The sequence below is a fragment of the Oryx dammah genome, unplaced genomic scaffold (assembly GCF_014754425.2).
Source record: "Oryx dammah isolate SB20612 unplaced genomic scaffold, SCBI_Odam_1.1 HiC_scaffold_5, whole genome shotgun sequence".
Lineage (NCBI taxonomy): Eukaryota > Metazoa > Chordata > Mammalia > Artiodactyla > Bovidae > Oryx > Oryx dammah.
The window spans coordinates 92,510,643-92,581,779 of NW_024070189.1; the positions used below are offsets into that span (position 1 = coordinate 92,510,643).

A 71,137-nucleotide genomic window follows, 5' to 3' on the forward strand; every position below is an offset into this window, starting at 1 on the left:
TACTGGGATTTGAGTATGTCTTCATATGCTTATTGGTTGTAAGGATCGAAACCCACTCCAGTATTCTTGCCTGGGAAATCCCATGGACAGATGAGCCTCTCCGGCTACAGTCCATGGGGTCGCAAAGAGTTGGGCACAACTTGACAACTAGACAACAACAGCAACGTCTCTTCTGTAAATGCCCATTGTGGTTTTTGCTTCTGTTTTGTTGTTAGGTCAGCTGTCCTTTTCTGACTGAGCTGTAGCTGTACTAGGAAAAACTGGATGTATCGCATTTACCCTTCTGTTTATTGCCGAAACCCCCAGGGGTGTGTGTGTGTGTGTGTGTGTGTGTGTGTGTGTCTGCGCACGCGTGCGGGGGTGGGGTGGGGCGTGGTCCAGGTCTATCCTTTTTCCCTGCAAATCTCATCCACAGAGGGTGCTGTCACTGTGTTTTTGCTGGGACAGCAAGGAGAACCGGCATTCATCGTCGGTTTAATTTGCGCTTTACTCAGATCAAGGGAGCCTGAGCATCCTTTTGTCTGTCACAGCTCTCCCATGTGGACCACTGTGCATCTTTTCATCCCTCTCTGCCCTCAGGATCTGATTCTTTCTTGTCACATTTCCTACTTCACATTTCTGTGTGACAACCCTTCACAGCTCGTTATTCGGTTCCTTGCCCCCTGTTTCTCCTCTCCTCTCCTCTCCTGTTCTTCCCTCTAGGTCACCCCATCTTCAGACACCGCATCCACCAAGCTCCTAGTCTGCTCCCCCTCCTCTTCCCTCTGTTCTCTCCAACGCCTCCTTTTCTTCAACCTCCCACACCGTCCCTTCTCTTTCCCTGTTTGTTCCTTCCCATGCCATTTCAGCTGTTCTTACTGTTTTCCCTTCTCATCTTTTCAGTCCCTCTTTCTGGCATCTTTAACACCTGCTGCTGCTGCTGCTAAGTCGCTTCAGTCGTGTCCAACTCTGTGCGACCCCACAGACGGCAGCCCACCAGGCTCTCCCATCCCCGGGATTCTCCAGGCAAGAACACTGGAGTGGGTCGCCATTTCCTTCTCCAATGCATGAAGGTGAAAAGAGAAAGTGAAGTCACTCAGTCATGTCTGACTCTTAGCGACCCCATGGACTGCAGCCTACCAGGCTCCTCCATCCATGGGATTTTCCAGGCAAGAGTACTTAATTTTTTTTTTAACTTTATTGATGTATAGTTGATTTACAAAGTTGTGTTAATTTCTGTTGTATAGTAAGGTAATTCAGATATGTATATTCTTTTTCATATTCTTTTCCATCATGGTTTATCACAGGACATTAAATATAGTTCCCTGTGCTATACAGTAAGACCTTACTGTTGATCCATCCTCTATATAGTAGTTTACATCTACCAATCCCAAACTCCCAATATGTCCCTCGCCTGCTATGGTTTTTCCTGTGGTCATGTATGGATGTGAGAGTTGGACTGTGAAGAAAGCTGGGCGCCGAAGAATTGATGCTTTTGAACTGTGGTGCTAGAGAAGACTCTTGAGAGTCCCTTGGACTGCAAGGAGATCCAACCAGTCCATTCTAAAGGAGATCAGTCCTGGGTGTTCTTTGGAAGGAATGATGCTAAAGCTGAAACTCCAGTACTTTGGCCACCTCATGCGAAGAGTTGACTCAATGGAAAAGACCCTGATGCTGGGAGGGATTAGGGGCAGGAGGAGAAGGGGACGACAGAGGATGAGATGGCTGGATGGCATCACTGACTTGATGGACATGAGTCTGAGTGAACTCCGGGAGTTGGTGATGAACAGGGAGGCCTGGCATGCTGCGATTCATGGGGTCGCAGAGTCGGACATGACTGAGCGACTGAACTGAGCTGCCCCCTTGAGTCTATTTGTTTCATGAATATAAGTTCATTTGTGTCATATTTTAGATTCTACATATAAATGACTCAGACAGTAAAGAATCTGCCTGCAATGCAGGAGACCCATGCTGATCCCTGGGTCAGAAAGATGCCCTGGAGAAGGGAATGGCTACCCATCCCAGTATTCTTGCCTGGAGAATCCCAAGAACAGGGGAGCCTGGCAGGCTACAGTCCATGGGGCTGCAAAGAGTCAGACATGACTGAGTGACTAACACTTTCACTTTTGTACTTTAGGTCTATCTAGATAACCTCTAGGTCTATCCATGTTGCCACAAATGGCATTATCTCATTCTTTTTTATGGGTGATATTCCATTGTGTGTATATGCTTATTTCTATCCATTTATCTCTGGATGGACACTTAGGTTGCTTCCATGTCTTGGCTATTGTAAACAGTGCTGCTATAAACAGGAGCGCATGGATCTTTTGAATTAGTTTTGCCTGGATATATGCCCGGGATTGGGGTTGCTGAATCACATGAATCTCTTTTCTCTGCCTTCCTCTCCCTCTGTCCTTGTCTCTCAGTGGACACAGAGCAGGAACCTTTCTCCTCTTTGCCATCTCTCCCTACTCCCATCCTCTCCGCTGAGAAGCACAGAAGGCAAGATTGGTATCTCTATCCTTTCTCTTCTCCAACCCCGTCCCATCTCTGATGTTTCTGGAAGGCAGCCCTTTCCGGTCCTGCGTGGAACCTTGTGGCTATGGTTTCTAGAGCACCGGGGTGGGGGTACCCTTCTGCACAGCTTGTAAGGAGATCTGAATTCTCCCAGGTGGACCCTTGGGAGTGGCCACCACTATTTCACTGTCTTCAGGGGGGTCCTGGGGACCTTGAAGATGGCCTTGAGAGGTAACTGCAGGACAGGCGTGAGTCTCCCCTCTGCCCATCTGCTTGGACCTGTGTGGCCTTGGGCAAAGGACTCTGCCTGTCTGAGCTCAGTACCTGCTCATCTGTACTCAGGGTCTGTGAATAGCTAATGCAGGGCTGCCCTGCTGTGGGAGGAGATGGCTCGGCTCAGGCGCTGGCTGGGAGTTGGGGACTCACTCAAGGGGGTCAACACGCACTGCCTGCTCTCTGGGTCCCCAAGGGGTGAGCATGTGTCTTGGGATGGCTTTGAGGGTCCTGTTGGTGGGGCACCCAACTCCTGAATGCCTTGGAGCCTCTGGGGATGGATTCGGAGCTGTAAGTGGGACACAAGCTCTCAGGCAGAGAAGCTGGTTCCAGTCAAGGTTTATTGGACCCCTTTCGGCCCGGGGGTCTTCACAGTTCAGGCTGCAGCCTGCAGGTGGCACTGGCAGGCTGCAGTGTCCTTGTAGCCCTCTGCTGCCCCGACTCCCTTTCCCCAGCCCTGTTGGTTGCTCGGAGAAGGTGGGAGGGTGGGTTGAAGGAAGGGGCTGGAGACTGATCATCAGCCCCACCTGGGGCCCTCGCTTGTCTCCACAAAGTCTGCCCGAGATCCCGCAGTCCAGCCGCCCCACAAATCAGAGCTGCCCCTGGCGCTGGGGCAGCCCCCTCGCAGCCAGTCCTCTGGCCGGCGACGTGGCTGGTGTGTGCCCGTTGGCCATGCGACCGGCTGCCCGGCTCCGAGGGCCGTCGGTGGGGGCTGCTCCGGGCCGCTGTGCCACCCCATTCTTCATCTGAGGACACTCCTCGGCTGCCTCCCCATCGCTGGAGTCTAACTCCTCCACGTCACTGCGAACATCCTTCTCCATCTGGGGAAGAGGAGGAGGCAGGGGACTGGCTTGGCTGGGGCCCCAGGGAGGCATGCCGCTAGCCAACACTACCCCGGCCCTATCTGGTCTTTCTTTCCTTTTTAAATTTATTTGCTAATTTTTTTTTTTTTTGGCCTCGACCACCACACAGGGGATCTTAGTTCCCCCGACCAGGGACTGAACCTGAGCCCCCTGCATGGACAGCATGCAGTCTTAACCACCAGACCCCCTACCTGGCCTTTCTTTATGAAACTGTGGATCATGCGAAGGATGAGGAAAGACCAGAACACGTGCAGTAGCTGCAGAATCACCAGAAGTGTGTTGAAGAAGTAGTAGCCGAAGAAGGTGCCCAAGTTGGCACTGGACTCGAAGTAAGTGGTATAGAGGATCCTGTGGTGGGTGGGCAGGAGGGATAGGCAGGGCTTTACTGGCTGCTGTAGCCCCCAGTCCTGGGAATCTCTAACTTGCATGACCTTCCTTGCTCTAGAACCTCCCCATTACTCTCCTCCCACCAAAGAGTAATGCCTGTGCTCTTCAGTTGGGCAGTTTAGTAATCCCCTCACCTGATTATATGAAATTCATAGAATGCACAAGCTGGCCAACTGGCTAGCCATAACCGTGAACCCCTAGGGGGAGCTTAGTGTCCCCGTAGCTCTCCTGGGTGGTCCTTTCACACCTTCTCAGGTCCCCGTCATTTCCCACCCAGATCAGCTGTAGGGTCATCAGTGACCTGCCTTGATCAGAGAGCAGGCACCTGGCTGGCCCTCCCACCTCCTCTTTCCCCTTGAACCTTCAGGGACCCGCACTCCCAGGTCCCCACTTCATGGCTGCTCCCTCTCCATCTCCTCTGCAGGCTCCCCTGACCCGCGACCCCAGAACTGGGCCTCTCTGTCAACAGCTGGTCTCCGGTGACCCCATCCAGTCTTGTGGATGAAAATACCAAACATTTACCCCTCTGCCCAGGACCCCAGGCTAGTGTCCACGGGTGTTGCCAGCCCCTTAAACCCAGCACAGTCACAGCTAAGCTCCTGTTCCTCAAGCAGCAACTCTGACCCCATTCCCATCTAATAACCCTTGAGTCATCTCCTTGAGGCCACACACTTCTCTCACCTGCCCTGGTCCTGCCCCATCGCTGGCTACCTGGACCAGCGCCATCATGTGGGCCCTGGCCCCCAGCGTCATCCCCAGCCTCCTACCAGCTATTCCCCCTGCAGCCACCAGAGGGAGCCTGTGAGAACTCACATGGGGTCCCTCCAGTCCTCTACTCAGGGCTTCCACGTGACTTGGGATAAAGGCCCACTTCTCCCCAAAGCCCTGCATACTCTGTCTCGTCGTTCTCCACCTTCACTTCCTCCCTCTCTCCTTCTGCTTCTGCCACAGGGGTCTTCTATCTGTTCTTCTAACATGCTGGACACGGTCCTGCCTCTAGAATGCTGTCAGTGAGGCCTTCTCCAACCACCTCAATGCCAACTCAACACACAGTTCCTATGCCCTTCCTGACTTTTCTTCTCTTTAGCACAATCACTGCCACACATATTCTGAAGCCCACTTGTTTGCCTATTATACTTCTCCATCCACCAGTGTCAGCTCCACAGGACCTTCCCGCTGTCCCCTCTGCTGGCAGGAAAGAGGAGGGAGGTGGGAGGCTCAGCAAATTCCCAGGCAAAGACTTGACCACACAGGGACCCGATGCGGTCTCCCAGTCCATGTTCCAGGCACCCAGGGCTGATGATGACTAAGCCCAGTGCTCTGCCTACCTCTGGGCCTTTGCTTAGGCTGTGCCCTGTGTTGGAAACCCCTTTCCCTGCCTCCTCCTAGAAGCCTCCCAGCCAGCAGCCCCAGTTCCCTGGATTGGGGAACCCAAGAACCGACGGTGAGGCAGACCCATATCTCAGCCACCTCTCCCCTGACCCTCCACCCCCCGACCCCCCACAGCAGAAGGGCTGACTCACTGGGTGGGGAAGAGCACGAGGCGAGTGTAGAAGAAAACCAGCGAGAAGATGATGAACAGAGTGTCGCACAGGCGCCGCCAGTGTGTGTAGTTGAACAATTTACTGGCCTGGGGAGAGCAGCAGAGAGAAATAGACGTGGGAAGGGCAGGGTCAAGAAATGGCAGGGCCTCCTCCCAGGGAAAAAGGGCCATGGGGCTGAGCCAGGTGAGTTGGGGCAGGGTCTTATCTCTAGGAACTGCCTAGACAGGTAAAGTGTGATCTGCAGGGGTGACAGGGGTGGGGGTGTCACCTCTCTGAAGACTGACAGGGAGTGGGGCCTCAGCTCCCTGAAGACAGACATGGGGTGGGGCCTCAGCTCCCTGCAGACAGGGGGTGCCAGGGAGTGCGGCCTCAACCCCAGGGCCACCTGGGAGGGTGGGGTGGGGGTGGGGGGGTGGAAGCCGGAAGGAGTCAGGCTGAGCCCAGCCCACCTCCAGCAGGTAATCGGAGGAGTCGTGCAGCAGCAGCACCAGAGAGCCGATGCGCAGCAGGTTCAAGCTGTAGGAGAAGCTGATCAGGATGATGGTCACGAAGTGATGAATCACCTGCTCCGTGAAGTCCTGTGTGAGAGGGAGGGTCACAGCCGGGATGAAGCTGGGTGGCTGGAGCAGGCCCTCCCGGGGGGTTGCTTGGAGGATGGATACCATGCCACCTCCCTGAGGTGCCAAGGTTCTTGGGGTGTGGGATAAGGCCACCCCTCCCCACCTGGAACTGGGTCATCATCATCCCAGGGCATCACTTCCTCAGCCAGAGTCTTGGCCTGGCCTCACCTTGCGCTTGGTGTCAAAGGGCAGTGTCATCAGCAGAGAGATGTAGAAACTCAGCTCCAAGAGGTACCAGTGGTACAGGCCTGGCTTCATGGGCTGTGGCAGGGGTGCAAGGTTAGCTGTGGGGAGTGGAGGCGCCCAGAGGGCATGGGGTATGGGGCAAGGCCCTCCCCATTTGCTCAAACCCACCACACATGAATCCCAATGAGTGAGGAAGGCATGAGCTCCCTGTCCGCAGAGGTAACCAAGGGTAGTGGTTTTGTGGTTTCCTGCTTCGAGTGTCCTGACTCCTGGCCCCTCTCCATTCCACAAGGGAGCCAAAAAATAGAGTGGGACTCAGAGGGCAATGATGGTAGCACGTCCAGCTTTGGCTCTCTTGCCTGTGACCACAGGAACTCTGACCATGCTGATCTTCCCACCAGCCTCCAAACACCCGCCTGGCACTCACCTGATGTGGGTAATTTTCCCAGCATGTGACCGGCGTCCACAGCCACGACTCCTGCAGGGACGGGGGGAGTCTGAGGGTGTCCAAAGGCTAGCACCCAGAACTCCCACCCCAGGCCTTGGTCCTCCTCCCGGCTTCCCTGGCTCTCAGCTGCTCTCACTCAGGCTGGCTGTTTGCTGCCAGCTACAGCTCTGCTCTCACTGTAGGGTGTGGGGATGAGTGTGTGTGTGCTAAGGCACTTCAGCTGCGTCCAACCCTTTGTGACCCTATGGACCGTAATACTGGACTGGGTTGCCATGCCTTCCTCCAGGGGATCTTTCCGACCCAGGGATTGAACCCGCATCTCTTCTGTCTCCTGCATTGGCAAGTAGGTTCTTTACCACTGGCGCCACCTGGAAGGCCCTCTCACTGTACACCAGAGGCTTATTATTCAGAATCCCCAGCCCTGACACACAGTAGGTCCTCAACAGGCCACCCATCAAGTGAACATTCACCATAACCTTGCCATGTTCCTTCCGCCCTCTCTGTGCCTTTGCACGTTTCCCCCTCTGCCCGAGCCCCACACACCCCTCCCCAATCCAATCTGGGCCCAGCACATAGTAGGCGCTTGTGGGATACACGGCAGGTAAGCCATCAGGTACACTCACGTGATAAAGAACCATGGTTCCACTGATGAAGGAGCACAGATAGAAGGCAAACCTCCAGCTGCAGGTGGGGAAGGAGCCCATGAAGCAGCTGCCAAAGGAGCAGACCCCCCTCACAGCACCCCCAGACACCCCCTCAGCAGCCCCACCCTGGGCTTACCTGGCCTCACAAAACTTCTTGGTCAGGCAGGGCCGGTCCTGGTTCCGTCGTCTCCGGAACCAGCACTGAGTCTGCCGCAGCGTGAGGCCGCACTGCAAGGCCAGGAGGTTCATCTGGGGCTGGAGAGCGGGTGATGGGGGCCAGGGTCACAGAAGTGGCCTCCCGCCACTGTCCCAGGACAGCCAGGACCCAGCTCTGCACACCCGCTCCCCACGCCGTGGTCCTAAACCTCACCTGTGGGGGTGCTCTACCTATGTTATAGGGGACTAGGGGGTTTCATAGGGTGACGTGTGTACTCAGTTGCTTCAGTCACGTCCGACTCTTTTGGGATTCTCTAGGCAGGAATACTGGAGTGGGCTGCCATTTCTTCCTCCAGAGGAATCTTCCCAAACCCAGGGATTGAACCCAAGTCTCCTGCATTGGCAGGTGGATTTGTTACTGCTGAGCCATGGGGAAGTCCATAGGGTGGAGCACCCCAAAACAGTCCCAGCCCTGGGACTTCCCTGGTGGTCTAACAGTTAAAAAATCTGAACACCAATACAGGGAACACAGGTTCAATCCCTGGTCCAGGAAGATTCCACGTGCCTCAGGGCCACCAGACCCAGGTGCCAAAAGCCCGAGCGCCCTAAAGCCCATGCTCCATGCAAAAAGAGAAACCAAAACAATGAGAGGCCTGCACGCTGCAGCTAGAGAGCAGCCCTCCCGCCACTCACCACAAGTAGAGAAAGCCTGTGCATAGCAACAAAAGAACCACTGCAGCCAAAAAGAAGAATAAAAACCAAAACCCAGTCCTGCTCACAGGTTGATAGGCCTTGGGATTCAAGGGGTTGGGGGTGGGGGTTTTCTTGCACCCACTTCAGAGCTACCCCCGGGGCACCCAAGCAGGCCGATGGGGATGGAGGAGAGGGTTGGGGATCTCACCTCCGTGGGTTTCCGCCCTTTCATTAGGAAGTGCTTCTCCAGCGTGGCATTGGGCTTCGCTGGCCTCCTGATCTGGTTCCGCACGCCCAGCCACCTGCTCAGGGGCAGGCCGACGAATCTGGGTACAGGGGAGACAAAGCCTGTCAGTCCAGGTTGGGGAACAGGGGTCATTGGGGCCAGGCCACAGTTTGGGAGCCTGCAGGGGGTAGCCTGGCTGTTGCAACAGGCACAACCTAAGAAAGACAGCTGGTGGGCTTCCTTGGTGGTCCAGTGGTTAGGATGCCACCTTCCAATGGTGGGGCACAGGTTCAATCTCTGGTACAGGTACTAAGGTCTTACATGCCTCAGAGTACAGCCAAAAATTGAAAAAAAAAAGAAAAGGGAGTTGGATTGGTCTTCAGGATGTGAGATGATCAACTTTGGTGGTACTCAGGCACCTCTGGATGTGAGAGTTGGACTATAAAGAAGGCTGAGCACTGAAGAATTGATGCTTTGGAATTGTGGTGCTGGAGGACTCTTGAGAGTCCCGTGGACAGCAAGGAGATCCAACCAGTCAATCCTAAAGGAATTCAATCCTGAGTATTCATTGAAAGGACTGATGCCGAAGCTGAAGCTCCAGTAGTTTGGCCACCTGATGTGAAGAGCTGAATCAATGGAAAAGACCCTGATGCTGGGAAAGATTGAAGGCAGAAGAAGGGGGATGCAGAGGATGAGACGGATAGATGGCATCATCGACTCAATGGACATGAGTTTGAGCACACTCCGGGACATAGTGAAGGACAGGGAAGCCTGGCGTGCTGCAGTCCATGGGGTGGCAGAGTTGGCTATGACTTAGTGGCTGGACAGCAGGCACCTTCACTCCATCCCAAAGCAGGGATGAGCATCCCCTCACTGCCTGAGTTCTGATCTGCCCCTCCAACCCGGCTGGGGGCCCCCCATAGGCAGGAGCAGGTCTGCTCCTCCTCCCTCCCTGTATCCCCTCCTCCCTTGTGGACATTTGGAGGAGCTGGGACCCTGGTGAGGCAATCACCACAGTGCCCACAAGGGGGCCTCCAAGACCAGGGTCAGGACCAAGCTGCATGTCCACAATTTCAATACCACCTTTCATTGGGGGAAACTGAGGTTCAGGGCAGCGCAGTAAGGGACTCATTCCAGACTCAGTCATGCTGGGGGCAGGGAGGGAGGAGGCAGGAATGGGACATGACTGTCATGTTTTCTTTCTTTCTTTCGGCTATGCCTCAAGTCACGCTGGATCCTAGTTCCCCAGCAAGGGATGGAACCCCAGCCCTCTGCAGCTGAACCGTGGACTCCTAAGCACTGGACCCCTAGGGAGGTCCCACAACTGCCATTTATTGAAAACTTACCATCTGCCAAGCATGTGTCTAAGTCCCCCTTGTGTGCTGGCTCACTTAACCCTATTATTACTGTCCCCATTGTCCTGATAGGCAAACTGAGGCTCAGAAAGTCCAGAGATCCACCCCAGGTGACACAGCAAGTGAAAGGCAGGCCCAGGATTCACTTTCCCTTAATGGGAATAACCTCTGCCTGTGTTTGACCCCAGAAAAGCTACTTCCAACCCCATTACCCTTTAGAAAAACAAGGGATATTTTTGGGATGCCCATCTCAGCTGGAGCCATTGGCTAAATAGGTGAGAAAACAGACCCAGCCTTCAAGGCCTGGCTGAATGGAGCCTCCCAGAATCCCTCAGGCAAAGCCTTGATCCTAGATGACCAACCTGCTGTGTGACCCCAGGCAAGTCACTTGACCTCTCTGTGCCTCCATTTCATCTTCTGTAAAATGGGGATAATAACAGTGCCACTTCACCGGGTGGCCATGAGGGCTAAGTTAAGACAGGCAAACTGTTCAGAGCAGGGGTTGGCAGAGTAAAAGCTCAAAGAGTGTCTGGTAAATATAATGTCAATGAATGGGCCCTGGGTTCCCCATGTCCAGCCTATGTCCCAGGAACCCTGACTCCAGGAAGCTCCTCGTGAGTGGGACAGGCAAGGTGTAGAAAGGTCAGGGGGTTGCAAAGAAGGTTGGGGACCTGGGACTGCCCTGGCAGTCCAGTGGCTGAGACTCCATGCTCCCAATGCAGGGGGCCCAGGATCAACCCCTGGTCAGGGGACTAGATCCCACATGCTACAGCTAAAAGGTCCTGCATGCTGGAACTAAAGATACCACATCCTGCAGTGAAGATCATAAATATTTTTAATAAAAGGTGGGGAATTTGAAATCACATGTGAGCTGTGGAGGAAGGGGAGCGGGAGGGGCCCCTAGGCACCGAGCAGGAAACTTTGAGGGGGGCAAGCCTTGTTGGGGGTGGGCCGTGGGGGCCAGGTAGATGTGGGAGCTGTGACCACAGCATAAGTCAGGTAGAAGAGCGTGGGACAGAGGGAAGGGACCCAGGAGACGGACGGCCAGGGAAAGGAACTGCAGTCTGGGGCAGTGTCTGGATCACGTGAGAAATAACTGAAAACCCATAGGTGCGTTCAGCATATACTCAGGGGCCAGGGGCCCGGCTGTAGGAGCAGAGTGGCGGAGGGTCCCGAAGTGGGGGCTGGAGTACCCTAGCCCTTCCTTTGGCTACAAAGAAGATCAAAGGGAAGGTGTTGGAAGGAACAAGGAAGGAAGGGTGGGGGTCGGGGAGGGAAGAGACGTACCCATACAGGAAGGAAGGACGAGGGAGTGGGTGGGAGTTCCTTCACTCACTGACCGGGCTCCGCAGACCCATCCCAGGTCAGCAAAGCAAGAGCATCACCCTCCATGGCCCCTACTTGTTTTCCTAGATGCTGGCACTCCCAGAAACCTGCAGCCAATGTCCCAGGCCTCAGAGACCCTCAGAATATGGGTGGCGGCAGCTGGGGTGGGGGGCAGGATGGAGCCAGGAGAGCACTGTGACTCAAAGCCAGGCTCCCTCCAGGGACACTCGAGGATGCAATCCTGCAGATGGGAGAGCGCAGGGTGGGCAGCGCAGTCTCTTACCTCTCGAAGGTGAAGCGAACGACCACCAGGGCCAGCGCCAGGGGCACAGCCATCAATGTATCCCGGGGGTGAGGGAAGACCAGGCCATCACGGTCCTCCAGTTGAGCCCACGAAACGTTGCGGGGGAGCCAGACCCTCTCGTTCCACAGCCAGTCATTCAGGCTGGACCACATCCTGTGGACACAGGGGCCAGTCAACGGACAGCTTGGCACACAGGACACAATGAGTGGGAGGACTCGGCAACCTGCCCTCCTCCCCCCAGCCCTTGGCAACCTGGAGCTTATTAGAGCCAGTGTGAAGGACACACTTGGGCTGTGTGTCCTCAGCAAATGACCTGACCTCTCTGAATCTCAAGTTCATTTGTAAAACTGGGACGGCAATACCCACCTCGCAGCCCAGCTTCATAAGGCGCACAAAGTGCTTAGCCTGGTGACTACTGACCCCTAAATGTAGCTCATGATGGTAGTTATTACACTGTACTTTACAGACATGAGAAGGGCAGTCAGAAGGGAGGGGCTGATTAGGGTGATGAGTTTGAGTTCTCGAGCAGCTGGGAAGGTTTTCTGTCATTGCGGTGAGGTTCTTCTGAAACAGCCCAAAGATGAAGGATTTAAGGAATCCACAATTCCCTCCCTGGCCATTCTTCCACGCATGGACTCTCCTTGAGGTGTGAATGTCAGCTGTCTCACTCACTTTCTCCCGGCCATGGCTGGGCAAGAGTACCTGCAGTCTGACCAAGCTTGCTGCCAGATAATGGAACAATGGTCAAGGCGGGCCAGCTTTCCACCAAGAGCTGCTGGGGAGCTGCTGTGGGGCCCAGCTGTCCCGAGGAGCCCAAATAGCTTCTCTGGTTCCCGAGATTTAAAACAAGTGCCCCAACCCCCATACTGGTCCCCACTTGCAAAGTCTGTTCATTCGTCTGTCTGTCCATCCATCCATCAGACCACCCATCCATCTACTCATCTATTCAGTCCACCTATTCAACTGTTCATCCATCCAGCCATATCATTTGCTTGCCCACCTGTACATGTACAAGTTCATCCATCCATCTATCCATTCACCTATCCATCCACCCATCCACCTGTCCATCCACCCATCCATCCATCCACCCATCCACACATCCATACCCACCTGTCTATCTACCTGTCTGTTCATCCACCCACCCACCCACTGTCCATTTACTCATCCATCCATCCCTCCACCCACCTATTTATCTATTCAGCCAGCCAGCCACGTGCCTGCCCACCTTTACAACTATGCGTCCAGCCATCTACCCATCCATCAATTCATCTATCATCTGTTCATCCACCCACCCATCCACCCACTCATCCATCCATTCATCCACCCATCCATCCATGAGATGTTCTCTGAGTGGCTTATACATGCCAGAGCCTGAGGCTGGATGTTGGAGTCACAGCAGGGAACAAAGCAGACACGTTCCTGTCCCCATGAAGCTCACAGCCCAGCAGGGGGAGGCAGTCAGCCCACAAGTAAACAGATTCATATATAAATGAGACAACACATCGTGATGGGGCCTAGTAGAAACAGGGTGACGTGATTTATCATGGAAGGTTGCTAAGGAAACACAGTCTGAGCTGAGACCTAGAGATAAGAAAGGCTTGGGTATGTGCAGAAGTGGGTTGTTAGTGGTGGGAGGGGGGCTGGGAGGGACTTTCCAGAGCGGCAGGTGCAAAGGCCCTGAGGCAGGACTGAGCAACACTGAGCAGGGGAGGACCAGTAAGGATGCCTTTGTGGCTGGAGCAGAGCGAGCAAGGGGAGAGAGTGGGAGGAGGTGAGCGCAGGAAGTGGGTGGGGGCAGGTCACACAGGGTCTGCGGACTGTGAGGAGGAATCAGATGAGTTCCTCCAACATCTTAAAGAAAAGCCAAATTTACAGTGAGTGTCTATATACCCACCACCAGACTCTACCATTTGTGTTTTGCTCTGTTGCTTTATAACACATCTGCCCATGCATCCATCCATCCCTCTATCCACCCACCAGTGCATTTTTGGGTGGACTTCAAAAAAACAGCTGGGGGACCACAACGTTGCTTCTTGCTCAGCCCAGGAGAACTTTTATCACCCCAAAGACAGCAGAGAACCAACAAAAGAATCAGCTCCTCTTAATGTTGTTTTAATCTTAAGACAACATTCCCTGGTGGCTCAGATGTTAAAGAATCTGCCTGCAATGCAGGAGACCCAGGTTCGGACTATGGCGTGAGTGGTAAAGAATCCACCTACCAGTACAGAGGCTGCAAGAAACTTGGGTTCCATCCCTGAGCGGGGAAGATCCTCTGGAGGAGGAAATGGCAACCCACTCCATATTCTTGTGAGAAATCCCATGAACAGAGGAACCTGGCGGGCTATGGGGTCCATGGGGTCGCAGAGAGTTGGACACGACTGAGCGACTAACACCTTACTTCTTTCAAGATTAAATAATATGATTTTTTAAAAAAGACTTATTCTCAAGATTTTATCTGCTGCTTCAGAGATTGTGATTTACCCTCCAACTTAATACATATTCTAGTTTTATTACTACAATTTCTACAGTGTGATTTTACATATGCACATACATATATGTGTGTATTTAAGACTTAGAGTTTATTTGGCTGGGACAACTAAGCTGGGAATCAGAACTTTTTTCTCAATTTGTTCTTTAAGTACCACTTAGTAGCTCAACTTTCCTATCTTGTTTTAGTTAAGTGTTTTAGCTTTTAAAAAGTTATTATATTTAGAAATCTACTTATGGAATTTTCTCTTCTGTTGCACTTATATTTCCATCTTTATACCATTGCCACATCTTGATTTGCTGTCTTTTTATCTTACCTTTTAATTCTTTGACATTTCTTTTCTAAATGTACTTTTATAACTATTTGTTAAATTGTAAAATCCTGTGATATCCATCTAAAATTGGTATACTATTAATAATAAAGTAATTTGCATTAAAAGCAAACAGAAAACCACAAAATAAGCAACTTAGGGGGAGGAATAAATTAGGAGTTTGGGGTTAAAATACATATACTACTATACATAAAACTGATAACCAACAAGGACCTACTGAGTAGCACAGGGAACTCTACTCAATTTCTTGTAATAACTTGTAATGGGAAAGAATCTAAAAAAGAATATATATAGTGTATAGTGAATATATGTAGTGTATAACTGATTCACTGTGCTGTATACCTGAAACTAACGCAACAGTGTAAATCAACCATGTATGCACTGGTGCGTCCATGTACGCACACCGGTGTGTCCAAGTCTTTGCGACCATGTGGACTGTAGCCTACCAGGCTCCCCTGCCCATGGAAGTTTCCAGTCAAGAATATGGAGAGGGTTGCCATTTCCTCCTCCAGGGGACCTTCCCTGCTGAGGGACTGAACCCAAGTTTCTTGCATCTCTTGCACTGGCAGGTGGATTCTTTGCCACTGCCACTAGGGCCATACTTCAATACATTTTTTTTTAAAAAGTAGCTGACATCAAGTCACATCACCCTTAAATATTTCAGCATGCAGATCATTAACTCGAGTTCAATATTGACTTACGTGTGTTTTTCCTTTGAAGGTAAAATTTACTAGAGCACGATGCACCAACATTAAGTGCACAATGGCTGAGTTTTGACCAATACACGCACCTATGTAAACCAACCCCCAGCCACAAACTTTCTCCTCCCTCCATCACCTTCTCTCTCTCTCTCAGCCCCTTCTCAGTCAACCTCCATCTCCATCGTCCAAAGGTAACCTCTGCTCCAGTTTTGTTTTTTTCCCATTGGGGATTACTTTTGTCTGTTCCAGAGCTTCATATAAATGGAATCACAAACTCCATCTTTGTGTCGAGCTTCTTTCACCTGTATAATATTTTCAAGATTCACCTCTGTTGTTGCAAGTTCATAGCTTTAATTCTCAAATTGTTGGTACTAAATGAACAGTGAAAGTTGCTCACTCGTGTCCGACTCTTTGCCACCCGATGGACTGTTAGCCTGTCAGGCTCTTCAATCCATGGAATTCTCCAGGCAAGAATAGTGGAGTGGGTTGCCGTTCCCTTCTCCAGGGGATCTTCCCAACCCAGGGACCGAACCCGGGTCTCCCACATTGCAGGCAGATTCTTTACCGTCTGAGCCACCAGGGAAGCCCCACTAAATGAATATATCACAGTTGGTTGTCATGCACTTGTTTTTTTAACTTTTACTTATTATTAATTTATTAAACATGTTTGTTTGATTATTAATTTTTTTTGGCTGCACTGGGTCTTTGTGGCTGCATGCGGGCTTTTCTGTAGTTGTGGCGACCAGGGGCTACTCTCTAATTGCAGTGCGCAGCCTTCTTGTTGCAGTGGCTTCTCTTGTTGAGGAGCACAGGCTGGAGGGCACGTGGGCTTCAGAAGTTGTGGCCCATGGACTTAGTTGCTCCGACGTCTGTGGGATCCTCCCAGACCAGGGATCCAATCAACCACTGTACCACCAAGCAAGTCTTACCATTCACTTGTGGATGGACATCTGAGATGCATTCAGTTTCGGGAAGTGATGAGCAAAACTGTCCAGAACATTCACGTCCCAGTCTTGTGTGAATAGATGTCTTTCTGTTTCTTGGGTCTGTCCGGAGGAGTGGAATTACTGGGTCATACTTGGGCTTCCTTGGTGGTTCAGACAGTAAAGAATCTGCTTGCAATGCAGGAGACCCGGGTTTGATCCCTGGGTCAGGAGGATCCCCTGGAAAAGTAAATGGCAACCCACTCCAGTATTCTTGCCTGAATCCATGAGGTCGCAAAGTATTGGACATGACAGTGACTAACACTTTCACTTTTTTACTTTCACTGCACATGTTCCTTGATGAGCAACTACCAGACTGCATTCTGGAGTGGCTGCACCATTTTACACTTGATCTTGTGAAGTCTGGGAGTTTTATGGCCCTCAGTTTTATTTTCGGAGAAGGCAATGGCACCCCACTCCAGTACTCTTGCCTGGAAAACCCCACGGACGGAGGAGTCTGGTAGGCTGCGGTCCGTGGGGTTGCTAAAAGTTGGATGACTGAGCGGCTTCCCTTTCACTTTTCTTTTTCATGCATTGGAGAAGGAAATGGCAACCCACTCCAGTGTTCTTGCCTGGAGAATCCCAGGGACGGGGGAGCCTGGTGAGCTGCCGTCTATGGGGTCACACAGAGTCGGACACGACTGAAGCGACTTAGCAGTAGCAGCAGCAGTGTTATTTTAGGTGAGATGGCAAGGGCGGGGGGTGGATTCCCAGACAGGAAGTGGCTTTGGAGGCCAGAATAGAGGCCCACCCAGATAAACCAGGAGAAGCTACTACATTCCCTGCTCCACGCAAGATCTGCCAACTAGCAACCTTAATTCCACCTGCAAGCTCAGTTTCCCTTTGCCACACGGGGTAGCATGTACCCCCAGGTTCCGGGATTAGGATGCAGACCTCATTAAGGGGGGCATTATTTCTCCTTCTTCGCATTGCCAGGTAAGAGGGGTTACTCTTAGGAGCAGGAAGGGATCAGAGGGGCCAAGAGAGGTTGCTGGGGGTTGGAATGTCCTGTCTCTTAATGCATGTGGTATTCTGGTTGAGAAAATGCACTGAGCTGTGCTTCCATGCTGTGCGCCCCTCCTCTGGGCAGATTAAAACATCTGCCTTGAAAAAAATCTAGGACCCATTGTTTTGGCTTCTCTTGTTATGGAGCATGGGCCTCAGTCATCGTGGGGCACCGGGCCAGCTGCCCTCTGGCCCATGCAGTCTCCCTGGGCCAGGGATTGAACTCATGTCCCCTGCATTGGCAGGTGGATTCTTAAAGCGCTAGGCCAGCAGAGAAGCCCTGGTTTTAACTAGCAGTAATCTTCTGAAGTTCTGACTACCTGGTCTTTGTTGCAAACATTCCTATATATCCTGATTCCTCCCTCATCTCTTCAGAGCACTTCCTCAGAGCTATCTGAGAGGCTATTTCTGGGCTTGAAGTCCTCAGAATGACCACAGAGTAAAACATAATTCTCAGTTTTTAGGCTGTGCATTTTTTTTTTCAGTGGACAGTGGATTTGGGGGGCAGGAGTTGGGTTTGGTGACAAGGGGGAGGGGCGTGCCTTGGATGTCCCTGAGGCCATAGATTAGGCTGGAGCTCCTCTGGGGTTGGGGCAGGTAATGGGTGAAATCCCCCAGGGAGGAAGTGTACATGAGGAATCAGCCCAAAGACCATGGCAGAGGGCGTTCGAGTTCAGGCATCAGTGAAGTGATGAAGAGTAGCCACCACCACTGGACACTCTGGCGTGGGAGGGACACCAAGAGGCCCCAGCCTGACAGATGGGCAAAAGTGTCAAAAAAAAAAGGGAACAAAGAGTGCTGCTCACCATCCAGTTCTATGAAGGGTTAAATTGCAACCTACAGGCAGTGCGCCCACAGGGGAATTCAGGATAGAAGAAAAACAGGATGAGGCATTCTGTGCTTTGGATAAAAAGGGTCCCTGGATAGTTCAGACTCATAGCCAGAAGAATTTCAATGACCTCAGATTCTTGCATCTTCCCAAACACAGAGAAGCACAAAAATGATTATCTTATCTATTCTTCGTGACAGGCAGTCATATTTTCCCAAGGTGTGTGCTGGACTGCATGTATTTCCTACCCCCCAGAATTCATGTATATTCTGGCTCCTCCCCTTCATCTTTGGAGCTGTTTACTCAGAGCTACCAAGTAGCTGTCTCCAGAGCTATTGTCCTCAGTGAAGACCCTGAGGTGGCACGGTGGTAAAGAACCCCCTTGGCAATGCAGGCGACACAGGTTTGATCCCTGGGTTGGGACAATCCCCTCAAGGAGGCCATGGCAACCTATACCTCTATTCCTGGAAAATCCCCTGGACAGAGGAGCCTGGCGGGCTACAGTCCATGGGGTTGCAAAGAGTCAGACACGACTGAAAGCGCATATAAAGACTCTGAATAAAATGTAAACTCACAGCTCTCCTATTGTTCAATTTTCTTTAGGACAGGTGTGTGACAGTGGTTAGTTTAGACCTACAAGGTTCAGGAGACCAAGACAGATGGATAGGAGGATCGAGGGACTTCTGCCCAAGTGGTTGATGTCTTTAAAAAAAAGATAAATTAGGAGTTTGTGATTAACATATAACAGATAACACTACTTCCCTGGTGGCTCAGACAGTAAAGAATCCACCTGTAATGCAGGAGACCGGGTTTGATCCCTGGATCAGAAAGATCCCCTGGAGAAGGTAATGGCTACCCATTCCAGCATTTTGCCTGGAGAATCCCATGGGCAAAGGAGCCTAGTGGGCTACAGTCCATGAGGTCGCAAAGAGTCGGACATGACTGAGCAACTAAACACACAAATATGAAATTGATAAACAAGAAGGACCAGTTGTATACCACAAGGAATGTATTTAATATCTTGTAATAACCTAGAATGGAAAAGAATCTAAAAAAGATATATATATATATATATATACATATATAGCTTCCTGGGTAGCTCAGCTGGTGAAGAATCTGTCTACAATGCAGGAGACCCCAGTTCAATTCTTGGGTCTGAAAGATTGCCCTGGAGAAGGGATAGGCTACCCACTCCAGTATTCTTAGGCTTCCTTGGTAGCACAGATGGTAAAGGATCTGCCTGCATGCGGGGGACTGGGTTTGATCCCTGGGTTGGAAGATCCCCTGGAGGAGGGCATGGCAACCCACTCCAGTATTCTTGCCTGGAGAATCCCATGGACGGAGGAGCCTGGAGGGCTATAGTCCATAGAGTTGCAAAGAGTTGGACATGACTGAGCAACTAACCATGAGTGAGTGAAGTCCTTCAGTCGTGTCCGACCCTTTGCGACCCCATGGACTGTAGCCCTTCAGGCTCCTCCGTCCATGGGATTTTCCAGGCAAGAGTACTGGAGTGGGGTGCCATCGCCTTCTCCACAACTTACCATAGATATATATAAACTAAATCACTGTCCTATACACCTGAAACTAACACAACATTGTAAATGAACTATACTTCAATTTTTAAAAATGGTTTAAAAAAAAACACATAAAAAAATTCACTAACAGGAAAATTTGGCTTGATCCCATGCACCCACAGGGGCATGCGTGCACATGCCCAGCCTGGAATTTCTGGCCCCACCCCCACACAACCTCCCAGCAAGAGCTACATTCATGACAGGGTATCTACAGCCTTCTCAAGGGCCCTCACACAGATCTGAACACCCTCAGTACAGACGTAAGCAGGCTGGGCAGCCTGGGAAGGTCCACAGCCAGCTAGAGCTGGAGCCAGAACTCAGAGTTCCAGGCCCCCAGCCACATGTTCTTCCCCCACCCAAGACCGGAGTCCCCTGAACCCATGGTGCTTACATGTCATGATAAGCTTTGGGGACAAGTGAAAATGCACAAGAGCAATGGCATCCCATAATCTCAGGCCTCTGCCCGGGTCCCCAGCTCAAAGCCCACTTTCACTGCTTGATACATTCTGCTCCCAGCACACACCCCAGCTTTTACGAATGCTATCCTCTGCCTAGAATGACCATCTAATATTTTTTGCCCCATGCTGAGTAATGAGAACACAAAATGGTGATGAAAACTGGTAAGGTCTCAGCCCTTACAGGGCTAACGTACCTCTCCTGTCTGTCTGACAAACTCCTACACATCCTTCAAAACCCGGTTCAGTTGCCACTTCCTTCTGGAGGCGCCTCTCAATTGTTCCCACCTCAGATCCAGTTAAAGCACCCTCTGCCAGCCCTGCCTCATTCACTGTGATCTTGGAAGCTGGCCAGACAGCTCTTTTTTAGAGGGGGGTTGGAGAAGGAAGGAAGCATGACCAACCTCAAAGCCTAGTCCTCTCAGCTGAAGCAGGCATAGCCTTGTCTGGTCCCCAAGTCAGAAGGGAAAACAGAAATGCACTTTCCAAATCTCAGAGCCTTCCAAATGGGGGCTGCAGGCTGCAGAAGACTCAGCCCTGGACCTCCTCAGTCAGTCAGTTCAGTTGCTCAGTCATGTCCAACTCTTCATGACCCCATGGACTGCAGCTAGAGCTTGCTCAAACACGTCCATTGAGTCAGTGATGCCATCCAATCATCTCATCCTCTGTCGTCCCCTTCTCCTCCTGCCTTCAATCTTTTCCAGCATCAGAGTCTTTTCCAATGAGTCAGTTCTTCACATCAGGTGGCCAAAGTATTAGAGCTTCAGCTTCATTCAGCATCAGTCCTTCCAATCAATATTCAGGATTGATTTCCTTTAGGACTGACTGGTTTGATCTCCTTGCGGTCCATGGGACTCTCAAGAGTCTGTTCCAACACCACAGTTCAAAAGTATCAATTCTTTGGTGCTCAGCTTTCTTTATGGTTCAATTCTCCCATCCATACATGACTACTAGAAAAACCCTTTCTCTGAACTGTGTCTATTCACTCACCCCCTTCACTCTCTTGATAAAGAAGAGACAGTGAACTCTGAGAAGTCACCCGCCTCCTTGCTTTGTGGTCAAGCAGGCCAGTGAGCCTGCATGTGGAAAACATGGGCAGTGTCTGAAATGCAAAAGGGGCTCAGGTATGGCTGTAATGAGGCATCAATGGCCCACAAGGCTCAAAGTTCTTTCCATTCCCTCCACCAACAGATGCCCTCCTCTGAAGGGGCAGGCGGGAGCGAGGCTCAGGGTGGTGAGGGACAACTTTCATTTGTTTCTCCTTTGGACTCCAGCTCCTCTGCTTGTTCCCTGTGAACCCTCTGCCTCTCTGGGCCTCAAGGTGCCCCATCTGAAAAATGGGTACAGCCAGATCTGCTTTGCTGCCCCACTTTACAGGTTGAGGGTGGCTTGTAAGTGCTCCACGCTGGTCTTGCAATGGATTTGATTCTTACAATTTACCTGCCATTGACCTCACCACTCATGTTTCAGTTTCCTCATCTGTAAAATGGGAATAACAATACCCCCCCACGTGGGGGAGGGGTTGGGAATGATGCCTGGGGTGGAGTGAGCTGTGAGTAAAAATGTAGTTACTGTTAGCAGCTGGGTGGGGGAAGCAGTCTGGGAAGGAGGGCACTGATCCGTGCAGGTTCTGAGTGGTTCTCCCAGGGACATCCTCCCATCCATGCTCCTCTCCTGCCTGCCTCTGCAGCCTTGCCTTAAAGCTGTAGCCAGTGAATGAGCTCAGGATGGCTGCTGAGGGGTCATCTGGAGAATCACCAAGCGGGCAGCTGGTCAGGCCCAACCAGCCTGAGGTTTTATCCTCATCTCCCCTCCCACCCTCGGGTTCCTCCCCTTCTTCCCCAAGCTGGTCTCCCAGCCTGGACTGCTTCTCAAAGGCACTTTGGCCCCACTCCCAGCCCTGCCCCTGCCACCTGGGAGCCAGACTCTGATAATCCTTCTTAGTGCCTAAAAATATCCCCAGATTGGGGGGGCAAGTGGAAGACAGCGATCAGGGCTTTGTGCTGACATGGGGAGGGGGAGGATGAGCAGAGCACCCCTGAACTCCTCCCCCCAACACACAAAGGCCCTGGCACCACTCAGCAGAGCAGAGCTGTGCACACACGTTTTATTTTAAATCTAGCTGGAAGTGCAGGGCTTGTCTTGGCCATGCAGGGAAGAACAGACACACACACATACTCACTCACTGCCCCCACAGCCTGGTCTGCTTGGGGTCACCTGACTCCTTCGGCTAGAGGCCCAGGCAGGGAGCACGTGATGGGCTAAGAGGGGGTTATTTGTAGATAACCACAGCCACTCCTGCACCTAGCCCCGGCTCCTCCACTTTGGCCTCTCTGAGCAGGGTCCCTGCGGGGTGCTCACAGACCAGAGATGTAGCCAGGCCAGGAGATACCACCTTCAAGGACCCTAAGCGGGGGTCCCAAGTCCAGGGCTCTGCCTCTCCCCTCCATGCTCTGGCCCTGTTGGTACACCCCCTCCCCCAACTCAATTCACTGCAAAGGCTGCTTGGTGGGCTTCCAATTCACCAATCAAATTCCTCCTCCAGGGCCTGCATGCGCTGTATCCAAAACTCACCAAGCTCACTCCCATCTCAGGACCTCTGCATGTGCTATGACCAACTCACAAAGCTCATTCCTGCCTCAGGACCTTTGCACATGCTGTTCTCCCAGGCAACCCCTGTCTATCTTTATCTCATCATTCACATCTTGGTTCACTGTTACCTCCTCAGAGAATTCTTCTCAGGTCACTACCAAAGAAGCCATCATATTATTCCATCTCCTCAACCAATTTTGTTGCTTCAGTCCTGTCATCTCCCTTGAACTGTTTTCTTTCTTTCTTTTATTAATGCTTACAATTATTTATTTCTTTACCTACTTTTGGCTGTGCTGAGTCTCTGTTGCAGTGTGCAGGCTTCAGCAGTTGCAGCACATGGGCTCAGTTGCCCCGTGGCACATGGGATTTTCCTGGACCAGGTATGGAACCCTGGTCTCTTGCATTGGAAACAGAGTCTTAGCCCATGTGCCCTGGAATCCCCAGCCCATTGGCCACCCCTCATCACCTCAGCCTGCTTCTCCAGGTTCCCTGGCTGCACCTTCTCAGAATCACTCCTTGGCAACGCAACCCCCTACCACTGCCCCCTCCCGCTAATAAAGCAACCATCAGTGAGTGCTTTGAGAGTGGATCTGCAGGTGCCTGAGGGCTGACTGTGGGACATCCATCCACCCTCCTGGAATCTGTTCCCTCCCTCCTACAGCCCCTGGAATATCCCAGGTGCTAGAGCCCCCAGGGGCGCCACCCAGTGGCGGCAAAGTCTTTACATGGGTGGTGCCTTTTTCCTGAAGTGCCCGCACCCCTTCACTAGGCACCCGCTTCACTGGGCTCATTTGTACTAGTTTTTAAGACCTGGGTCAGATTAAATTCCCTACTTAAGAGGCCTTCTCTATTCTTCCCACCCTAAGGAAGCCGAGCTCCCTCCCTAGTCCCGCCCACCCCACCAGGGCCTTTCTTCAAAGCCTCTGTTCAGCCCTAGCTGGCCCCACGGAGCTTAGAGAGCTGAGCCTTCCCACCAGAGAGTGAGGGTTAGACCAGGAAGAGACCTGTGGGGTCCCCAGCATCACCCAGTGTAGGGGTGTGTTGGGAGTTGGTTAGGGTAGTTTCAAGAAGGACGGAGGGAAGAGAGATCAGGTCTCTGGAAGTTTTAGTGGGCAAGTGAGCAGATCCAGCCCCAGAGGCAAGGGGGATGGGGCAGCAGGATCTGATTGTACCTGCACAGGACTCAGAGAGATCAAGCAAACTGATGGGCTCGTAAGGGGAGTGCTTGCTGAGTGTGTGCGCAGTCGTGTCTGACTCTTTGTGACCCCACAGACTGTAGCCCTCCAGGTTCCTCTGTCCATGGGATTTCCCAGGCAAGAATACTGGAGCAGATTGCCATTTCCTTTTCCAGGGGATCTTCCTGACCCAGGGATCAAACCTGCATCTCCTATGTCTCCTGCTCGGGCAATTAATTAAAAACAAAAACACACAAGTCTGGGACTTCCTTGGAGGTCCAGACTCTGTGCTTCCATTGCAGAGAGCGTGGGTTTGATCCCTGGTCGGGGAACTAAGATCCCACATGCTTTGTGATGCAGCCAAATTTTTTTTTTTTTTAAAACCAAAAACATGACTTTCTTGAGTGACATGCAAAAACTATGCATGTTTAAAGTGTGTGATTCAATGCATTTGACATATATATGTACTGACTGATGGAACTCATCACCCCAGTCAAGATATCCATGACTATAGGCTTCCCAGGTGGCTTAGTGGGAAAAAATCTGCCTGTCAATGCAGAAGCTGTGGGCGCAATCCCTGGGTTGGGAAGATCCCCTGGAGGAGGAAATGGCAACCCATTCTAGTAAGCTTGCCTGGAAATTTTCATAGCCAGAGGAGCCTGGTGGGCTACAGTCCATGGGATAGCAAAGAGCACACACACATATCCATCACTCCCCAAATTTTCTTGTGTCCCTTGGAGTTCCTCCCTCTCTCCCTTCCAGTGAGAACTGGAAGCAACCTGGATGTCCAATGCTGGGGATCAGAAATTCCATCAGAAATTCAGGATTCTACTATGAAATAATACATAAGCATTTAAAAGGAGGAGGAAGATATGGTACAGACCAACCTGGAGGGCATGATGCCCAGTGAAATAAGCCAATCTCAGAAAGACAGATATTATCTGATTCCACGTATAGGGGGTCCTTAGTTACAGGAGTCAGATTTATAGAGACAGGAAGTAGAATGACGGGTGCCAGGGGCTAGAATAGCTGGATGGGGAGTTAAGTGTTCAATGGGAACAGTTTCTGTTTGGAAAATAAAAAAGTCATGGAGATGGGTTACACGACAATGTGAATATTGTATAAAATGGTCCAGATGATAATTTTTTTTGCTATATGTAGTTTACCACAATTAAAATAATTTTTAGTTAAGAAAATTATCAAATTGGCATGAAGAGAGGAGGAAGAGCTGTGCTCATGGACTTGGTAGGATCACTGAGTTGAAAAAAATGAAAGCAAAATACAGTAATGGACTGACACGTAATTCATGTAATGGAAAACCACCAAAAGAGTTCTGTCCTTGGTATTTATAACAGTGGAGTTAGCTGCATCAGACCAGCCCTCTCAGAGATAATAATGATAAACTCTGGACTATATGCTAAAAAACTGTTATACCTTGAAGCTTTGGTATTACCACATCCTATATGGTATCCATTAGCCACATGTGCTCATTTAACTTCCAATTAATTAAAATTAAAATCTAAAATTCAGTTCCTCAGTTGTATTATGAGCATTTCTACACTAATAGCCACATGTGGCTTGTGGCTATCATATCGGGCAGTGTAGGTATGGAACATTCCCATCATTGCAGAAAATTCTACTGGGCAGTACAGCTCTAGAGAGTGACCAAAAATAGGCAGAAGTTGGAGGGGAGTCTCCACCTGTATTAATTGAATGGCACAGGGTGAGTTCCCCATTTTTCACTGGAAATAGAAACTGGATTGAAAAAATGATAAGACAGAATCCAAAGGGACCATAACAGTTCAACAATGGGGCAGAACACACAGGAAAGGAAAAAGCCAAACAACAACAACAAATCAGGTCCAAATCATATCCAAAGCTGCTGTGCAAGCCTCTTGCCAACCCCTGAACCATGGGCAGGGCGGACTCCAACCAGCCTGGGTAAAGCTAAAGAAAAGACAGATATCACCCTCCTCCCACCCCAGGGGAAAGAGACTTTGGAACTTGAGTTCAAACAGTTTCATTGCCTGTGGAAATTTTAAAAAGGGATGTGGGGAAGAATCAATGTTCTTCAGAGGAACACAACAGAATCCAGAGTGTCTACAAGTTATCTTCCATAATGTCCAGAACACAATCCAAAATTACATGACATGTGAAGAAACAGGAACACATGCCCTATGCTCAAGAAAGAAGGAAATTACTGAGGACTGACCTTGAGATGACCCAGATGTTGGGATGAGCAGATAAGGACTTTGAAGCGGCTATTATAAATATATGCAAGGATGTGAAAGAAAAGTACCTCCTAATGGATGAACAACAACAACGAAAACCTCAGCAGGGAAGCAGAAATTATTTAAAAAAAAAAAAAAGGCACCAAATGGAGATTCTAAACCTGAAAAATACAATATTTGAAACAGAAAAATCGACTGTGGACTCAGCCATAAAAAGAATGAAATTTTGCAATTTGCAACAACACGGAAGGACTTGGAGGGTATTATGCTCAGTGAAATAAGTCAGACAGAGAAAGACAAATGCTGCATGATATCACTCATATGTGAAATCTAAAAAATAAAACGAGCTAGTGAATACAGCACAAAAGAAACAGACCCACAAACTAGTGGTTAGTTACTGGTAGGAAGAGAGAAGGGGGAGGGGGCAAATAAGGGTAGGAAATTAAGAGGTACAAGCTACTATATATAAAATAAGTAAGCTCCAAGGACATACTGTACAACACATGGAACATAGTAAATATTTTATGATAACAACAAATGGAATACAACCTTTATAAATTGTGAATCACTATACTGTGATTCATATAATATTGAAACATATAATACTGTACATCAACTATACCTTAATAAATAAATAAAATACAATATACATTGTACAAGAAGAAAAAGAAAGCATTATTTATCCTGAACAGAAGAAGAGAAAAGGAAAAACTAAAGATTGAATAAAAATGTGTATCTAGAAATGGACAGCGGTGGCTGCACAATATTGTGAATGTACTTAATGCTACCCATTAAAATAAATAAATTTAAATTAAAAAATGGTTAAAATGGTAAAATGTTTAGCTTGCATGTACTTTACCACAATTTAAAAAAATATGCAGTCTCAGTGACCTTGGGACAACATCAAAAGATCCAACACACGTGCAACTGGAGTGCTCTAAAGGATACCGTCCACACTCCGGAGAGGTATTCGATCAGGAAGGCGGGGGATGGGGGAAGCTGGTCCACTTATTTTGTGAGTCACCGATTTTTACAAGAAGTGTATTTCAAGGTGACTTAATTTTTTTTTTTTAATTGCACAATTCACCTAACATAAAATGTGCCATCCTAAATAAAGGCAGTTACTGTTCTCCTGTCACAGATGAACTGTCTTATCTACCCAGGGCCACATAGCTGGTAACTGACCAGGCTGCATGTGAGCTCAGCTCCGTACCACCTGGTGTTCTAGATGGACATGGCCTCACGGAACATCAGCCCCTGCATTCTTGGAAAACAGGACCTGCTGCCTTTATGCCTACACTTCACCCCATCTACTCTGGGCTTTGCCTGGGTCATCAGTGACTACCCCCTGGCCCACGCCAACCCCAGGGGTCAGTTCTGTCTGTGGACTCCTGACCTCCTAGTGGTGTGTGTTCTTGTTGTTCAGTTGTTAAGCCATGTCCGGCCCTCTGAGGCCCCATGGACTGCAGCACGCCAGGCTTCTCTGTCCTCCACTGTCTCCTGGAGTTTGCTCAAATTCATGTCCATTGAGTCAGTGATGCTATCCACCCATCTCATCCTCTGTCGTCCCTTTCTCCTGCTGCCCTCAATTCTTCCCAGCATCAGGGTCTTTTCCAATGAGTTGGCTCTTTGCATCAGGTGGCCAAAGTATTGGAGCTTCAGCTTCAGTCCTTCCAATGAATATTCTGGACTGATTTCCTTTAGGATTAACTCGTTTGATCTCCTTGCTGTTCAAGGGCCTCTCAAGAGTCTTCTCCAGCATCACAATTCAAAAGCATCCATTCTTCCTAGTGTTCTATCTGCCCCCTTTGTCTGTCTCTCCTTCCAAGAACCATGGCATCCTGGCTAATCTAATCCAAGCCGTTTTTCTTCTCCTTTGACCCTCAGTGAGCCCAGTCCTGAACCCTCTCACACCAGCTTTTCTCCCTGGAAAATCTCATCCCTACTATCTGTGAGCCTGTGCTTTGGTTTTCCAGATTCCTGCAGTTTCCAGGTTTCTCTCCTAATGCCAAAATGGTTAACCCAGCAGTGCCTGGCTATGCTTTGCCCAGATATATCTCACTCAAGTCATCCTCCACCGCAAGTGTGCTTCTTGGCCAACATCCCACCATGTACCCAGTCTTTGAGGACAAGAATCTGAGAGTCATCTCCGACCCTTCCTCATCACTTCCGCCCTCCCCCACCCCAGACACTCAGCTACTCTCCAGGTCCTGCAATTGCATCTGTCTCTCCCGTAACAATCAAGCAAGTTCCTTCTCTGCTCAATTCCCACTACCAAGAACCCATCTCTGATCTCAATTCTCGTGGTTACCCCCACCTTGATCTCTCTGCCTCTGGTATTGCTTTTCTTTTTAAAAATGTTATCAGTATTTATTTTTATTTATTTATTTGGTTGCACCAGGTCTTAGTTGCCACATGAGGGATCTAGTTCCCTGACCAGGGATCAAATCCTGATCCCCGTGCACTGGGAGTTCAGAATCTTAGTCACTGGACCACCAGGGAAATCCCCTGCCTCTGGTTTTCCCCAGGCTGCCTCCCTCCATCCACATTTCCTTCCCTGAAAGAGAAAAGCCAGCATTGGAGAGGGTGTGGAGAAAATGGAACCCTTGTACACTGTTGGTAGGAATGTAAATTGGTGCAGCCACTATGGAGAATAGTATGGAGGTTCCTTAAAAAACTAAAAACTAAAAAAACTCCCATATGATCCAGCAATCCCACTTCTGGGCATGTACCCAGAAAACATGAAAACTTTAATTTGAAAAGATACACACACCCCAGTGTTCACAGCAGCACATGGAAGCAACCTAAAAGGCCATCAGTAGAGGAATGGATAATGATGATGTGGTGCATATCAACAATGGAATATTGTTGCCATAAAGAGAATGAAATAATGCTATTTGCAGTCACATGGAGGGACCTTAGATATCATATTAAATGCAGTCAGTCAAAGACAAATACCATGTATCACCTACATGTGGACTCTAAAACAAGGATACAAATGAACTTATTCACAAAACCGAAAACAGACTCCCAGACATAGAAAACAAATTTACAGTTCCCAAAGGGGAAAAGGGTGAGGGGAGGAATCAATGAGGAGTTTGAGATTAGCAGATTCAAACTACTATATACAGATAAATGACAAGCACCTACTGTATAGCACAGGGAACTGTATTCAATATCACGTAATAAATTATAATGGGAAAGGAAAAAAGAGAGTCAGTGTCAGCATCATAAGCAGACAGTGGCCATAAAACAAACACAATGTAAGTAGGATGACATTTGGTCCTGGCAGGTACTGAACTCTAGGGAGCCTGCCAGCCCAGGTCTGAGCCCTCCTGGTTCAAGCATTCAAACGGAAGTTGGCAAGTGTTGTCACCTGGGCCTTAAAGACACAGCAGCAGAAACAGGAGCCTTGGGCCTCGATGTTCCCAGAAGGAGGGGATTCTCCTGTGAATAGTCTTGTCATGTGGGCTGTCCTTGGGACCTCAGATGACCTGCATCAGGCAAAGCGCCCCAGAGATTAAAACATTACAGAAATTAGATGGTGTATGGGGGCTTCCCTGGTAGTTTGGTATTTCAGACAGTAAAGAAATCCACTGCAATATGGGAGACACAGGTTCAATCCCTGGGTTGGGAAGATCCCCTGGAGAAGGAAATGGTCACCCACTCCAGTATTCTGGTCTGGAGAATCCCAAGGACAGAGGACCCTGGCAGTGTATTTGAACTGAATCCTTCTCAATTAGTAGATGTTGTTTCTAAAGTATTCAATAACAGGGAACAGAAGCAAGGAGAAGTGAAACGGAATGCTGCTTTTCTGGTAACAGCATTAAAGCGAGTAACCTAAAGGAGGGCTTCCCAGGTAGCTCAGTGGTAAAGAATCCACCTGCCAATGCAGGCAACCCAGGTTCGATCCCTGGGTCAGTTAGACCCCTGCAGGAGGAAATGGATACCCACTCCAGTATTCTTGCCTGGAGAATCCCATGGACAGAAGAGCCTGGAGGGCTACAGTCCACAGGGTCACAAAGAGTTGGACGCAACTGAGCACGCATGCATGAACACAGGCCCGCAGCGCTGTCAGGGTCCCAGGGGAACCAAAGGTTGAGACAGAGGCAAACTGTGAGTTCGGAGAAAAAAACCAGCCTGGGCAGATCCACTCATGCCAGGTGGCCCCAGACTAGCAGTGCCTTCAGTGATGGAGTCATCACCCCACTGCCTACCTACCCGCCCTCCCAGGTAAGGGCGGGGAGCCAAGCTGGGCTTGTGTGAGAAGGCTCACCCTCTAGGTGGGTGGAGTTTCCAAAGCCAAGGGAAGAGTCCCCAGGGGCTTCTGTGCGTGGGCCCTTTAAGACCCAGGGGTGTTTCTGTAACAAGAGTACTTGCTCTTCCCCATTCACCCCAAAGCAGTCCCAGAGAGGCTTACTCTAAAAGGCCTCCCCCACACTGGAGACTGGGGCTGCTGGGGGCGGAAGTCAACCTTCTCTCCCTGCCTGGGGTTGATCACCAAGGTCTAAATGATCTGGCTCTGGCCTGGCCCCCTCTACCCCGCCGACCTCCTGCAGCCACGAGACTCCACGGTTCTCAGCCTGGAGTCCATGGCCACGATTCCTGAGGTCTGTTCAAATCTCAGAAACATGGCTGTAATGCAGCACGTGTATGCTAAGTCGCTCGGTCACGTCTGACTCTTTGCGACCCCATGGACTGTAGCCCACCAGGCTCCTCTGTCCATGGGATTTTCCAGGCAAGAATACTGGAGTGGGTTGCCATGCCCTTCTAAAGAGTTCGCCTGCCAATGCAGGAGACACAGGTTCGATCCCTGGTCCAGGAAGAGCCCACATGCCGCGGAACAATTAAGCCCGGGCACCACAACTGCAGAGCCTGTGCTCTAGAGCTCCTGAGCCACAACTACTGAAGTCCGAGGGACTTTGAGCCCACCTTCCCCATCAAGAGAAGGCACTTCAATGAGAAGGCTGCGCACTGCAAGAAGAGTAGTCTCCGCTCGCTGCAACTAGAGAAAAGCCTGTGCAGCAACAAAGACTCAGCACAGCCAGAAATGAATGATAACAAAAAAGGACTGCTCTGAATGGAAGCTGTGGCTGCAGATGTCCATACAGTGATGGTTTCTCACTAGTTTTTTTTTTTTTTTACCTATTTCTAGGTAATGTTTGAGCAAGGCTGGTATGCAGATGCCTTGTGTGCTTTTTGGACTTCCCCAGGTCTGAAGGCATGACCTTTTCATTGAATTTTAAAATTTCAGTCGGTTAATTTCACTCAGAGCCTTGCCTGAATAGTGTCACTGGTTGAAACCGGTTGAAACAGGCAAGCGTCTGCAGCCTATGTGGTTTGTAGACATCACTGCAAGCATCTTCCTGATTTTATCAACTCAAGCACGAAGCCTATAGTCCATAGCTGTACCCCTGGAAAAGATTCTGAAAATCCTTAACCTCGGAGTCAACCTCACCAAACCCAGGACCCACAACTCAGGCTTGCTCTGTGGGCTCTTCGTGTGTGTGCGTGCTAAGTCGCTTCAGTCGTGTCTGACTCTATGTGACCCTCTGGACTGTAGCCCACCAAGCTCTCCTGTCCATGGGATTCTCCAGGCAAGAATACTGGAGTGAGTTGCCTGTCCTCCTTCAGGGGATCTTCCCGACCCAGGGATCAAGCCGGAGTTACTTATGTCTCCTGCATTGGCAGTTGGGTTCTTTCCCACTAGCACCACCTGGGAAGCCAGGCTCTTAGATCAAATAAATGCATCTTAAAAAAAAAAAAATATATATATATATATATACACACACACACACACACACACATATTACCTTTAAGAGAGACTTGGGCTACCAGAAGTAAAATAGCCCCCTCCCCTCATTCTTCACACATTTCTGAAAAATTCTAGGAATACACAGGAAGGTCCTAAGTGTCCTGCCCCAAGGTCTAATTTGCCCCCAACTCCTTCCACTCTCTGGTCAGGCTCCCAGGAAGCTGTGGCTGGTGTCCAGTGCCCAGGGTTTCTGTCATCTCCATTTTGCAGCTGGGAAACTGAGGCACAGGGGAGGGGACAGGTAGGAAGTGAAGAGCTGGGATTCACTGAAACCTAAGCCTGTCTTCAGGGACTTTTCTGGTGGGCCAGTGGTTAAAAATTTGTCTTGCAATGCAACAGCAGATCTGTCCAGGCTGGCTTTTTTTCTCCAAAGCTCGCGGTTTGCCTCTGTCTCAACCCTTGGCTCCTCTGGGCCCCTGACAGGTCTGCAGGCCTGTGTTCATGCATGTATGCTCAGTCGTGTCCAACTCTTTGTGACCTCAGGGTTCGATCCCTGGTCAGGGAACTAAGGGCCCACATGCAGAGGGCAGCTAAGCCCATGCACCACAACCACAGAGTGTCTGAAACTGGAGGGGTTGGTGCAAACCTGGGTGAATGGTGAGGGAGGGAAGGGTGAACAGGCACAGCTGCCCAGGTTCACAGGAGGTTTGGGGCGGGATGCCAAACCCTTTCTTCTACACCTGGAAAGGGAGTGACTGTGGGCTGGTGGAGGGGCCACCCTCAAAATATACCTGCGTGGGTTTTTGCTGCTCATCCTCAAGGCTCAGCAGGCCCCTGCTTGCCATCTCCTGTCACCTCTCTGTGAACATGTTGCCCCAACACCCAGCTCTGGGCTCTGCGTCCTCCTCTTCCTCCCTGGCCCCCTTCTCTGCCTACATTAGCGCCCTCCCACTTGTTCCTTCCTTCCACTCCCTCCAGCCCTTCCAGGAAGCCTCCCAGGTCATCAGAGGCCCCAGCATGTGCAGAAGGAAGGGGAGAAGCTTTGTTGTTGTTCAGTCGCTCAGTTGTATCCGACTCTGTGACCCCATGGACTGCAGCACGCCAGGCTTCCCTGTGCCTCCCAGAGTTTGCTCAAAATCATGTCCATCGAGTCGGTGATGCCATCCAACCATCTCATCCTCTGTCACCCCCTTCTCCTCTTGCCTTCAATCCTTCCCAGCATCAGCTTTGCCCACCAGGAAAGGGCTGGCCTTCTCTTCCTTCCTCCTTCCAGCCTCCTCTGCCTTTGGGGCACACTGTCCACTCCACACAGGGAAAAACACACCAAAGTAAACTGCAGAGCAGCGGGGCCCAGCAACCTCACTCCCCCTTGAGCAGAGACTCACCCAGGGTCTGCAACTGTTGGGTTGAGGGGCCCTAAGGACCCTCAGTCTTTTCATCTGACACTCTCCCCCGGCTCATGTTGTTCCAGCCACACGGGCCTCTTTGCTAAACCTCTAACATGCCGGGCTGGGTCCTGCCTCAGGATCTTTGCACATGCTGGTCCCTCTGCCTGAAATGCCCTTCCTCCAGATGTCCACCTGGCCGGCTCCTTCTCATCCTTCAGGTTTCTCTTGCCCCGTTCCCAGAACATCAGCTCCACCCATGAGCTGGTGGTGGTAGGGGGTGTCAAAGAAGCTTCCCTGTTAGCCCCCACTGCCTCCCAGCACACAAGCTTCATCAGCACGTACTGAATGAATCAATGACAGACGGGGTGGGTGGGAACTGGGGACCAGCACAAGGTAGAAGGGGATCCCCAGGGGCTGGCTGGCAGGGGCTTGACCCCCTCCCCAGACATACTCACGGGGCCCTGAAGCCACATATGATTTGGGAAGCCTGGGAGGATGTGGGGAGAGGGTGGAGACCTGGTGTGACGGAATCACACTGACAAAGGCGTGCATGCATCGCTTCAGTCACAGCCAGCTCTTTTCGACACTATGGGCCATAGCCTGCCAGGCTTCTCTGTCCATGGGGATCCCCCAAGCAAGGATACTGGAGTGGCTTGCCATTCCCTTCTCTAGGGGATCTTTCCGACCCAGGGATCAAACCCGCATCTCCTGTGTCTCCTGCTTTGCAGGCAGATTCTTTACCGCTGAGCCACTGCGGAAGCCCAGCTTCACGTCTATCCAGGATCTACTCACTTCTCACTCAACCACACCTCCACCCGGTCCAGCCTCATCATGGTCTGGACCAGTGCAGTCTCTCTCATGCTGATTTCCTGGCTCCTTGCCCCCAGCTTCTCCCATTTACCCAAGGTGACTCCCCTCCACATCTCCGTTCACTGGTCTCTCTGCCCATGAACTCCACTTTTTTAATTTAAAAAATTTATTTATTTCCTTATTTTTGGCTGCGCTGGGTCTCTGTTGCTGTGCACAGCCTTTCTCTAGTTGTGGCACGTGGGCTTCTTATTGCAGTGTCTCCTCTTGTTGCGGACTTTATGGCGCACAGGCTTCAGGAGCCACACATCTAGAGTACAGGCTCCACTGCTGTGATGCATGGGCCTAGTTGCCCCACAGCACATGGACTCCTCCCTGAAGAGAGATCGAGCCCACATCCCCTGCACTGGCAGGCAGACTCTTAACAACTGGACCTGCAAGGAATTCCTGCCATGAACTCTTAACAACCTTTAGTAACCAGGCCAATGGTCACCTCTAACAAGAAGCCTGATCCTGACCCCTCCCGAGGCTGAGTCAGGTCACTCCTCTGGGCTCCTCCCTCTTCCCCCCTCCACCCCCCCAAGGTATCCACTCTGCTTTACCAGGTGGTTATTATTACCAGACAGGCATTGCGCTCACCTCTGAGGTGATGACTGCTATTATTCTCATTTTACAGGTGAAGAAATTGAACCACAGGCAAAGTCACCAGCCTGAGAGCACTGCATTCAAACTGGCAGGATGAGCTCAGAGGCAGCTTGCAGCAGCCAGAGAGGGGACAGCCTGCAGTGCCCAGATAAGACAGGAGCATGCCCCCCAGTGCCTGCCTTCCTGTGGGAGTCCCAGGGGCAGTGGGAGGACTGGCCCGCTCCCCACAGCCAACTACAATCGTGGCAGTAGTTCCTGTGCCCAGTGGGCACTTCGCGCTGGGCACTGGGCCAACCAAACACTTTACATGCCTGACTCACTTGATCTGCCAACGCCTGTGGGTTCTGGAGGTGGACACACTTATGAGTTCTTCCCATTTCTCAGAGCAAGAAATGGAGACTCACTGGGCCCTGAACTCCTACCAGGGCTGCAGCCCCTCCCCCTCACCCGAGGCATAAGGCTGCCCCTGGGATTAGCCAACCCCCTTTTTCTTAGCTGAGGCTGCCTTTGATTGGAACATCATTCCCAGATACAGGTACTACGGACCCATTTTATAGATGGGCAAACTGAAGCCCAGAAAACTTTCTCTAGGGCCCCAAGGTCAATGCAATGACCAAGGCTCCCTCCCAGCTGGAAATAGGTGAGCGGGGAGGCCAGGCAAGGAAGGTTCCGACTGCCTCCTCCCTGAAGCCTGGCTGGGGCCTTGGGGACCCAGGTATGCTGAGTGAGGTTCCGGGAACTCTCATCACTGCCAAGTTTATTCAAAGCAGCTACTCCTGAAAGGGGCTTCCCATGTGGCTCAGTGGTAAAGAGTCCACCTACCAATGTAGGACACATGGGTTCGATTCCTGGGTCGGGAAGACTCCATGGAGAAGGGAATAGCAACCCACTCCAGTATTCTTGCCTGGAAAATTCCATGAACAGAGGAGCCTGGCGAGCTATGGTCCATGGGGTGGCAGAGTCAGACACAACTGAGCACACACACGCTCCTGGAAGGGGGCTGAGTTGAGGCTGGGGATTCTGGGGTCTTCAAAGACACCTCTATACTCCAGAATTTCTATTTCAAGTGGCCCCGTACAACAGATCCAGGCTGCCCCCTTGCACTCAGTCACCTTGGACCTGGCCTGGGTTCCCAGTGGTGTCTTCAGGACGTTCCCCCTCAGGTGGCATCTCAGGTTTTGCAAATCAGTCTGAGTCACAACAGCCTCACACCCCCTGACCTGTTTCTCCCTCGGTTTCCCCATCCTTCCACACTCTCAGCTGCCCACACCAGAAATCTCTTCCATGCATCTTCTGCCCCACTTCTGAGCAGGCAGGGAATGCAGGCGAAGTCTCTCTGCCAAAGAAGAACCCCAAACCGCCCACTTTCCATCTCCCCCTTCCTGTCGGGTCCAAACCAACAGTCTCCTCTTCTCATCTCTTTTTTGGGGTCAGAGTAGCTGCTGGATCTTTTTAAGACACAGCTGGACCCAGTCACTCACTTTTTTTCTGGACCCTGTCACTAAGCCTCTGTGGTCCCCACAGACCTGAGAACGGAATCCACACACTGCTCGTTATCTTCGTGGCCCGAGGCCAGGGTCTTCGCACCTCGGATACCCGGCTCACTGAACTTGAGCCACGCTCGCCTCTTTTCCTCTCTGCAGACAATTTGGGCCCTCTCTCTGCCAATTTGGGCCCTGCCTCATAATCTTTTGCTGTTTTCTGGGCCTAAAAACCCCTCGCTGGCTAGTTCTCTCAGGCCCGGCTGACACCTTTTCGGAGAATTCCTCCGTGACCCTAGCCCATCTCCTAGAGGTGTGGTCTTCTCCGCACTGTGCACGGGCTGGCATGATCCGTGTCTGTTTACTCGGGTCCTAGCAGTCTACGCGGCCGGGCTGCAGGCTCTGAGGCTAGGGCCCCGGCTGCATCCCCAGCAGGTATAGAGTCTCTGGTGACCGACCGACAGACCCCCGCATCGCGCTCCTCTGTTTCACACATTCCGGACTCCCCAAGACCCCCGCCCCCGCCCCCGTCACGCTAGGCTCGTCCCCACTCCCGCCCGCCCGTTACGCAGCCGCCGCGTCCTCCTGCGCTCGCTGTGCCCCGGCCCTCGGGGGAGCGGGGCTCTCTCAGGGAGGCGGCCGGGGCCTGGGACCAGACGGTAAGCCCCAGGAGGCCGTCCGGGATGAGGTGATGGGGAACAGCGGCTGTGTCTGGGGACCGCCGCGGACGCCATGGCCGTGGAGGCGGGGCCGGAGCTCGCTGCTAGGGTGGCTTTCCGGGCCGCGTTCGGAGCGCTGGGGTCTCACTTACCTGGGGGGCGCAGGCGGCCGGGAGCACCAGGGGCCAGCGGTGGGGTGGGTGGCGGACAGATGCGGAGGAGGAGACGCGCGCAGCTGGCACCGGACTCTGCTCCAGGCACCGCCTCTGCGGGGGGCCGGGAAGCAGGCTTTGGGGGCAGCGCGGGGCGGGATCGAGGGCGGGGCCGGGGCGGGGCCGGGCTGAGTCTTTCGAGGCTCGGGGCCCTAGCAGCGCTCGGGCCCGTCTGTGCGACAAGGCCGCTTCCTAGACCCCCGCCCCGCCTAAGGGACCCCGCCTCCAGCCCCGCCCCGCGTCCCGGGGCCCCGCCTCCAGCCCCGCCCCGCCCCGCCCCGCGGCGCTGTTTAGCCTGAACCCCGCCACAGGTTTCTTCGCTGTGCTGTAGCTCTTTCCTTTGAACCTACCCCCATCTGCTGCGCGCTCAGTCCGGCCCCCATTTCTCTTCCGTTCTCTGCAAGTCCTCTCCAGCGCCCTCCCGGGTCCTCTTTGCTGGCCCGGCTCTGATCCATCCGTGTATCTGCCGACATACCATGCGCGCCTGGACGCGCCTGAGTGCAACGCTGGGTGTTGTGGAGAAGGCCTCCCGACTCACCACTTCAGGCCTCGGAGGCCACCCCTAGTGCCCCCAAGGTCTGGTGACCTGTCCCAGCTCTCAGGCCGAGCTGGTCCAATTTTTGGTTCATGGGACCGACTGCGGAGTTGGGAAGCCAAGGAACCCACCCCCCTGGCGTATAGGGCAGGTGGGTGAATCCGTGGTTCAGGGGGGTGAAGAGATAGGCGGCAGAGCTGGGAAGATAAAGGCGAGGAGGTAGGACGGTGTTGGTGGTGGAGAAACCCCAGGCTCCCTCTTGTAGGGAGGAACAGAAGGTGACCCCCCAGCTCACAGGGGCAGGGAGCCAGGGCCAGCCGTGAATGCTGGGCAATCCCACATCGCGCAGAGGTAGTCTGTGAGCACCTGCGCAGCATCTAAGAGACTTGCAGTCCAGCTGTCGCCAGTTGAAGGGAAGAGGGTTCCAGAACCACTGGCCAACCACACGACGTCTAGGCAAGTGGCTCACCTTTGAACAATAAGTCGCTCCCTGTAGCAGACCGGGGGCGAGGTGGGTGAACCCCAGGTTATTTTGACAGTGGAGCCCTAGGCAAGTTGCTTCACATCTTCTGAGATTGATTTCCACACACACAAATGGGGAGGACAGCAGAGCCGTCTGTTGCAAGCGTGGTTGAAGTTGTCCCACTCCATCCAGCTTCCCCGCATTTGCACCTTCTGTTCCCTCTGCTGGGCTATCCCTTCTTGTCCCAAATATGTGCCTCCTTCTTCAGCTCTCAGTCTGGTCCTCAGAGCCTCCCTTCCCCCTCTGCCCCACCATCCATTTTCACCCTTTTATTCTCTCCCCTTCCTCCAAGAGTTCTTTTGTTGTTTAGCCACTCAATCTTGTCCAACTCTTTTGTGACCCCATGAACTGTATGTAGCCCACCAGGCTCCTCTGTCCATGGGATTTCCCATGCAAGAAAACTGAAGTGGGTTCCCATTTCCTTCTCCAAGGGATCTTCCCCACCCAGGGTTCAAGCCCTAGACTCCTGCACTGGCAGGCAAATTCTTTACTGCTGAGCTTCCAGGAAAGCCCAAGAGCTCCTTTGCACACGAGGAAAAGTCAAACAATAAAGACTCTTTTCTCAGCTTTGTGAAAATTTTGTTGTTCAGTCGCTTAGTCGTGTCCATGGTACCTTGCACCTGGGGGTGTGCAGAACATGAGAGCCATTTGGATTAATAGTGACACCAGAGACCTGGTAGAATGGGGGCAGTCCAGGCCCCAGAGGAGGAGCAGCAGGTTCCTGGAGGTGTAGAGGGGAGGTCCTCAAAAGAGGACTTGGGTGGGCTGGGGTCAGGGAGAGATTTCAGGTGGGAGGTGCTTTCTGGGCAGAGGTGGGGAGGCTGGAGGAAGGGCTCCACCTAGCAAAAAGAGATGCAAGCTGGACCTTCTGCACGTGGGCCACTTCTCCACTACTCCCTGCCCTTCTGTGACCACCCACTCTCCACTTCAGCTGTGAGCATGCAGTGTCCAGGGCAGGCTTCCTGGAAGAGGTGACATCTGTAACCGGGGGAATTCAGCTGAATTAGGCCCCAATGGTGAGTGAGGAGAGGACAGGGCTGGACCAGTCACTAAAGGCCCTCCAGGGTTCTCTGGGGAGAGGCACAGTCAGATCTGAAGTTAGACACAATCAGATTTAAAACGGGACAGCGGCAGGAGCAGCTGGGGTCTGGTCTGGGAATTGTAGACAGGAGTGAAGAGAGGAACTCCAGAGGGATTTAGCAGTAAAATCGCCTGGGTATGGGGGAATCAGAGGAGGCCAGGTCCTGGGTGGTGAGAGTAGGGGGATGGAGTCATTTCTAAGTTGGTGGGGCCAATGTAGGGTGTCTGGGTTGTGGGAAGGGGGACCCTCGGGAGACTTAGGGCGCTCCTTGCCTCCTTCCTTCCACACTTTCACACCCTCTGTACTTGAGGGAGGGACAGGAAGGTAGGACTGGGAAGGCTCATAAACCCTGATCCAGGTAATAAACTGAGGGCTTCTTTGTCCCTTTTGTGCCCCCACCCCCCAGTCAGATGGCTGGTCCCAGTGGCCTTTTCCAGATTCTGGGGTCATCATGGCCAGGCCTGGAGGCTGGACTCTAGACCCTGGACAATGAGCCCTGTGCTAGACAGAATAAAAGGATGCCCACACATCCTAACCCCTGGAACCTGTGTATATGTGACCTTACAAGGCAAAAGGGATTTGCATGGCTGATTAAGTGAAGGATCTGAAGATGGGGGGATTATCCAACATCATCACAAGGGTCATTATTAGTATTCACTTTTTTGGTTGCACTGCATGGCCTGTGGTGGTTGTGGTTAGTTGCTCACTCGTGTCCGACTCTGCAACCCCAAGGACTGTAGCCCTCCAGGATAGCATGGGGATTCTCTAGGCAACAATATTGGAGTGAGTTGCCATGTCCTTCTCACTGTGCGGCATATTGGATCGTATTTCCCTGACCAGGGATTAAACCTGCACCACCTACAGTGGAATCTCAGAGTTCCTAACACTGAAGAACCAACAGGGAATACCCACAAGGGTCCTTATAAGAGAGAGAGAGGAGAGTCAGAGAGAAAGAAATGGGAAGATGCTAACCTGTTGATTAGGTTAGGAACTAGGAAGGATTAGAGGATTAGAGGAAGAAGGCAGGCAGCCTCTAGAAATTGGAAAAGGCCAGGAAAACACATTCTCCCCTAGAACTTCCAAATCCAGCCCTACTGACCCCTTGATTTTAGCCCAGTGAGACCCATTTTGGTTCCTACTTCCAGAACTGTCAGATAGTAAATGTGAATTGTTTTAAGCCACCAAATTTCTGAAGATTTGTCACTGTAGCAATGGGAGATTCAGACAGAGCCCCCAACCTCCCATCCGGAGTCCTGCTTGCACTGTCAGATGCCCCTCTGATCCTGACACGATTTCAAAATCAGCACCCACAACCCAGCCAGGGTCTGAGGACCCGGTCAGGTCAGACCCACACCCCCTGCTTTGTGTCCCCATCACCCATTCTTTTGGACTCTGTGCCCACTCTGGTGGTCTCAGGGGCTGCTGCTCCCTGGCCTAGTGGGGCAGGGACTGAAGTCACAGGTGTCTGTCTGTCTGTCACTGCCTCTCCGTGCCCTGGAGAGTCCAGTTCATGACTCTCACTCCAGTTCCTCACACTGGATAGGTGTCTGGTGTTCCAGGCCCTTGGCTGACTGACCTCCCTGGCCCAGCCTTTGCCCATCAGGGTTCTTGCCCTCAGTGAGGGGCTTCTCTTCCTGATGACAGAGTCCCTCGGTTCAGACAAATCAGCCCACGTTCATGCTGTGTGACCTTGGGTGTGTGACACAGCCTCTCTGAGTCCTGTGGGATCCTCTTCTATAGGATGGAAGGTAATCAGGCTAGGTGGATGGGGGGGATCCTAGAGGGACCCCTCTCCTCCATTCCAAATAGCTTGAGTCAGGGCTGGGGGAGGAGATAGGGTGGGGAGGATGGGGGAGAGGAGAGGACATTTGCACTGGCTGTTCCTCTGCTGAAATACTCTTCCTGCTTGTCCATGGGGTCCCCTTGGTTCCTTTTTTCCTTTTTACGTTATTGATGATTTTATGTATTTACTTTTTTTGGCTGTTGAGGGCAGGAGGAGAATGGGGTGGCAGAGGATGAGATGGTTGGATGGCACCATCGACTCAATGGATATGAGTTTGAGCAAATTCCAGGAGATTGTGAAGGACAGGGAAGCCTGGCGTGCTGCAGTCCATGGAGTTGCAGAGAGTCGGACACGACTGAGACTGAACAACAAAATTTCAGCTGTGCTGGGTCTTTTCTAATTGAGGGGAGTGAGGGCGAGGGCATATGGGCTTCAGTAGTTGCTGCGCAAGGGGCTCAGTAGTTGCAGTTCTCCGGGCTCTGGAGCACAGTTGTGGCACACAGGCTCAGTTGCGTGTGGGATCCTCCCCCGAACCAAGGATCGAACTCATGTCCCCTGCATTGGCAGGTGGATTCTTTACCACTGAGCCACCAGGGAAGCCCCCCACCCCCTACTTGATTCTTTAATCAAACCCACCTTCTGCCACCTAGAACAGAGCCTGGCATACAGCAGTGCTTCATAAACATTCATTAAGGGCAGAGGGGATGAGGAGAGGCCAGACAAGAAATGGATTTTGTCCAGGAAAGACTTAGAAAGAGGGCTTGCTGGGTATGTCTGTGTGTCTCTGTGTCCATCTGAGTTTCTGTGTGTTTCTCTGTGTGTCTGGAAATGTGTCTGTCTGTGTGTCTGGAAGTGTGTCTGTCTGTCTGTCTGTGTGCATCTCTGGTTATTTGTCTGGGTGTGTCTCTAGGTGTGTGTGTCCCTCGTGTGCCAGTCTGTCTGTGGAGGTATCTGTGTGTCTGCGTCTGAGCGTGGACAGACTGAAGCCTTGCTTTCCCCTGCTCAGGGGCTCTGGATCTCACGTCTCCCCTGCCCCCTCCACCAGAGCAGTGTTCAGCTCCTCTTTTATCCTGCTGCTTCCCCTCCCCCTCCCCCACCCCAGCACCCTCCTGGCTCGGAGCCTGTGTCCTCACCTGAGGGCAAGGTAGGTACTCAGAGAGTGTGAATTGCTCAGTTGTGTCCAACTCTTCGTGACCCCACGGACTGTAGCCTGCCAGGCTTCTCTGTCCATGTGATTTTCCAGGCAAGAATACTGGAGTGGGTTCCCATTTCCTTCTCCAGGGGATCTTCCCAACCCAGGGATGGAGCCCAGGTCTTCCATATTGCAGGCAGGCAAGATCAATATACTGTCGGAGCCACCAGGAAAGCCCCAGCTGCTCAGAGGACCTGGCTTCTCTCTGGCACCAGTCTGGCCCTTTCAGCTCCCAGGGCCCCACGCTCACTGGTTTGAGTTGCGCAGCCAGGTTGGTGCCAGGCGCTGTGCTAAGAGCCTTACAGAGATGAGCCCGTGCAGTCCTGTCTGTGAAGCAAGTGCATTGAAAATCCTCATTTTGTTGCAGCAAGGGGGAACCCTTCCAGGTCCCAAAAGATGTTTTGCAAGACTGAAGACCCTTTTGACTTTACTTCCTCTCTGCCTCTCCCTCTGTATTCTGACTCTTGACGTCAATGTCTTGTTGCAGTGACAGAACCCGTGCCATCTGCAATAGAAGCTCAGAGTCTTAATCATTTGGTCTGCCACAAAAGTCCCTGAATCTTGTTTTTTTTTTTAATGTAATACTTTTCAGAGTGCTTTGATATCAGTACAAAAAGAAATCTCTTGTTCTTTTTTGTTTTTTTGAAAAGAGGAGTGTTTTGGTTTATTATTATTTGGGTAATAGCTTTAGAGATATAATTTACATGCTATCCAATTCCTTAGTTTACAGTGTTCAAGTCAAGGGTTTTTCAATAACACCACAGAGTTGAGCAGCTTTTACCACTGTGTTTTTTAAAATATATATATATACCTACTTGGCTGCACTGAATATTGGCATCTAGTTCCCTGGCCAGGGATTGAACTCAGCTCCCCAACTCCGTGCATTGGGAGCTTGAAGTCCCAGCTACTGGACCACCAGGGAAGTCCCTCCCACAGTGTTCTTTTTGAGGGAACCAGTCCCCTATCCATGGGCAAGAAGGGTGCTTCTAATCTAAGCAATGGTATAATGAGTAATCTGGTGCAGGGGTGAGGTTGAGTCAGGGTTAAATAGATCACCACAAATTCTAGAAGTACAGTTGCTAGTCAGGGCATGTGTGAGGACAGAAATTTGATAGCCGTTGCCACAAGGTTCCCTGACCTCCACCATGGCAGCACTGTCAAACTTTGCTAATCTGAGAGGCAAAACCTTCTACTTCTTATTTGCATCATTTTGGGTGAGGCTGAGCATCTTCTCCATTTTTAAAAGGTGGTTCTTGCCCCTCCCCCACAAAGAAAGGGACTGTCCTGGCGGTTCTGCAATTAGAACACCTGCTCTCACCACCAAGGGCCTAGTTTAACCCCTGGTCAGGGGAACTAAAGTCCCACCAGCCCCACTGAGAGGACCACCCCCCCTCCCCAATAAAAAAGGTGGATTTCTATATTCTTTTCCTGGAAAATTTTTCTTGTTTTAGTTTTTATGTTTGTTTGTTTTATAGTTACAGAGGCTTTAAAAAATTTATGGTAAGATACACCTAGAAACTCTTTTTTGTTTCTGTAGCCATAACCATACACCTACTATTAACTGTGTGTTTTTGCATATGGTTCCTGTGTGGGTGTGATCAGCAGTGAGATTAGACATCACTTCCGGGAAGAAGACCGTGATCCTGACTGGGTCCACAGGCTGGGATGGGTGAATGTCATAGCTACCGGGAACACACTTCCTCTTTATCACCCTTGCTAACCCTCACCCCAGCTCTACATAAATCAGGCACTGGGGCCCAGCCATTGGGTTTCTGATGCTGCCCTCGCTATGACTCTGGGAAGTTTCCTGGGCTTCTCTACACCTCAGTTTGCTCCTCTGTGAAATGGACATAACCATTAACCCTACTCATAGGATCTTTGGGCTTCCCTGGTGGCCCAGATGTTAAAGAATCTGCCTGAAACGTGGGAGAGCCAGGTTTGATCCCTGGGTTGGAAAGACTCCCTGGAGGATGAAACAGCAACCCACTCCAGTATTCTTACCTGGATCCTTATGGGGATTAAACAGGATGATCCATGAAAGCCCTTGGAACAGAGGTTGGCCCAGAGCTGGTGCTCCCTGAAAGATGGCGATGGGAATTCATTCTTTCTTGACCCTTTATACAATCATTTAATATAAATATATACATTTAATTGTCAAATAAATATATAAAGAAGGAAATTTTTAAAAAAAGAAAAAATAAATAAATAAATATTAAGGAGATTAACTATTCTTTGATAAGAGCTGCCATGTCCACACCCCCATCGTATTTTTAAAAATTCATTTTATCTAAGTATAGTTGATTTATAATGTGTTAATTTCAGCTGCATAGCAGTGATTCATTCATATATATATATATATATTCTTTTCCAATATAGTTTATCATAGGATAATGATATCAACCCTGAATATTCACTGGAAAGTCTGATGCTGAAGCTGAAGCTCCAATACTTTGGTCACCTGATGTGAAGAGCTGACTCATTGGGAAAGACCCTGATGCTGGGAAAGATTGAGGGCAGGAGGAGGAGACGGGGGTGACAGAGGATGAGATGGTTGGATGGCATCGCCAACTCAATGGACATGAGTTTGAGCAAACTCCAGGAGATAGTGGAGGGCAGAGAAGCCTGCATGCTGCAATCCGTGGGGTCACAAAGAGTTGGACACGACTGAGTGACTGAACGACAGGATATTGAATATAGGTCCCTGTGCTACACAGTAGGACTTTGTTGCTCAGCCAGCCTATATTTAATAGTTTGCATCTGCACATCCTGCATTCCCACTCAGTGCCTCCTCTACCCCACCCCCCTTGGCAACCACAAGTCTGTTCTCTGTGTCTATGAATCTGTTTTTTGTTTCATAGATACGTTCATGTCATATTTTAGATTCCATAAATATAAGTGAAATCATATGGTATCTGTTGGGCTTCCCAGGTGGCTCAGTGGTAAAGAATCCACCTGCCAATGCGGGAGACCCAAGAGATACGGGTTCAATCCCTGGGTTGCAGTCAAAAAAAGTTAGTGACTCAACAACAACACTGATTTGTCCGCGTCAGCTCTTAGCTGTGGCACGCCAGATCTTCGTTGTGCAGAGTCTTAGCCACCTGACCACCGGGGAAGTCCCTCATCCACCTTTTTGGATGCAGTTTTGGGAAGATCCCTAGAGCTGTCACGTCTGCCAGGAAGGTAGTTTTGAAATGTGGAGAAATATTAGAATTGTCACAATATGAAAGCTGTTTACTACTAAATTGATGATAGAGGAAATAATTTGATACCCAAACCTCCAGGTTTTTTGTTTTTTTTTTTTCCCCCAGAAATGAGCTACACCCATGGAACATGACTTTCTCTGGGGAGAGTGGGGAGGGCAGAGGAATCAGTCCTCTGGTTGCAGGATATTATAAACAATCCACAAAGCAATGCTAGCACAATGCAATTCCACTGCAAAATGATATGAAAAGCCTTGCAGCCTGGTAAGATTCTGTGCAATAGAAGGAAGAGACTGTGGATGGGGATCAAAAATGCTGATAAGTCATTGCCAAAGAAAGACTTGCTGGTCAATCCAAGAAAGAGTGGAGAAGGGGACCACTGGCAAAGGAAGGATCGGCTGCTCCAGGGAATGACTCAAAACACTGGAACAATCAGACCCAAAGACCTGTGTGTAGTTTTTCTGAGGATGCAGTAACAAAGTATCACTAACCGGATAGCCTAAAGGCAGAAACTTGTTCTCTTCCAGTTCTGAAAGTTCAGTCTGGAATCAAGATGTTGGCAGGGCCACGCTACCTCCAAGGGCTCTAGGAAAGAACGTTGTTCCTGCCTCTTTCGAGCTTCCTGTGGCTGCCAACAGACCTAGGCTTGCAGGAGCATCCCTCCAGTTTCTGCCTGTCCTCACTTCTCTGTGTGTTTGTTTCCCTGTGTCCAGATTTCTTGTTTATTTCTTTATTTGGCTGCATCACATCTTTGTTGCAGCATGTGGGCTCTCTAGCTGTGGCTCTTGGGCTGAGTTGTGCTGTGTTGTGTGGAATCTTAGTTCCCCAAACCAGGGATCCATCCTGTAAATCCCTTGCATTGCAAGGCAGATTCTTAACCACTGGACCACCAGAGAAGTCCATACATTTCCCTTGTAAGGACACTGGTCATTGGATTTAGGGCCCACTCAAGTCTTGTCTGGGAAATCCCGTGGACAGAGGAGCCAGGCAGGCTACAGTCCACAGGGTTGCAAAGAGTCAGATATGACTGAGCAACTAAACACACACTACTCCAGGGTGACCTCATCTTACCTTGATGACATCTGCAAAGACTATTTCTGAATCAGGTTACATTGGCAGTAATGGAGGTTAGGGTTTCAGCCTATCTTTTGCTGGGGACACAATTCAATTCACAATAGCCCCCTGCCCAGGTATTTTTGTTTTGTTTTCCTTATGTGTATCTATTTCCCCTCAAAATGACTTTTTCCAGAATGCTATTAAAATATTACATTGTTGTCGTTCAGCCACTAAGTCGTGTCCGACTCTTTGTGACCCCATGGGCTACAGATTCATTGAGTTGGTGATGTTATCTAACCATCTCATCCTCTGCCTCCCCCTTCTCCTTTTGCCTTCAATTTTTTATAGCATCAGGTTCTTTTCCAATGAATTGGATCTTCGCGCAGGTGGCCCAAGTATTGGATCTTCAGCTTCAGCATCAGTTCTTCCAATGAATATTCAAGGCTGATTTCCTTTAGGATTGACTAGTTTGATCTTGTTTGCAGTCCAAGGGACTCTCAAGAGTCTTCTCCAGCACCACAATTCAAAAGCATCAACTCTTCAGAGCTCAGCCTTCTTTATGGTCCAACTCTCACATTCTTACATGACTACTGGAATATTACATAGTGTGTGTATTAGTTGCTCAGTTGTGTCTGACTCTGCGACCCTATTGACTTTGGCCCACCAGGTCCCTCTGTCTGTGGAATTCTCCAGGCAAGAATACTGGAGAGGGTAGCCTATCCTTTCTCCAGGGGATCTTTCTGACCCAGGGATTGAACCTGAGTTTCCTGCAGTATGGGCAGATTCTTTGCCATCTGAGCCACCAGGAATATTACATATAAACTATTAAATACAAATTTGTGAGGGAAATTTGTTGTTGTTCAGTCACTCAGTCACATCTGATTCTTTGAGACCCCATGAACTGCACCACATCAGGCTTCCCTGTCCTTTACTATCTCCCAGAGTTTGCTCAAACTCATGTCTATTGAGTTGGTGATGCCATCCAACTGTCTCATCCTCTGTCGTCCCCTTCTCTTCTTGCCCTCAATCTTTCCCAGCATCAGGGTCTTTTCCAATGAGTCGGCTCTTTGCATCAGGGGCCAAAGGATTGGAGCGCCAACTTCAGCTTCAGCATCAGTCCTTCCAACGAATATTCAGGGTTGATTTCCTTTAGGACTGACTGGTTTGATCTCCTTGCTGTCCAAGGGAGGATACTTATGAAGGGAATGCTCCTTGCCAAAAGTCCAACGAATATGTTTCAAGAATTAGCTGTAGTTTCAATTACAACCCACATCTTGTTCAAATGAATTCCTTGTCACAATTTGGACACTTTTTCAAAAAGTTACAGTTCCTTCCAATCAGCCCTTTTATTTCCGCCCTCTGGGGTTTTGGGGCCACTGTTAATTGGAGGGGCTTTTCTCTGGGACCTGTGAGCCGAAGCTAATGAGAAGGCCCCCTGGTAATTCCAGGTCACTGCAGCGGGTGAGTGTGGGGGTGTGGGGGTGAGAATGGGATGTCCAGGACGTGGGTAGGAGGTCAGGACAACCTTCCCAAGAAGTGAATGTCCCTCAGCTGAGGAGGACAGTGGGCAGGGGCTGGGCCACAGGGGGTTCTACTGAAACAAAAGCCTAGTGTGACTCACGGGGGCTGATGGAGGGGGCCTTGTCCTCTCAGGTATGTGAGCCCTGGGGCTCAGACTCGGTGGAGCCACAACCAGTTTTTATAGGAGAGCATCAAGCTCTGATTAGCAATCTGGAGGGTCACGGGGCTCAGCGTGGGCGGTGCACGGGGAGAACAGCGTGAAAGAGGCTTGGTTTCTGAGATGAGGGTGTCTGGAGGCTCGAGGAAGGAGACGGAGGTGGGAGGGAGGTCACAGGGCAGGCCTTGACTGTGCATCTAGCTCGGTATCCCTCTCTGGCCAGGCTGCCACGTTGGTGTCCCTGAGTGGGTGGGGGGCGGTGGTGATGGTGGGCTCGGGGCCATGGCAGGTTGGGAGGGAAGAGGCCAGGTTGGACTGGAGAATCCAGGCATGCGCTGGAGATTCAGTGTGTCTGAGCTGGAGGTGCAGGGTCCCTGGTGTCAGCCCAGGGGAGAGGCATGGGGTAGTAGGAGGCCCCATGGTGGCCAGCCTCTGTTGGGGGAGTGGGCAAGAGGAGGAGGATTCCCTCCCCTCCACCCCACGAAAGCTGCAAGGGGCCATCTCAGCACCCAGGCAGGGGAGGCTCACTGAGCAGCTTTGCTGGACAGTTGAGGCTGAAGGTCAAGAGTTGAAAGATCAATTTAGACCTTGAGCTTGACCGGCACACCTTCCTGGGGCAGGAGGAAAGAGAGGGGAAAATGGCCTTTACTGACCATTTCTCAAAGGCAAGGTCTACCCTCCATTTCTCATCTATTAAAAATAACATCAACCAGAAACTCTTATGGGACATTAACCGACAGACACTATTTTAAATGAACTTATCAGATCCCTCAACAGCCCTGTGAGGTGGGCACTCTTATGCTTTTGCAAGTGAGGCAGCTGAGAAACAGAGAGGTTAGGGCACTGGCCCAAAGTCACACAGCCTGTGAAGGGCTGAGCTGGGGCTGGAACCTGGGCAGTGCATTCCTGCTCGGCCGGCAGTGAGCCAGTGACCTTCACTGTCTGTGCAAAGCTAGTGGCTCTGAGCGGAGCCTGCCTGGTATATGGGCTGAGAGGCAGCGGACAGCAGGAGACAGGCTTGGCTGAGTCTCCCAAGGGTCTGCCGGGGAGCCAGACGGGGGTGTGACTTGATGGGTGGGGCACTGACCTCAATTTGCCTCCTGGAAACTTCCCTACCTCACCCCACTTACCCTTTTGCTACTGCTGGGGGAGGGGTGGTCTTTGTGCACAGCGGGGGAATTTCTCAGACCCTCCACCCCGACCCTGGCGTGTCCCAGAGGGGTGGGGCTTCCCTGGAAACAAAGATTCTGAGGATTGGGTCTAGGCTTTCACATAGTACTCAATGTCTTCTGTTGTATTTTATAGACTCTGTGTGTGTGTGTGTGTGTGTGTGTGTGCTTTGACTAGAAGAAAAGTAATCTCTGGGGCAATTCCCTGGTAGTCCAGTGGTTAGGACTGCAGGCTTCCACTGCAGTGGGCACAGGTGGGACTCCTGGGCAGGAAAGTAGAATCCTGCAAGCCAAGGCCAAAATAAATAAATAAATAAATCATCTTCTCTGGTCCAAAAGCCAGTTGGCCCCAGTTATGAGAGCTGGGGGAGGCTTCCGGAGCAAGGGCATCTTGGAGGGTGAGAGTGTGTCAGGGCAGTCAGGCAGAGGACAGTAGGTACAAAGACCCAGAGGTCTGAACCATATGTTCTGCGTTGCTCGTTAGCTCAATGGTGCAAGGAGCAGAGAGACTAGGTGAATAGGAGACTGCCAAAGAAGCGGCAGTGGTGCCAAGAAAGTCTTTATAGTCTTGGATCTAACCTTGGGGGAGGGCAATAGGGAGCCATGGTGGAGTTCAAAGCAGGGAGGAGCTTCCCTGGCTGCTGTCTGGAGGACGGGCTAGGGAGAGGGGAGAAGTGGGGCAATCACCCAGTGCACAGTTGTTAAGGCCTGCAAAGGACAGAGGAGTGGAAGGAGGAGGGAAAATCTTCAACTTTTAGAATCTTTTATTTCAATATAGCACACATGCCAAAAACAATGCGCAGGTCACAAAGGTCTGCTGCAAAGTTTTCACACCGTGAACAAGCTTGTAGAGCACCCTGATGGATCGAGGACAGAACGTCACCAATCCTCAGATGTCCTCACTCAACCCTCTTCTGTCAGTCCCCCCACTGCACACACCGCTCCCCTTCAGGGTAACCCCTAACCTGACTTTGAGTAGTATAGAGGCACTTTGCCTGTCATTCAGACTCTTTATATAAATGGAAGCAGACAGGTTGCTCTGCCTTCTTTCGGGCCGCATTGGGTTGGCAAGTTTTCTCGCCCTTGTTCTGGGTCACAGTCCTCGTTCACTGCCATGGTTGTAGACTCTCTAACTGACTGCTGATATTTGTGGCTGAACGCTTCTTGGGGTGTCCCATGCACTGTGGGATGCTGAACAGCACCTCTGGCTTCTACCCATGAAACGATGGTGGCACATGTCCTGAGCTCTGACAGCCAAAAAGGTCCCTGAAAGTGAAAGTGTTAGTCGCTCAGTCATGTCCAACTCTTTGTGACCCTATGGACTATAGCCCACCAGGCTCCTCTGTCCATGGAATTCTCCAGGCCAGAATACTGGAGTGGGTAGCTGTTCTCTTCTCCAGGGGATCTTCCCAACGCAGGGACAGAACCCAGGTCTCCCGCATTGCAGTCAGATTCTTCACTGACTGAGTCACCAAGGAAGCTAAAAAATGTCCCTCAATTCAGTTCAGTTCAGTTCAGTTGCTCCGTTGTGTCCGACTCTTTGCGACCCCATGAATTGCAGCACGCCAGGCCTCCCTGTCCATCACCATCTCCTGGAGTTCACTCAGACTCACGTCCATCGAGTCAGTGATGCCATCCAGCCATCTCATCCTCTGTCATCCCCTTCTCCTCCTGCCCCCAATCCCTCCCAGCATCAGAGTCTTTTCCAAGGAGTCAACTCTTCACATGAGGTGGCCAAAGTACTGGAGTTTCAGCTTTAGCATCATTCCTTCCAAAGAAATCCCAGGGTTGATCTCCTTCAGAATGGACTGGTTGGATCTCTTTGTAGTCCAAGGGACTCTCAAGAGTCTTCTCCAACACCACACTTCAAAAGCATCAATTCTTCAGCGCTCAGCCTTCTTCACAGTCCAACTCTCACATCCATACATGACTACTAGAAAAACCATAGCCTTGACTAGACGGACCTTAGTCAGCAAAGTAATGCCTCTGCTTTTGAATATACTATCTAGGTTGGTCATAACTTTTCTTCCAAGGAGTAAGCGTCTTTTAATTTCATGGCTGCAGTCACCCTCTGCAGTGATTTTGGAGCCCCAAAAAATAAAGTCTGACATTGTTTCCACTGTTTCCCCATCTATTTCCCATGAAGTGATGGGACCAGATGCCATGATCTTAGTTTTCTGAATGTTGAGCTTTAAGCCAACTTTTTCGCTCTCCTCTTTCACTTTCATCAAGAGGCTTTTTAGCTCCTCTTCACTTTCTGCCATAAGGGTGGTATCATCTGCATATCTGAGGTTATTGATATTTCTCCCTGCAATCTTGATTCCAGCTTGTGTTTCTTCCAGTCCAGCGTTTCTCATGATGTACTCTGCATAGAAGTTAAATAAGCAGGGTGACAATATACAGCCTTGACATACTCCTTTTCCTATTTGGAACCAGTCTGTTGTTCCATGTCCAGTTCTAACTGTTGCTTCCTGACCTGCATATAGGTTTCTCAAGAGGCAGGTTCATGGCCAAGTGTTCCCTTAGGGGTAAACATCACCCCCAGTTTAAAATCACTACAATATAGTATTCCATTTTGTGAAATTACCACAATTTATTGATACTTTTATTTTTTTGACGTTTAGATGGTTTTGAGTTTTGGGTTCTTACAAGCAGAGGTGTTAGGAACATTCTTGTAGATTTTTCCAAGAGTGAAAGTCCCACATTTCCTTTCAATTTATTCCTAGTGTAGGTGTTGATTAGGCTTTGTGGATCCTGCCAGTGTCCCAGTGCAGCTGTGTTATTTTACTCCCCTACCAGCAGCATAGAAGCGTCACTTTGTATGGTCTTTCTCATGTTAGCCATTCTTGTAGGTGACATGGCATTTTGGTTTAGCTTGCATTTCCCTGACGACTCATGATAACAAGCATCTTTTAATTTAATGGCTATTTGGAGATTCCCTTTTGTGAAAAGCCTATTTTCCCTATGCTGTTTCTGCCTTTTTCTTGTTGAATTGTAAGAGCTCTTTATATATGATGGACATATGATGGTATTGGGGCCATTTATAGTCCCTCTGGCCCCACTGGCCACCTCCATCACACTGATGTGCCTGGCTGCATTGACTATCAGGTTGCATTCCACTCTGGCCATTGGACTCCAGTTGTTGCCAGTGAATTTAAAGTTCTTGCTTCATCATGAAATAGTTCAGAGATGAAACAATAGGTAAGAAGGGGATTTTTTTTTTTTTTTTAGAAAGAAGCACATTTCACAGACAGACTGTGAGCCATCTCAGAAACCAAGAAAGACAGCTTCAAAATATTATGTGGTTAGTTTTTTATGAGCTGGGTAATTTCATAGGCTGATGAGTGGGAGGATTATTCCAATTATTTGGGGGAAGGGACAGTGATTTCCAGGAATTAGGCCACCACCCACTTTTTGACCTCAGAACCATCGTGGTGCTGGTGGGTGTGTCATTTAGATGCTAACATGTTACAATGAGTATATGATGATGGTCAAGGTCTACTGGAAGTCAGATCTTCTGCTCTCTCTAACCTAGTTGGTCCGAACCAGTTTTTGTCGTGTCCCGTGTCTCTGTCATTCTTTTAAAGGTAGTGCCCTGCCCCTCCCCTCCTATTTCACAGTGACTACTGAGCTACAGTGGGGAGACAAGTGTGGGGAGACACACTTGAAAGATGAAAGCACCTAGAACAAAATCACTACACTGCCAACAAGGACAACCACTTCCATAATCTGTATTTCCTTAAGCTGGCAGAGATATATGTGGAAGCAACACAGCTCAGTGTTTAATTTATATAAACAGTATCACACTATTATCACAAACAGGTTTTTCATTTTTCACTCAGCAGTATCTTTTTGAGATCCACGAATGTAGAGACAGAGATGGATGAAGTTATTTGTTCCCTTTTCACACCTGTATAATATTCCATCACAGGGCCATCCTCTTTTCCATTTCTCTACTACCCCACTGATGGACATTCCAGTGACTTCTAGCTTTTGACTCTTGTGAACATCACTGCAACAAAGTCCTTATAACTGTCTCCTTAGTACTTGTCAGAAAGTTATTTCCTTTCAAAACCCACTCTTCACTTTTCTTGCTGCCTCCGCAAGAAATGGTTCCATTCAGTGGCCATTTGGAGATAATCCTTTGGGAGGGGCCCATTTTCCCCTTGGGGTTCCTGCTTTTTTTTTTTCTTGTTGATTTGTAGGAGCTCTTTGTATATGTTGGACCACAGGTTCTTTGTCAGCTATATTTCTGGGGCAGGTATTTTGGAAGAAATTTTGGGAGGCATTCAGGAGGTAAGGTCAACAGATCTAAGCGGCTGACTGGAGGAAGGGAGAGGAAGGAGTGGAAAAATGTGTGTCAATTTCCGGCTAAGTGTCATGGTGACTGAGGGGAACTTTGGTGAGGTGGGATCATGGGAGGAGCCACAGGGGAAGAAGGTGCTGGTGGATCTGAAGAGTCATTAGATTTTGGCCTAGGGTCCCATGGACAAAGTGGAGCCCCACAAAGAGGGACCTCTGGGTGGGCTGAGGACATCAGAAGTTATTTGTAAGATATCCTGCCTTGTGCATTTTTCTGAGACTCTCTAGCTTGGAGCAGGTTCAAATGTAACACCTTGATTCAGAGCCCCAAACACAGCAGAGTTTTGGGTCAACCGAGGACAGCTGAATATCTGGCAACAAGATTTTCCTTTCCTTGCATTAAAACCTTTTAAAATTATTTTAAAGTAGGATTGACTTTTCCCTTTGTTATGTAGCTCTGTGCATTTGAATATGTTCATAAAAAATCAACACAGTAGTCAAGATATAGAATGTTTCATCACTCAACAAAATTCCCTTGCAGTGTGCCTTTGTAACCTCAACCTTCCCCTCTTCTCTGCTCCCCAGGCAACTGGTGATTTGTTCTCTGGCACTAGAGTTTAGTCTTCCTGAGACTGTCATATAAATGGAATCACACAGTGTGTAGCCTTTTGAGACTGGCTTCTTTCATTTTGCATAGCCAAAAAATTTAATTTATATATATATTTTATTGAAGTGTAATTGATTTACAACATCATGTTAGTTTCAGGTGCACAGCAAATTGCTTCAGTTTTATATATATATATATATATATATATATATATGCTTTTTCAGATTCTTTTCCCTTATAGATTATTATAAGATATTGAATATAGTTTCCAGGATTTTATTTTTTAAAATAGGCTTTATTTATTAGGGCAGTTGTAGCCTCACAACAAAACTGAGTAGAGGGCGTCCCTGGTGGCTCAGTAGTAAAGAATCCATCTGCCAGTGCAGGAGACATGGGTTCCATCCCTGATGTGGGAAAATCCCACAGGCCATGGCGCAACAAAGGCCGTGCACCACGACACTGAGCCTGTCTGTACTCTAGAGCCCGGAGCTACAGCTCCTGAAGCCGAGTGCCCTGGAGCCCGTGCTTCACAACAAGACGTCTGCGCACCACGAGAGAATACTCTCTGCTCGCCACAACTTGAGAAGCACCTGAGCAGCAACGAAGACCCAGCACAGCCAAAAAATTTAATGATGATGATATTAAAAAACTGAGCTGAAAGTACAGGTAGTTGGGAATTCCCTGGTGGTCCAGTGGTAAGACTCCATGCTCCCAATGCAGGGAGCCCAGGCTCAATTTCTGGATGGGGAATTAAGATCCCACAAGCAGCCAAAAAAAAAAAAAAGAAAGAAAGAAAGAAACAAGTGCTATATTAAGTTGCCTCAGTCGTGTCCGACTCTTTGCCACGCTATGGTCTGTAGCCCACCAGGCTCCTCTGTCCATGGATTTCCCAGAAAAGAATACTGGAGTGGGTTGCCGTTTCCTTCTCCAGGGGATCTTCTCAACCCAGGGATGGAACCCCTTCCATGTGTCTCCTGCTTTGGCAGGCGGGTTCCTTACCACTGCTGCCACCTGCAGTTCCCAAATACTTCCTGCCCCCCAACACACACAGCCTAGCCTACCATTAGCATGGCATCCATTCATTGACGCATCATGACCACCCACAGTCTGTAGCTGACAATACAGTTCACTCCTGGGGTCGTTCATTCTATGGATTCCAATGTGTAAAGACATGTATCCACCATCACAGTATCATACAGAATAGTTCTGCTACCCTAAAATCCCCTGCACTCCTTTTATTCATCCTTCCTTACCCCTCAACCTCTGGTAACCACCTACCTCTTCACTCTTTCTATAGTTTTGCCTTTTCCATGTCATAGAGTTGGAAGAGCCTTTTTAGATCAGCTTCTTTCACTCTAAAGGTTCTTCCATGTCTTTTCATGGTTTGGTAATTCTTTCTTTCTTTCTTTTTTTAAAGATATATTTTATTGGACTATAATTGCTTTACACAGTATGGTGGTTCCTTGAAAAAGTAAAAATAGAGCTACCATGTGCTGTGCTAAGTCGACTCAGCCTTGTCCGACTCTTTGCAATGCTATGGACTGTAGCCCACTAGGCTCCCTCCATGGGTTTCTCTGGGCAAGAATACTAGAGTGGGTTGCCATTTCCTTCTCCAGGGGATCTTCTCAACCCAGGGATCAAACCCACATCTCTTATGTCTCCTGCATTGGCAGGCGGGTTCTTTACCACTAGCGCCGCCTGGGAAGAACTACCCTATGAGCCAGTAGGAACACCATTGGTCACATACCCTGAGAAAACCATAATTCAAAATGAAATGATGACAGCAACTAAACCACCCCCTCCACTACCTCAGGGTTCTTTGCAGCACTATTCACGACAGCCATGACATGGAATCAACCCAAATGCCCAACAACAGATGAACGGACAAAGAAGATGCAGTTCTTTTTTTTTTCATGAAGAACATTGTTTCCTTGTCTGGATGTACCACGGTTTATTTATTCACTCAATTACTGAAGGACACCCAGGTTGCGTCTATGTTTTGGCAGTTAGGAATAAACCTGCAAACATCTGTGCACAGGTTTTGTGTAGAAAGAACTTTCAGCTCACTTGGGTGAATATCAAGGATGGTGACTGTTGGATCATATGATGAGAATAAGTTTGGGGCTTCCCTGGTGGCTCAGTGGTAAAGAATTTGCCTGCCAACCCAGGAGACACGGGTTTGATCCCCGGTCCAGGAAGATCCCACAGGCCATGGTGCAAATAAGCCTGGGCACCACAACTATTGAGCCTGTGAGCTGCAACTAATGAAGCCTGCTCACCCTAGAGGCTGTGCTCCGCAGCAAGAGAGGCCACCACAGTGAGAAGCTCGAGCACCACAGTGAGAAGCTTGAGCACAGCAGCTAGAGAGTAGCCCTGCTCACCCCCCTGGAGAAGAGCCCACCCAACAGCGAAGACCCAGCAGAGCCAAAATAAATAAATAAAATTATTTTTTAAAAGAATGTCTTTAGTTTTATAAAAACCTGCCAAACAGTCTCCCAAAGTGATTCGACCATTTTGCCTTCCCACCAGCACTGAATGAGAATTCCTGTTGCTTCATAGGCAATGGGATTTTCTTCTTCTTCTTCTTTTTGGCCATGCTATGCCTCATGTAGGATCTTAGTTCCCCAACCAGGAATCAAACCCATGCCTTCTCCAGTGGAAGTGCAGAGTCTTAACACTAAACCACCAGGTGACACTTGGCGGTGGGATTTAAAAAAAATAATTTAATTAATTTATTTATTTTTTGGCTGATCTGGGCCTTCATTCCTGTGAGGGCTTTTCTCTAGTTGTGGTGAGCAGGGGCTACTCTTTGTTGTGGGACGCAGGCGTCTTATTTCGGTGGCTTCTCTTTTGTGGAGCGTGGGCTCTAGGGCGCACGGGTTTCATTAGTTGCAGTTCTTGGAGTCTAAAGCACAGGATCCATAGTCATGATTCATGGGCTTAGTTGCTCTGTGGCATGTAGGATCTTCCTAGACCAGGGATCGAACCCTTGTCTCCTGCATTGGCAGGTGGATTCTTCACCACTGAGCCACCAGGAAAGCCCCAATGGGATCTTTAATCATAGAAAAATCTAGGAAAAAATATTGGGTTCTACCTGCATGCATGTTTTCCTTAGAATACTGTATATAAAAATACTTACTTGGTGGCTCAGACGGTAAAGAATCTGCCTGCAGGAGACCCAGGTTCAATCTCTGGGTCAGGAAGATCCTTGAAGGAGGAAATGGCAACCCACTCTAGTATTCTTGCCCATGGACAGGGGAGCCTGGTGGGCAATAGTCCAGGGGATCACAAAGAGTTGGACACAACTGAGCGACACACACTTGTCATATTGTTGAAAGAAAAACAAACTATCTTTCTGTGTCATTAGAAAATCATTTCACGTACTTAAAAAGCATTAAAAGCATTTTTAATGACTGTCTAGCCGATGTGATCCAGAGAAGGCAATGGCACTCCACTCCAGTGCTCTTGCCTGGAAAATCCCATGGATGGAGGAGCCTGGTAGGCTGCAGTCCATGGGGTCTCGAAGAGTTGGACACGACTGAGCAAATTCACTTTCCCTTTTCACCTTCATGCATTGGAGAAGGAAATGGCAACCCACTCCAGTGTTCTTGCCTGGAGAATCCCAGGGACAGGGGAGCCTGGTGGGCTGCTGTCTATGGGGTCGCACAGAGTCAGACACGATTGAAGCGTCTTAGCAGCAGCAGCAGCCAATATGATCATGTTATTATACCACAGTTTGCTTAACTGGGCACTGTAAGCTTTGGCTAAGTAAATTTTAGAATAATGCTGCCAGTGGGTGGGGGCGGGATGGATTCAGAGTTTGGGGTTAGCAGATGCAAACTATTATACACAGAATGAATAAACAACAAGGTCCTACTGTATAGCACAGGAAACCATATTCAAAATCCTGTGATAAACCACAATGGAAAAGAAAAGGAAAAAGAGTATGTATTTACATATATTTGAATCACTTTGCTGTACAGCAGAAGTTAACACAACACTGTAAATCGATTATACTTCAATAAAATAAATGTTTAAAAAACCCATACGATGTGTTTGAAAAGTGAAAGTGAAGTCGCTGGGTCGTGTCTGATTCTTCAAGACCCCCATGGACTGTAGTCTATCAGGCTCCTCCATCCATGGAATTTTCCAGGCAAGAGTATTGGAGCGGGTTGCCATTTCCTTCTCCAGGGGATCTTTGGGTATGTGTAAATGTTTGCCTTGTTCTTGTATTTACTGAGGATGAATTCTTAGAAGTGGAAACATTGGCTTGAAAAAGACAAACATTTTATAATTCTTGGTGCGTGTGTGTGTGCTCAGTCAGCATTCAACTCTGTGTGACCTCATGGACTGTACCCGCCAGGCTCCTCTGTCCATGGGATTCTCCAGGCAAGAATACTGGAGTGGGTTGCAGTGCTCTGCTCCCGGGGATCTTCCTGACCCAGGGATTGAACATGCGTCTCCTTCACTGCAGGTGGATTCTCTACTGCTGAGCCACCTGGGATTGGTACATATTGCCAATGCTCTCTAGAAGGCTGTAATTTATACGGAAAGCTGCAAGTTGGACCAACATTATGTAATTCTTTTAAAAAGTCACAGTTTTTAAATTTTGTTTTATTTCAGCTGTGCCACGCAGCTTACAGAATACTAATTCCCCAACCAGGGATTGACCCAGGTTCTCGAAGTGAATGCACAGAGTCCTTACCACTGCACCACCAGGGAATTCCGTGTTTTAACTCTTCCAGGGTCCTGCCTCCTCTTCAATATGTCAGTATCCTGGAAAGGTAGCATTCTTACCTAGATTCAACTCGAGGTGTGGCAAAGAGCATCGGGCAGTCACAGGAGGATGCCCACGAGCCCTGCTCCCCCTTCTCTCCACCGTTACTGGAAATGGAAGCTTTCCAGGGAAACTGAGGCAGATTGGGTAGTGGTCAACGCTCCCAGACAGCTTCTGAAAGGAATTCTGAACTTTCCTGGGCAGAGGGAAATATCAGATCCCACAGGGCAAGCACCTGTTAGTGTTAGTCACTCAGTCGTGTCCGACTCTTTGTGATCCCATGGTCGATAGCCTGCCAAGCTCCTCTGTCCATGGGATGTCCCAGGCAAGAATACTGGAGTGAGTTGCCATTTCCTCCTTCAGGGATTCTTCCAGACTCAGGGATTGAACCCAGGTTTCCTGAATTGCAGGCAAATTCTTTACCAACTGAGGCACTAGGGAAGCCCAAGCACCTGTGACGCAGGGGGCAATTGCCGAAGCACCCACTGCGGCAGAGATCCTGGTGTCAGATGGATCCACTCAAGTCCAGGCTCCCACCTCCCGTGACCTCTACCTGCTAATCTTCCACGGGGCCCTCAGTTTTTCTGTCCCTTTTATCTTCACGACAGCTTTGCCCAAGCCCCTGAACAGGAAGCGGCAAACCCCGTCGAAACCATGTAACTCAGATTAGGACTTGAACCCTTGGTCTTTTAACTGAGATCACACACCAGGACTTAATAAAGCTCAGGTTCTTGATGTCTCACCACAGAAGGAATTCAGCGAGAGACAAAGTGATGGATAAGAAGTGGATTTATTTAGAGAGAAATACACCCCACAGAGGGCTTCCTTCATGGCTCAGATAGTAAAGAATCTGCCTGGTCAGGAAAATACATCCCATATGCCACAACTAAGAGTGCCTGCTGCGACTAAGATTCTGAGTGTCGCCGCTAAGACCTGGCGCAGCCAAATTTTTTAAAAAAAGTGCCTGGCACAGAGTAGGTGATCACATATCAGGAACTTATACCAGAACATTCCAATGTTTTCCTGAAAAAAAATCCCACCCCTCAAATAACAGGATATTATTTATGTATTTATGTATATATTAGGGGCTTCCCTGGTGGCTCAGATGGTAAAGAATCCGTCTGCAGTGCAGGAGACATGGGTTTGATCTCTGGGTCTGATCTCTGGGTCAGGAAGATCTCCTGGAGAAGGGAATGGCTACCCACTCCAGTATTCTTGCCTGGAGAATATATAATATTTTAATAAATAATGTATTATTTACATTATAGGCTATTAATTATAATAACATATTAAACGTATTCAGATGTTTTGCTAAGTCGCTTGAATCATGTCCAACTCTGCGAGACCTCGTGGACTGTAGCCCACCAGGCTCCTCTGTCCATGGGATTCTCCAGGCAGGAATACTGGAGTGGGTTGCCATGCCCTCCTCCAGGGGAATCTTCCTGAACCAAGGAATCAAACCTGTGTCTCTTATCTCTTCTGCATTGGCAGGCAGGTTCTTTACCACTCGTGCCACATGGGAAGTCCCAATAACAAAAAATACTTGAGGGAAAATAAGGTTGAGGGCAGAGCACCAAAACCTGCAGCACTTAGTCCCCAGAGCACTAATACAGCCAGCAGCCATCCCAATTTAATCTCTACCCCAGATAAACCTCTCCTGCCTTCTGTGCCCGGTCTCTGGCCTCAGACTCTGGGCACCACCTCTTCCTTTGAGATGAGAGCATTTGCTCCTAAGAGAGGTCACTTTTAACCTAGTACAAACCTGATCCAGCCTGTGGATGTCTTCATTAATTTATTACCTCAGACTAGAAAATGTCTTTGTATCTTCACTTGAACTTGAAACTTCCCAGGCAAAAGAGCAAAAGCTGTAGAGATTTTGAAGCCCCAAACCATCCACAGAGCCCAGGAACAAAAGGCAACCATGAATAAAAATTTTAAAGTGAAAAGAAAGAAAGAATTGTAGGGTTAAAACAACAACCACCACCATGAAATGCCATCATGGAACTCAACATAAAAGCCAGTTGTAAGACCTAGCTATAGAACCCAACACAAAACCCAGCCACAGAATTCAACCACGGAACCCAGCCACAAACCCCACTATAGCATGAAGCCACAGAACCCAGCCATAAAACCCAATCACAGAAACCAACATGGAACCCAGCAACAAAACTCAGGCATGGAACCTAGCATTGCCTACCCTGAAGAAAGCCATTTTTGTAGCTTCCATTTTTTTCCTTTTTAAATAAGGTTTTTCCTATCAGCTATAACCCAATACAAAATGTTTTTGGTGCTTAAAAAAATACAAAAATTAAAAATAAATAAGGTTTTTCTTATTTACATTATTAAGATTTTCTTTTTAATTATAAAGGGTGCTAGGGAAAAAAAACATGTGTGAACAAATGCTTCTGGGTTACCCCAACATCCACCCTCTCTCCATCAATTTCAACCACGCGACTTACAAAAAGGAAGTTCAAGTTGTAGCACAGTAAGAAGTAGCTATGGAATTTGTCAACAGAGACTGGAATGCCCAGGACAGGGCTGCAGAACTTTGTTCCAGCCTGGATGATGCAGCCCAATTCTGCGTTAAAGAGAGAAAGAGAGCTGTTGGTGATTCTTTTGTTTCCCATCTATGTATGCTTAGACCAAATTTCTTCCATGTTTTGCCATCTGTAAAATGCGGTTCAGTGGAGAAGGAAATGGCAACCCGCTCCAACATTCTTGTCTGGGAAATCCCATGGACACAGGAGTCTGGTGGGCTACAGTCCATTTGTCCATGGGGTCACCAAGAGTTGGACACGACTTAGCTAAACAACAACAAGCAACTATTTTGGCTTTTCTAACTTTCCAAATTCTCTCCTCCTCTCTCTTATAATTTGTTTCTGCGCTCATTTTCCTTGATCTCGATTCTGACCTTCTAGTTTTATTTTGCCTTTTTTATTTTTTCTCCTCTGGTTAATTAACATATGATTCGTACCAAGATAGCGAAGAAAACATTTTTTGAGAAGCTAAGAGGGTGGAAAGACAGCTCATTTCTTCCTGAATCTCTATCATTCTACATTTAATTTGTCAGGGTTATTGTTTATTTTCAAGCTTCTTTCTCTACCTATATTTACCATTGTGAGTGAGTGAGTGAGTGAAGTCGCTCAGTCATGTCCAGCTATTTGCGACCCCGTGGACTGTAGCCTACCAGACTTCTCTGTCCATGGGATTTTCCAGACAATAGTACTGGAGTGGATTGCCATTTCCTTCTCCAGGATATTTACCATTATCACACCACAAACAGAGAGGAATTAAATGAACACCATGGGTGCATCTGGTTCAGAAAATGCTTGAAGTTAGAGGTTTGGGGTTTGTGCCCACTCAGTGGAATTAATTTGCTTGACTGTGTATGTTTGAAGTCAGGGACTATGTCTTGATCATTTTGTTTAGTGCCTAGCACATTTTCATGTATATCCAGTCATTTAAAATAAATGTTTGATGTTAAAATTAAAAAAAAATTCAACTCAAGACCAGTTTTCCTGTGCAATTGGAGATGGATGGTGATGATTGCACAACAGTGTGAATGTACTTAATGCTGTTGAAATGTTTATACTTTAAAACAATGCCCTTTTCTGTGCTTTAGGGCCAACTCTGTCCCGTAACATCTGTCAGTATTTACCAATGTCAACATACAGCAAAGCTCTGGTGGAGGTGTTTTTGCCTGAAGCTGCCCAGGTCTGACCACGGCTAGAGAAGATTTTCAAGATACCTGGGTTTATGCAACCTGCTGGCACCCAGAACACAGAGGCTCTCCACTCCAGAGAAGCCTCAGTGTCTGTCAGCTGGGAACAGAGTAAAAAGAAGGCAGATAGAGAGTGTCAGGTTACCTGGTCACAGGGTAGATCCGGGGGCAGAGGCTCAGACTGGAAAGAGAGAAGAGGTTTTGCCTGCAAGGGCCCCTTGCTCATTCCTGCTCTCCCCTCATCATTTCCCAGGCAGATGACAGAGCACTCGTGCTGGGAAACCAACCCCAAACTCCTAACCACAGGCACTGGTGGGCATGGCAGGGGCTGCAGCGTGGTCCCCAGAGATCAGAAAAAGCATCGGCTTTGCACACCCACAAGCTAGAAAGAGATGGGAATACCAGACCACCTGAGCTGCCTCTTGAGAAATCTGTATGCAGGTCAGGAAGCAACAGTTATAACTGGACATGGAACAACAGTCTAGTTCCAAACAGGAAAAGGAGTACATCAAGGCTGTATATTGCCACCCTGCTTATTTAACTTATATGCAGAGTACATCACGAGAAACACTGGGCTGGATGAAGCACAAGCTGGAATCTAGACTGCCAGGAGAAATATCAACAACCTCAGATATGCAGATGACACCACCATTATGGCAGAAAGTAAAGAAAAACTAAAGAGCCTCTTGATGAAAGTGAAAGAGGAGAGTGAAAAAGTTGGCTTAAAGCTCAACATTCAGAAAACGAAGATCATGGCATCTGATCCCATCACTTCATGGCAAATAGATGGGGAAACAATGGAAACAGTGGCTGACTTTATTTTGGGGGCTCCAAAATCATTTTCTAGTAGTCATGTATGGATGTAAGAGTTCAACTATAAAGAAAGCTGAGCGCCAAAGAATTGATGGTTTTGAACTGTGGTGTTGGAGAAGACTCTTGAGAGTCCTTTAGACTGCAAGGAGATCTAACCAGTCCATCCTAAAGGAGATCAGTCCTGAGTGTTCATTGGAAGGACTGATGCTGAAGCTGAAATTCCAGTACTTTGGCCACCTGATGTGAAAAGATGACTCATTAGAAAAGACCGTGATGCTGGGAAAGATTGAAGGTGGGAGGAGAAGGGGATGACAGAGGATGAGATGGTTGGATGGCATCATCAACTCAATGGACATGAGTTTGGGTTAACTCTGGGAGTTGTTGATGGACAGGGAGGCCTGGTGTGCTGCAGTCCATGGGTTGCAAAGAGTCGGACACGACTGAGCGACTGAACTGAACTGAACTGAAGCTAGACCTTCTTGGAGTCCGCTGAAGTTGAGACCAAGTAGCGATGGATGAACTTGATTATAATTTGTTACCATGTGTCTAAGCTTCCCCATGGAAGACCTTCCCCCGCCCCACTCCGCCAGGACACAGGTTGTCTTTGCGTAGATTGCAAAAAAACAAACCAAAAAAACCCTTCGCCCTCCAAGAGGCAAGGGGGCTGTGGGGTTGCAGGGCAGAGTGCAGTCCCAGCTCTGCCAGGGGATTATTCAAGTTCTTTGAAACACAAAGTTTGCTCTTTTGCAAGATGGCCTGACAGCAACACCGGTTGTGTGGGGCTGTCATGGCGATGTCGTGGTGATTGGATAATATACGTCAAGAAGAAAGACAGTGCTTGGCACAGGGAACACTTTCTGACTCTTAACTATTACTTCAGAATTGTTGTTGGTCTGTGATGTCCCATGCTCAAACGTAATCTTGAGTCTCTTTGGGGATCCTGGGAGGCCGGGATCAATATTATTATTTGCATCTTCCAGAGGGGAGATCAGGAGTCATGGAGATTCCGGACTTTCCTGGTGGTCCAGTGGCTGAGACTCCAAGCTCCTGATACAGGGGACCCAGGTTCCTTCCCTGGTCACGGAGCTAGATCCCACACGCTGCAGCTAAGAGTTCGCATGTCTCAGGGAGGTTCCTGTCTGCCACAGCTAAAGATCCTGTACGTCTCAACGAAGACAGAAGATCTGTGTACCTCAGCAAAGATCCAGCGCAGCTAAATCAGTAGATAAAAGTAAATATTAACACATAAATAAAGAAAAGAGTCGTGGAGATGGAAACTGAGAGCCTAGAGGTATAGAGAGATGGGCAGGGAGTGTATCCCACCTACACATGACCCCAAAGGCCTTCCCCTTGACCTCAGTCAAACTGGTGCGGATTCCCCAGCCATGGCTAAGCTCCCTAATTCCAGCAATAGTTCTTTGCTTTTTTCTGGGTTCTTGTGTCCCTATACCTGGCAGGGCACAGCCACTTTCCAATCCCACCAGCCCCATCCTTCCTGTCTGGGGCTGTCTCTAGGGCCTGGGGGTGTTCTCACAGTTATCCTGGCTGCTGCACTTGGATTTTTCCATTAATTTGTCTCCGCAGAATGGTGTTAAAAGACCCTGATGCTGGGAAAGATTGAGGGCAGAAGAAGAGGGCGACAGAGGATGAGATGGTTGGGTGGCGTCACCGACTCAATCACATGGACTTAGGCAAACTCGGGGAGATGGTGAGGGACAGGGAGGCCTGGCATGCTGCAGTCCATGGGGTTACAAAAAGTCGGACACGACTTGGCAACTAAACAACAATACTTCTAACTCCGTTTCCTCCAATGTCCTTTCTATTTACAACAGCCTCTCCCAACTTCCCCTTCTCCTCTATAAAAGAGTTTCCTCTTCTTTGTTTTAATGGATTTGCATGTGGTTCATCATAGTTCCAGATCCTGAAGTGCCATTCTTAGCTGCTCTTAAATAAATCCATTCTGCTGTAAAATAACCGGCTAGTTGATTGTTTTAGGTAAACAGCTTCTATTATGGTGGTTTACTCGCTAAGTTGTGTCCAACTCTTTGCCAGCTCATGGTCTATAGCCTGCCAGGCTCCTCTGTCCATGGGATTCTCCAGGCAAGAACTCTGGAGTGGGCTGTCATTTCCTTCTCCAGGGAATTGTCCTGACCCAGGAATCAAACCCACATCTGCACTTCAGGTGGATTCTTTACCACTGAGCCACCTGGAAAGCCCCCACCAGTCCTTTCTTGGGTGCCAAGAAAGCCAAAGTTGCTCTCCTCCACCTCCGACCCCCACACGCAGGAGACAGAGTATTCTCTGGAAAAACCCAGTGGTTTCAGAGAAAAGACCTATAGAGACGGACGTTTGGGAGAGACCTCTGGGAAAGTTTGCTTTCAGTGAAACTCCCCACTGACACCAACCCCCCGCCCCATGTCAGCCCTTAAACCTCACATTCAAATATAAAATTTAAGGAAAACTCCAAAATGAAAGGTAGAGACCAGAATAAACACAGGGAAAATAAACAAACCCAGGAAAATAAAGCAACTGAAGGAGAAAAAAAAAAAAGTAACACAACCCCCCTTAATTACTATCATCAGAGAAATAGCAGAAGATATACTGATTAGATCAATAATTGCAAACTGCTGCTCTAAAAATAAAAAAGAGGAACAATCCAGTTCATTGTATAATCATTTTGCCTGGCAGGGATTTGAATTGGCACTTGTGGTCAAGAACCCACTGTTAAAGCAGGAGACGTGGGTTGTATCCCTGGGCCGGGAAGTTCCCTTGGAGGAGGGCATGGCAACCCACTCCAGTATTCTTGCCTGGAGAATCCCATGGACAGAGGAACCTGGTAGGCTATAATATATAGTCATGCGAAGAGTCGGATATGACTGAAGTGACTTAACACATGTACACACACACACACAGTTCATTGCTGGGGGAGCAGATGAGTGGTGAAACTTGGGGACGTATGGCCAGAAGTCCTATGAGCAGCTGGAGGTAACAGACATACATCTCATGAAGCAACATGGATAAACTTTTCTAATAAAGTGCCTCATAATAGCCAAAAAGTGGAAACAACTGATGAATGGATAATAAAAGGATAATAAAAAATCCTTCCATGCAATGAAATATTATCCAGCCATGAAATGTTGATATACAGTGCAACATGGATGACTGTGAGGGCATTATAGTGAGTAAGAAAAGCCAGGTAACAAAATTCACATGTTATGTGATTCCATTTACATGACTGCCCACACAGGCAAATCCACAGAGACAGAGGTAGAGTTGAGGTTGCCTGGGGCAATGGGAAGAGGGGATGAGAGGTGACTGCCAAGGAGTATGAGGTTTCTTTAGGGGGTAATAAAAGTGTTCTGAAATTGGATTGTGTGCATTTTATGGTATGTGAATTAAACCTTAAGGGGAAAAAATGCAGATTCTGATTCAAATATACATAATATGCAATTTTATTTGAAATAAAATGCAATAAAGAAGGGAAGAAATGAGAGAGAAAGGAGAAAGAGAGAGAACAGCATCATTTTGGTATACGGGAAACACAGGCACAGAGCAAAACATACATCTTGCAGAGTCAGAAACAAACAAAAAAAAAATACACACTAAACTGTCTAGGATGAGTATTGTTCTAGAAGAGAAGGGATAAAGGAAATAAAAGAAAGAAGAGAACAAAGATCCCACCCATAACCTCTCTCATAACCCCACCCCTATTTCACATCCCTCTGTCATCCTCTTTGCCCCAAACAGACCAGCAGCCGCAAAAGGCAATGACTTGAACGACAGAAGAAGCCAAAAGTGAGCTGATAAGCTATTCAGAAACAGTGAAAAGAACTTTTTACATAAAAATCCCTGAGACATATAAAACTGATCTTGGAGAAATACTCAGAGCCCAATTTTCCAGTTGTTAAAGAAAAAAAAAAGGGCGGGGGGTATTGCCTGGCAATTGTCAGTGGTTAGGACTCAGTGCTGTCTCTGCCATAGCCTGAGTTTGGTCTCTGGTGGGGGAACTAAGATCAGCCAAAAAAAAGAAAAAGAGAAAAGGAACATGAAGGAACTGTGTTAACAAATTAGACTAAGAACAAAAAAGAAGAAAGAAATTACTGTTTTGTTTTTTTGGCCACGTTGCCAGGCATGTGGAATCTTTGTTCACTGACCAGGGATCAAACTTATACCTGAATCAGAAGCACAGACTCTTAGCCACTAGACCACCAAGGAAGTCCCTGGGAAGGAGGATGTTAGGAAGACAGAATAGATAGAAAGGGAAAATGGAAATGAATCAAATGAAGGGAAGGTCAAATAGGGTGAGAAAGGAAGTGGGTTCTTTAAAAACCAATGAAATATAACCTCTTACCAGACTGATTAATTTATAAATCAGAGCAAGGGGAAAAATAAACACCATTAGGGACCTTGGAATCGATAAAGTGTCAGCATAGACGTAAACAGTCAAATAAGAAAGTTGTACATGCCGCCCAGGCAATGTTCTGGAAAACCTAGAGGAAATCAATGATTTCTGAGAAAAATGCACGGTCTGATCACTGACCCAAGGGGAACGTCTGGTTAGGTCAATGACTATAAAAGATATTCAGTTCAGTTCAGTCACTCAAATAAAACATATTAGAAAGGTGATTAAAGAACTATATTGGGAAAGTTTCTCTAAACTAAATAATTGTAATCACAATCCAAATTATTAAAACTATTCTATAGAAAAATACAGAAAACTCACCCAATGCATCTATGACTGCATTTTATGAATTCAGGACTTCAATTCCAAAGCTTAATAATGACAGGACAGAAATATATAGATCAACCGCATCTAAGCACATAGAAAAAAATTTTTAATATTGTCAGATATTGTCATGTGTCCAAAAGAGAAGCTGCAGTCTGACACAGCTTTATTTCCAAAATTCCAGAGTTACAATAAAAAGCACTCTATCAGATTAAATAAGAAAAACCACAAGATCATGTTAATACGTACTAAGAACTGTTTGATAAAATTTAGCAGCCTTTTTTTAGTGGAAGTGAACTAAATATTTTTAAAAAGAGAAGGGAATTGTTTAAAAACAAAAGTAATTACTCTAAGATCAATAATAAATATTATACTATATTTAGTGTATATGATACTATATTTTTAAAAAATCATAAAATCTAGGGAATTCCCTGGCGGTCCAGTGGTTAGGACTCAGCACTGTCACTGCCGAGGGCCTTGGGTTCAATCCCTAATTGGGGAACTAAGATCTTACAAGCTTCGAGGCATGGCCAAAAAAAAGGAAAGAAAAACAATCATAAAATCTCATTAAAAGAGATAAAGCAAAATCTGAAGTAATGGAAAGACATACACTTCTTTGATGGGTTGACATGATAAAATATGTTATCCAAAATTATGAATTTAATACAATTACATTCAGCATTCTGATGGGGAAGGCATAATTATTTTTCCTGAATTGGATAAAAATCATATGGAAGACTAGCCAAGACAAATTTTAAAAATGAATAGGGGGGTGATTCAATTGAAGTTAAATTAGTTAAATAGATGAGTAAGAAAAAAATCATAAAAATCCAGAAAGATATCCCAGAATACATGAAAAATTGGCATTTTATCTCTTTTCCTTTCAAATATTCCTTTATTGATGTAAAAATTCACAAAATATTTCAAAGTATACAATTCAGTGACCATTTACTACAGTGACCATGTTATGCAGCCCCCACCTTTCTCTAGTTTCAAGACATTTCCATCATTCTAAAAGAAAACTCTGTACCCATTCATCATTCAGGCTCTATTCCCCTTTCCCCTCAGGTTTGGGTAACCACCAGTTTCCTTAATGTCTCTATGTTATTGTTGTTAGTCCATAAGTTGCAACCAACTCTTTATGAGCCCATGGACTGTAGCCCACCAGGCTCCTCTGTCCACGGGATTTCTCAGGCAAGAATACTGGAGTGGGTTGCCATATCCTCCTCCAGGGGATCTTCCTACCCAGGGACGGAATCCACATCTCTTATGTCTCCTGCACTGGAGATAGGTTCTTTACCGGGGAAGCCCAATAAGTACTATGCAGAAAAGTAAATTCAAGTCCCCAGATCAGATGAAAAGATATTCAGATGGGCTGTGGGTGAGAACATGCAAATTGAGATAATGGTGAGATGCCACTTCCTCAAACTGACACAGATTTTAAAAAGTTGTAACACGCATTGCTGGTGAAGCCTTGGGGAAAAGTGTTCTCAGGCATGGCTGACAGAAATGTGCTATTTTGCTCTGGCAACATCTATTTTTGATGTAAATCCTTTTTCAGAGGCTACTGCATTTTGCAGTATTTTCTTCTAGTCTACAACTTGTCTTTTCATTGTCTTAATAGCATATTTTTGCAGAGCAAATTTTTTAATTTTACAGAACTTCAACATCAGATTTTTTCTTTCATGGATTATGATTTTGATGCTGTATCTAAAAACCCACTGCCAAACCAAAGCTCACCTAGATTTGTCTCCTGGTCTTCTTCTAGGAGTTTTTTAGTTTCGCATTTTGCATCCAGGTGTATGATTCTACATGTGGGGGACAGGGAGTAAAATATACATAATACGAAATGTATCACTTTAACCATTTTTTTAGTGTACAATTCGGTGGTATTCACTGCATTCACAATGTTGTGCAGTCACAACCACTATTTCCAGAACTTTTTATCATCCCAAATAGGAACCATACCCATTAAATGATAATTTCCTATAATGCCTTCCTCCAGCATCTGATAACCTCTGACTTTCTGTCTCTATGGATTTGCCTCTTCAAGGTAACTCATTACGATGCATTTTATTTTTGTAAAAGGTGTAAGGTTTCTGTCTAGATTATTCTTCTTCCACCTTTTTTTTTTTTTTTGCATATGGATATCCAATTATTCTAGCACCATCTGTTGAAAACCCTGTCCTGGGATTTCTCTGCTGGCCCAGTGGTTAAAACTCCACACTCCCAATGCAGGGGACCCAGGTTTGATTCCTGGTCAGGGAACTAGATCTCATATGCTGAAACTAAGACCTGGTGCAGTCAAACAAACATTTTTTTAAAAAAGAAAAGACTGTCATTTCTCCATTGAATTGCCTGTGTTCCTTTGTCAAAGATCAAGTGACTACATTTGTGTGAGTCTGTTTCTGGGCTTTCTATTCTGTTTACATTAATTTATGTGTCTATTCTGTTGCCAGTTCCATGCTGTCTTGATTACTGTAGCTTTATACAAAGTCTTGATATTAGGTAGTCTCAGCCCTCCGATTTTGTTCTTCTTCAGTGTTGTGCTGGCTCTTATGGGTCTTTGCCTTTTCATAGAGATTTTAGAGTCAATTCAGCCTGACAAACTCCATTAAAAATACATAAGCCCTTCACCCAGTCATCTCATTCCTAGAAATCTTTCCTTTAGAAATAAATCATCAGCACATATGGGGATAGGTAGCACTTCCCTGGTAGCTCAGCTAGTAAAGAATTTGCCTGCAATTCTCATCTGCAAGGAGACCCCGGTTTGATTCCTGGGTCAGGAAGATCCCCTGGAGAAGGGAAAGGCTACCCACTCCAGTATTCTCGGGCTTTCCTGATGGCTCACTCAGTAAAGAAGTCTCCCGCAATGCGGGAGACCTGGGTTCGACCCCTGGGTTGGGAAGATCCTCTGGAGAAGAGAATGGCTACCCACTCCAGTATTCTGGCCTGGAGAAATTCAAGGTTAGAAGAGCCCGGCAGTCTACAGTCCATGGGGTTGCAAAGAGTCAGAAACAACTGAACGACTTTCACTTATGGGCATAGGTATAAAAACATTTATTAGGGACTTCCTTGGAGGTCCCGTGGTTAAGAGTCCATGCTCCCAGTGCAGGGGACTCGGGTTCAATCCCTGGTCACG

General features: G+C 48.7%; 1 protein-coding gene and 1 long non-coding RNA gene across 3 annotated transcripts; both read right to left on the reverse strand.

Moving 5' to 3' along the window:
- Nucleotides 1-468: 468 nt before the first annotated feature.
- LOC120864666 lies at nucleotides 469-977 on the reverse strand. The gene is made up of 2 exons (XR_005721206.1): nucleotides 723-977; nucleotides 469-668 (listed from the first exon to the last, which is right to left on the reverse strand). It is a non-coding gene; the product is annotated as an uncharacterized LOC120864666 (long non-coding RNA).
- Nucleotides 978-3,092: 2,115 nt separating this feature from the next.
- CERS4 (ceramide synthase 4) lies at nucleotides 3,093-36,889 on the reverse strand. Of its 2 annotated transcripts, XM_040240519.1 has the most exons (12): nucleotides 36,773-36,889; nucleotides 29,262-29,379; nucleotides 11,501-11,674; nucleotides 8,519-8,636; nucleotides 7,598-7,716; nucleotides 7,441-7,498; nucleotides 6,797-6,847; nucleotides 6,352-6,444; nucleotides 6,013-6,141; nucleotides 5,543-5,649; nucleotides 3,824-3,980; nucleotides 3,093-3,590 (listed from the first exon to the last, which is right to left on the reverse strand). In XM_040240519.1, exons 3-12 carry the CDS (start codon nucleotides 11,671-11,673, stop codon nucleotides 3,360-3,362), a joined length of 1,236 nt encoding a protein of 411 aa, XP_040096453.1. In that variant the 5' UTR covers nucleotide 11,674; nucleotides 29,262-29,379; nucleotides 36,773-36,889; the 3' UTR covers nucleotides 3,093-3,359. The 2 variants fall into 2 exon arrangements, with proteins under 2 accessions (XP_040096453.1, XP_040096452.1); XM_040240518.1 differs by lacking the exon at nucleotides 29,262-29,379 and having other exon boundaries at nucleotides 36,773-36,884.
- Between the last annotated feature and the right edge of the window lie 34,248 nt (nucleotides 36,890-71,137).

Bases quoted from the DNA above. Each gene is read 5' to 3' on its own strand.
- CERS4 (XM_040240519.1), bottom strand. From the start codon at position 11,673: ATGTGGTCCAGCCTGAATGACTGGCTGTGGAACGAGAGGGTCTGGCTC. The intron at 7,717-8,518 runs GTGAGATCCCCA...CCCGCTCTCCAG, and splicing joins AAGGGCGGAAACCCACGGAG to CCCCAGATGAACCTCCTGGC. The intron at 6,142-6,351 runs GTGAGGCCAGGC...CCTCTCACACAG, and splicing joins CCTTTGACACCAAGCGCAAG to GACTTCACGGAGCAGGTGAT.